Source organism: Rhipicephalus sanguineus, unplaced genomic scaffold (assembly GCF_013339695.2).
Source record: "Rhipicephalus sanguineus isolate Rsan-2018 unplaced genomic scaffold, BIME_Rsan_1.4 Seq329, whole genome shotgun sequence".
Taxonomy (NCBI): Eukaryota; Metazoa; Arthropoda; class Arachnida; order Ixodida; family Ixodidae; genus Rhipicephalus; species Rhipicephalus sanguineus.
The window spans coordinates 380,957-453,045 of record NW_023615027.1 but is presented as its reverse complement, the minus strand read 5'-3'; the positions used below and the strand labels follow the sequence as shown (position 1 = coordinate 453,045).

The following is a 72,089-nucleotide window of genomic DNA, read 5'->3' as shown; positions in this document are numbered from 1 at the left end:
ACGTGATGTCATCACGCCTGACATTCACGCAAGCACTCTCTAACCTGCCTTCATGCATATCAAACGAAACGTCGTTGAGAGGGTAATAACTTGAAGGCCGTCGTAGGCAGCGTCTGCTAGTAAAACTGACTGATCGCGCTGCACAGCCGTTCACCGGCCAAACCCGTATATGTAGGCACCGGATCGCGCGTTTCGAATTCAGTCAAGGGCGTCTTCACATGGCTTTCGCTTGACTTGACGCTTTTCTTGACTCGAGTAGATGTGATGGAAGCAACAGTACCTTCAACCAGTAGTGGGGTACAACCCAACATTAGCGTCCCACCACTCGTTGAAGGCAACGCTTCTTCTTCATTCAATAAATAGGAATAATAAGGCGAAATAACAATTAAGCATTTCCAACCATACTCAATTAGCAACATTCACCGAAACCGTCACCACTATGCGACGCATTTACTCCAGCTCGTCGTGTGGAAGATGTGGGCGGCTTTCTGTTGTCTCGATTTCGCAGTATGCCTTGGAAACGCGGGCAGCCAGGCCGCACTACAGTGAACGAACACGCGTTCACCACCAAACAGGCACGCTTATTCCAAGCACACTAACCTATAAGAAACGGCGTGGCGTAGAAGGTAGAAAGAAAGGCACGAGTCAGGCACAGCGTTCAACGGCGCATCAGCAAATGGTCATCTGCAATTAGCAATAGTATGTATCTCAAGTACGAGGACTGCCCTCTATTACAACGGATTTGTTTCACAGATAACCAGATGAATTATTATTTGAGCCGAAGGAGTGGTTGACAAATCCTTTTGTAGCATGTTTTGAAACAGGCAGACCGTGGCGTCTTAGCTTGATTATGTATATACAGTGTTATGATACCTGGCATGTTATCGCAATGCCGAAGCAAAGATGATGCCCGGTTAAAACACCCACCCGACCTTAAGAAAACAATCGTTGTCTATAACGTCGAGTGGTTAAATCGTTATAATGGGTGATGAAAGAAACCGGGGCAAGTCCGTGGAAAACGAAATTATCATTATACAGGCAAAGCAGTTTCATAAACACGCAGCCGTACTTGTGCTGCTGAGCAGTGTTCTACATATCAAGGCAGTCGAGGGCAGCTTGTACGAAAGTGTAATTGTGCCTATCATAAGCGGCACAGTCCACACGCTGGATGTGCTGCATAGAGCGCCCCGCGGCCTCAACCAGCAGAGCACGGCGATGTTCTTTCTTGGAGATCCCTCCCGGTGTCGTGAGGAGATCATCCCTCCGCTCGCTTAGAAAGCCCTTACACCTGCCTTGAACTTTGAGAAAAGCTCCTCAATCGGATTGAAGAATGGGCTGTATGGCGGTAGCCACTTGACTGTGTGGTCGCTTGCCGCGAGGACAGCCTGTTCGGCGCGGCGGTGCGCTGGTGCGTTGTCAAACAGGAACACTGCCTGTATTCCCGGTTCCTGCTGAGAAACTTTTCTCGACACTTCTGCGAGAAAGTCGTTGAAGACAGCCCAGTGGACCTTGTCCGCAATTGTCCAATGGACAAGGCCGTCGCCGACATGCAGGCTATAACATTTATATTCGCCCCCTTTGCGCTAGTTGACAAACGGCACGCTGGAGCACCTCGTTTCGCCCTTCCGAAACTGCGCGAGCACCATACGTTGAAGTTGGTCTCGTCGATGTAGTATCGTGTTAGTGTAGTTCCCTCGCTCTGAAGCCACTGGGCATATCGGCGCCGCAGCTGCTTCACGTCGGCGCGATTTCGATCTACTGGCCTCTGGGTCAGCAGCTTCACCGAATATCCATGGCCATCGAGAAGCCGATCAATCGTCGACGTGCTCACTTCAATATTAGGCATCTCTTCCTTGAGGGCCCTCTTTATTTGTTCCAGCGTGAAGGATGGATTTTCCTGTACGATTTGTTGCAGGGCGTCCACCACGTCCGGTCCAAACTTCTTCGACGAACCACCACGTGTTTTAGCTGTGTCACGGTCAGTAGCGGCAATAGAACGCACGGTCTTTATATTGATTCCCAGTGTTTCGGAGAGCACTTTCAAATCCCCTCCGCGCCTGTGAACATCTATTATCCGGCAACGATCTACAGGGGAAACGCGAGCGTACTTTTTCTTCTGTTCATCAGGTGCCTTCCGCGGCCGTCCGGGGCGTCGAGTGTCTCGGTCTTCCATAGCACCAGTGGTCGCAGCGCAAACTTTCACTTATTCCAAGGCCTGCAAAAGCGCTCACATAACGATGTCACCAGCAGAAACTTGAACTATGCTGGCTTGTCGCTCGCGTCGCACCACGTCGTCCCGTCGTCTGCGTGAAACAGACTCGGCGAAAACAGCTGCGACACACTGTCGTCTGCTTCAGTTTGATGTAAAACGTATCTTCAATTCAATTTTCGTGTGATTGTCGTCTGCATTGTAGAACGAAAATTGAGAATTGAAAATGCGTTTTAAATACGTTTTACATTCTGCGAGAATACCATAATGCTGGTTATTTATGATTCGAAGCAATTGCTTTAAATCAAACTGAAGCAGACGACAGTGTGTCGCAGCTGTTTTCGCCGCAGCACACTGTCGTCTGCTTCAGTTTGATTTAAAGCAATTGCTTCGAATCATAAATAACCAGCATTATGGTATTCTCGCAGAATGTAAAACGTATTTAAAACGCATTTTCAATTCTCAATTTTCGTTCTACAATGCAGACGACAATCACACGAAATATTGAATTGAAGATACGTTTTACATCAAACTGAAGCAGACGACAGTGTGTCGCAGCTGTTTTCGCCGAGTCTGTTTCACGCAGACGACGGGACGACGTGGTGCGACGCGAGCGACAAGCCAGCATAGTTCCAAGTTTCTGCTGGTGACATCGTTATGTGAGCGCTTTTGCAGGCCTTGGAATAAGTGAAAGTTTGCGCTGCGACCACTGGTGCTATGGAAGACCGAGACACTCGACGCCCCGGAAGGCCGCGGAAGGCACCTGATGAACAGAAGAAAAAGTACGCTCGCGTTTCCCCTGTAGATCGTTGCCGGATAATAGATGTTCACAGGCGCGGAGGGATTTGAAAGTGCTCTCCGAAACACTGGGAATCAATATAAAGACCGTGCGTTCTATTGCCGCTACTGACCGTGACACAGCTAAAACACGTGGTGGTTCGTCGAAGAAGTTTGGACCGGACGTGGTGGACGCCCTGCAACAAATCGTACAGGAAAATCCATCCTTCACGCTGGAACAAATAAAGAGGGCCCTCAAGGAAGAGATGCCTAATATTGAAGTGAGCACGTCGACGATTGATCGGCTTCTCGATGGCCATGGATATTCGGTGAAGCTGCTGACCCAGAGGCCAGTAGATCGAAATCGCGCCGACGTGAAGCAGCTGCGGCGCCGATATGCCCAGTGGCTTCAGAGCGAGGGAACTACACTAACACGATACTACATCGACGAGACCAACTTCAACGTATGGTGCTCGCGCAGTTTCGGAAGGGCGAAACGAGGTGCTCCAGCGTGCCGTTTGTCAACTAGCGCAAAGGGGGCGAATATAAATGTTATAGCCTGCATGTCGGCGAACGGCCTTGTCCATTGGACAATTGCGGACAAGGTCCACTGGGCTGTCTTCAACGACTTTCTCGCAGAAGTGTCGAGAAAAGTTTCTCAGCAGGAACCGGGAATACAGGCAGTGTTCCTGTTTGACAACGCACCAGCGCACCGCCGCGCCGAACAGGCTGTCCTCGCGGCAAGCGACCACACAGTCAAGTGGCTACCGCCATACAGCCCATTCTTCAATCCAATTGAGGAGCTTTTCTCAAAGTTCAAGGCAGGTGTAAGGGCTTTCTAAGCGAGCGGAGGGATGATCTCCTCACGACACCGGGAGGGATCTCCAAGAAAGAACATCGCCGTGCTCTGCTGGTTGAGGCCGCGGGGCGCTCTATGCAGCACATCCAGCGTGTGGACTGTGCCGCTTATGATAGGCACAATTACACTTTCGTACAAGCTGCCCTCGACTGCCTTGATATGTGAAACACTGCTCAGCAGCACAAGTACGGCTGCGTGTTTATGAAAACTGCTTTGCCTGTATAATGATAAATTTCGTTTTCCACGGACTTGCCCCGGTTCTCTTTCATCACCCATTTCATAACCGATTTAACAAGCTCGACGTTATAAGAACAACGATTGTTTCTTAAGGTCGGGTGGGTGTTTTAACCGGGCATCATCTTTGCTTCGGCATTGCGATAACATGCCAGGTAAGTCATAACACTGTATATACATAATCAAGCATAAGACGCACGGTCTGCCTGTTTCAAAACATGCTACAAAAGGATTTGTCAACCACTCCTTCGGCTCAAATAATAATTCATCTGGTTATCCTGTGAAACAAATCCGTTGTAATAGAGGGCAGTCCTCGTACTTGAGATACATACTATTGCTAATTGCAGGTGACCATTTGCTGATGCGCCGTTGAACGCTGTGCCTGACTCGTGCCTTTCTTTCTACCTTCTACGCCACGCCGTTTCTTATAGGTTAGTGTGCTTGGAATAAGCGTGCCTGTTTGGTGGTGAACGCCTGTTCGTTCACTGTAGTGCGGCCTGGCTGCCCGCGTTTCCAAGGCATACTGCGAAATACGAGAAGCAACAAGAAAGCCGCCCACATCTTCCCACACGACGAGCTGGAGTAAATGCGTCGCATAGTGGTGACGGTTTCGGGTGAATGTTGCGTAATTGAGTATGGTTTGGAAATGCTTAATTGTTATTTCGCCTTTATTATTCCTATTTATTGAATGAAGAAGAAGCGTTGCCTTCAACGAGTGGTGGGACGCTAATGTTGGGTTGTACCCCACTACTGGTTGAAGGTACTGTTGCTTCCATCGCATCTACTCGAGTCAAGAAAAGCGTCAAGTCAAGCGAAAGCCATGTGAAGACGCCCTTGACTGAATTCGAAACGCGCGATCCGGTGCCTACATATACGGGTTGGCCGGTGAACGGCTGTGCAGCGCGATCAGTCAGTTTTCTACTAGCAGACGCTGCCTACGACGGCCTTCAAGTTATTACCCTCTAACGACGTTTCGTTTGATATGCATGAAGGCAGGTTAGAGAGTGCTTGCGTGAATGTCAGGCGTGATGACATCACGTGAGTCACTAGTGATCACATCACTAGGCCGAGTGACAGCGTTCAAGTTTTCACCCTCTCAAAGTTTCGTTTGATATGCATGAAGACAGGTTAGGACAGCGCGTGCGTGGGTGTTAGGCGTGATGACGTCACGCGAGTCACTAGTGATCACGTCACTTGGCCGAGTGACGGCGTTCAAGTTATTACCCTCTCAAAGACGTTTCGTTTGATATGTGAAGACAGGTTTGTACTGCGTGTGCGTGGCTCAAATGCGTGATGACGTCACGCGAGTCACTAGTGATCACATCACTAGGCCGAGTGACAGCGTTCAAGTTATTACCCTCTCAAAGACGTTTCGTTTGATATGCATGAAGACAGGTTAGGACAGCGCGTGCGTGGGTGTTAGGCGTGATGACGTCACACGAGTCACTAGTGATCACGTCACTAGGCCAAGTGACGGCGTTCAAGTTATTGCCCTCTCGAAGACGTTTCGTTTGATATGTGTGAAGACAGGTTTGTACTGCGTGTGCGTGGCTCAAATGCGTGATGACGTCACGCGAGTCACTAGTGATCACATCACTAGGCCGAGTGACAGCGTTCAAGTTATTACCCTCTCAAAGACGTTTCGTTTGATATGCATGAAGACAGGTTAGGACAGCGCGTGCGTGGGTGTTAGGCGTGATGACGTCACGCGAGTCACTAGTGATCACGTCACTAGGCCAAGTGACGGCGTTCAAGTTATTGCCCTCTCGAAGACGTTTCGTTTGATATGTGTGAAGACAGGTTTGTACTGCGTGTGCGTGGCTCAAATGCGTGATGACGTCACGCGAGTCACTAGTGATCACATCACTAGGCCGAGTGACAGCGTTCAAGTTATTACCCTCTCAAAGACGTTTCGTTTGATATGCATGAAGACAGGTTAGGACAGCGCGTGCGTGGGTGTTAGGCGTGATGACGTCACGCGAGTCACTAGTGATCACGTCACTAGGCCAGTGACGGCGTTCAAGTTATTACCCTCTCAAGACGTTTCGTTTGATATGTGTGAAGACAGGTTTGTACTGCGTGTGCGTGGCTCAAATGCGTGATGACGTCACGCGAGTCACTAGTGATCACATCACTAGGCCGAGTGACAGCGTTCAAGTTATTACCCTCTCAAAGACGTTTCGTTTGATATGCATGAAGACAGGTTAGGACAGCGCGTGCGTGGGTGTCAGCGTGATGACGTCACGCGAGTCACTAGTGATCACGTCACTAGGCCAAGTGACGGCGTTCAAGTTATTACCCTCTCAAAGACGTTTCGTTTGATATGTATGAAGACAGGTTTTACTGCGTGTGCGTGGCTCAAATGCGTGATGGCGTCACGCGAGTCACTAGTGATCACGTCACTAGGCCGAGTGACGGCGTTCAAGTTATTACCCTCTCAAAGACGTTTCGTTTGATATGCATGAAGGTAGGTTAGGAGTGCTTGCGTGGGTGTTAGGCGTGATGACGTCACGCGAGTCATTAGTGATCACATCACTAGGCCAAGTGACAGGTTTCAAGTCATTACTCTCTCAAAGACGTTTCGTTTGATATGCTTGACGGAAGGTTAAGACAGCGCGTGCGTGGGTGATATGCGTGATGACGTCACCTGAGTCACTAGTGATCAGATCATAGGCCTGGGCAATAGGTATCAAGTTATTACTGTGTGGACGGCCTTTCCTTTGATATACATGTCGAAGGTGTGAATAGTGCGTACGCGGGTGATAGGCGTGATGAAGTCGCGCGAGTCACATTGTGTCACTAGTGACTCATTCATTGTTTATTCTACGCATCTTGATAATATTTCCTCTTAAATTCACTCCGAAGCTATTCACTCCACGCGTTCCCGAAAATTCTGGGTCGCTTTGAAGTCACGATGTCGTCAGGATTAAATTCGCTGGCCTCTGGATTAAATCGGCTGGCGGTTGGATTAATTTCAGTGGCACTTGGATTAAAATGAATGGCACCTGGATTAATTTGAGTGGCGGCTGGATTAAATTGACTGGCGCCTAGATTAATTTGGCTGGCGCTTGGATTAAATTGAGCGGGAAAACCTGTAGTTTGCTACCCAGCAATGGGAAGGGAATTAGGGGCAAGAAAGATGGTCTAGAGAGAGAGGGAGAGGGAAGAAAGATGAGAAAAAACGCACGGAAACACACAAGATAAAAAACAACACACACGGACGGCGTTCTGGTCACAATCGTTCAAAAAGGCCGGTCGATCGCAAGAAGCGCAGTAGCGTTTGCATGGCCTTCTTCTGCGACGTTGCGTCTTTTCGATGGCGTAGAATTCTTTCCTCCGACAAAGATCGGTCACCCAACTTGTTCAGCGCGTTGCAAAGAGATAGTCGCTGTGCGCTGTACAGTGGGCAGTCGCAAAAAACATTTCTAATTGTTTCTGCGTTTCCACAGTGGTCACAGGCTGCGGTTCCGGCCATCCCAATGCGGAAAGCATAGGCGTTGGTAAACGCAACGCCCAACCACAGCCTACACAAAAGGGTCGCGTCTGCTCGGCGAAGCCTTGATGGGACTTGAAGACTTAATTTAGAGTCAAATGAGTGCAGTCGATCAACGTGTGGCTCATTCCATTGTGACGTGGTGTGATGGCGAGCATGCAAACGGAGGTTCCGTGCAGCGTCGGCCCTAGAAAGCGGTAGTAACAGTTCATGGTCTTCTGCGTGGGCTGAGCGGGCAGCTTGATCGGCCCGTTCATTGCCGATGATTCCGCAGTGACTGGGTAACCACTGAAAAGTGGTTTAATGTCCTTTCTCAGTTAGGTGGTAGATAACCTCTGCTATTTCTAGTACCAGCTCTTCGTGTGGCCGGCGGCGTAAAGCTGACAGTAGAGACTGCAGTGCCGCCTTCGAGTCGCAGAAAATAGTCCACTTTTGCATCGGTTGGTCATTGACGAATTGTAACGCTTTATGAAGGGCTGCGAGTTCTGCTGCCGTCGATGTTGTTGCGTGAGATGTCTTGAATTTAATTGTCGTAAGCAACCTTGGTATCACGACTGCTCCGATTGAGCTGTTCGGCAGCAGAGATCCGTCAGTGTAGATGCATATGGAGTCTTGGTACTTTTCCTACAAGAGAAGTAAAGTGAGCTGCTTAATTGCCGGTGACGACAAATCTGTTTTTTTCTGAACGCCAGGTACTGTAATGTTGATATTTGGTTGAGTAAGGCACCATGGAGGGGTCCGAGGAATTGCGGCAGGAGTGAAGGAAGTTGGTATTGATTCACCATGCGCGGTCACTGTTTGGCAGTAAGATGTGCGTGCTCGGTCCGCTGGTATGGAGGCTAGGTAATGGCGTGGAGTGCGAGCAAGATGTATATGTGTCTCAGCACTTCAACCTCAATATGTGTCTTGATGAGGTGGTCCCTTGCGATGGCTATAGTCGCGACTGTTGATACACTCTGGGGCAAGCCTAGACAAAGCCGGAGTGCTTGAGCCTGTACACTTTGTATCATTCGTAGGCTTGTTTTGCTTGTGGGATAATGCAGGCAGGCTGTACCGTAGAAATCCGAGGAAAAGAACCCTGTATAGTCGCAACATAGCGGCTGTGGACATTCCCCATGTCTTGCCAGCGAAGAAATTGAACAAATGACAGATGCCTGTCAACCGTTTTTTCATGTATGACACATGAGGGCTCCATGAGACGTCTCTGTCAATTATAACACCTAGGAACTTGTACGATCGGAGGTAAGGTATTCTTGGGCCGTTTATCATTACACTGTAGCTCTCTATTGGTTTGCGCGTAAACGCCACAAGTGCACACTTCTCAGAGGAAATTTCTAGACCTCTGTTACGGAGGTAAATAGCAGCTTCAGTGGCCGCTCTTTGAATTCGTGCTCGCAGTTGTAAACGTGTCACTGCAGACGTCCAAACGCAGATGTCGTCTGCGTACATTCACAATCTGACAGTGCCTGGCAGGTGCTCGTGGAGAGCTATTAGCGTCAGGTTGAATAGTACAGGGCTAAGTACGCCACCCTGGGGAACACCACGGTGGCTGTAATGTAGCGAAGTGTCACCGTCCGCGGTGCAAACGAAAAAAGAACGCTCAGAGAGATAGCTCCGTAGCCACTGAAACATCCGACCACCCACTCCTACCTCTCCGAGAGCGGCGAGGATAGCTTCATGGGTGACGTTGTCATACGCCCCTTTAATATCAAGGAATAATAAAGCGCAGAGATGCTTACGGCCTTTTCCGTGTTGTACGTAGGTGACCAGGTCGACGATGCTGTCAATCGATGACCGACCACGGCGAAACCCTGTCATAGCATCTGGGTAGATGTTGTGATGCTCCAAGTACCATTCTAGGCGTCCAAGTACCATCCTCTCTATTATTTTGGCCACGCAACTAGCCAGTGCAATCGGGCGGTACGATGTTATCACCAATGGTGACTTGCCAGGCTTCAGTAATGGAACCAGGCGACTGGTCTTCCAGTTTACGGGGAGGGTGCCCTCTCGCCAGGATTCATTGTATATCTCGAGGAGAGCAATTCTCGCATGCTCGCCAAGATGACAGTGCTATGTACCATCAGGTCCGGGTGCTGGTGTCCGTCCACACAAAGCCAGTGCTGCTTTATGCTCGTGGATTGAAAAAGGTAGGTCCATGCGGTGGTCACGCGATATCGGACAGCCACTTGAAGGCGCGAAGTAGTCATTGGTGAGCTGGCTGGATAATTTGGCACAGAACTCTTCTGCCACGTCGACCTCCGATCGCTGTTGAGACAGGGCTAGAGCTTTAAGTGGATACCGCTGGACGGAGGTGTCCGTAGCCCTCTTACTGTCCTCCACAAGTGTGATAAAGGCTTGCGGGGATCTAGCGACTCGCAGAAGGCTGCCCAACGTTGTGACTCTAACTTGTCTATCCGGAGTTGCATCTTCTTCTGGAAGCGTCTAGCGGTCCGTAAATCATTGATTGCTTGCGTATGTCAGTACCTTCGTTCACCGCGTCGCCGCAGTGCCCGAAGTCACTCTAATTTTACATGGAATTCTGTTACTTTCGAAGAGCATGTGATACTGCACATCGTGTATTGCACTGTACACTTTATTGCCTCTTTTAAGTCTAGTGAGATGTTGTTGTCTTGACATTCTTCTTCCATGAGCGATTGAAATTTGGTCTAGTCCACTCTTTGGGTGGTGTCGCGTACCTTGAGAGGCGACAATCCTCTGATCTTCACATATGTGGGGATATGGTCACTTCCATGTGTTTCTATGTCCACGAACCACCCGGTACGTCTGGCGAGGCCTCGTGAGCAAAAGCCAAGTCAAGGCAGCTGCTGTATGCAGACCCACGTAAAAACGTGGGACTTCCGCATTGGGCACGCAAAGCTCATTGTCTGAAGCAAAAGATATCAGACTTCTGCCTTCGCACTGATCTTCGGGCTCCCCCAGAGCGTATGGTGAGCGTTAAAGTCTCCAACGATGACCCATGGGCCAGCATAGATGATAGTATATGTCGTAGTCTTTTTTGATCAAATCTACTTGATGGAGACAGGTAGGCGCCTACGACAGTGACAGTAAGACCCTTTTTCTTAACTGTTAGGCATACATATTGGTTATCGGCGTCAGGTTGTACAGGCTGAAGAACGTACGTCAGGTCGCGGCGAATAAACAACAGAACCTTACTGTTTCCACCCACAGCAGCCGACAAATGCTTCATATCCGGAGAGTCTGATTGCGTTCGATAAGTTTGGCTCACAGATGAGGATGATGGGAAACATATTGGTGAACACCAACCGGCGGAAACCAGCAATGCGTGATCTCAGTCCCCGGGCATTCCACTGGAAAATTGCTGCTTTTCGAACCTCTTTCCTGAAAGACAGTGGCTGGTGAGCCATTATCTACTCAAGGACTGCCAGTACTGGACTCGGAGCGTCCAGTACTTGAAGTGCATTTCTGGCTGACGCCGTGTGAATGCTGTTTAACAACATGCGAATGGCATTAATTAAAGGTCGCAGAAGAGCGAGCACTTGCTGATCCGTATTCCGCAACTGCTCTGCTATCGTAGCTTGCTGTGATCGAGGCGGCTTCTGCTGTGTTTCTAACACAAGCCGCGTGCGCGTAAGTGGTGGCCGTTCCTTGGTAGAGAGATCTGCCCGTGTTCTCTCTTCAACGTCTGCGTTGGCCGTGCTGGAAACTGCTGCTGGCGGTGTTCCCAGATGAGTCGATTTACTTCTTGAAGTTGACTGACCGTCGTGAGGGCCTTCGACGGCGACGTCGTCTTCGCCGGACTTTTAGATGCGAAGTATCTTAAGGCGGAGCTCAATCCGGTGGTGGTGGTGGTGGTGGTGGTGGTGTGCGGCGTGACCACTCTTACTGCGCATGCGCATACCCTCTCCATACTCCTCCCCTCCACTCACCCTCTCCCCTTCCCCTCCCGCCTTCCCTCTCCCCTTCCCCTCTCCACTTTCCCTACCCCCACCCACCCTTCCCCTCCACTTTCCCTCTCCCCTTCCCTCTCCCCTCCCCCTTTCCACTCTTCATCTGAAACGCGGGCTAGACATGCCAAAATTCTCTCCTGCGCAACGCCGCGATGAGCTCGAGCGCATGCGCGTCTTCTCCCCTTCTCTCTCCTTCTACGTTGCCCCCCTCTCGCCTGCCTGTCGACCGCGTTCCCCGCTCGCCCTGTGAGAATTAACGGCCAGGCTAGATGGAAGATACGACGCGCGTAGCGTCCCTCTTCGCGTTCCACGACGCGAGGTCGGTAGCATGCCCAACGAACGCCAACGGAACGCGATCGTGCAAGTGCTCCGGCTTCGCATCGCCTCATGGTCCCCTTTAGCGGGATGGTGTAATTTTTCAGCGGCCTCTTTGCGGGTTGAGCTGTCTCGCACCATTTGCTTAAGAATAGAAATCTCTTTCTTGATGCGCGGACAGCCTCTGGAAGAAGCATTGTGAGCACCTTGGTAGTTAGAACACACTCAATATCGCTGCGTTGCAGTGGTCTTCTGAGTGCAGTTCGGCGCATCGGGGCACACTGCGTAGTTCCTTCAAGCACCCTTCACATGGCCGATCTTCTGGCAGTTGAAACATTGCATAGGTCTTGGGATAAATGGTCGAACCTAGTGATGGAAGTAGCCAACCTTCACGTTTGAGGGGAGACAGTCACCTTTGAACGTCATTCTCACACAACGTATGTTACCAAGGCGGCCGACGTTCACAATGACGCTATCTTCGCTTGCTGGTCTTATGAGCACCGGAAGATCCGCGTTAGGAATCTCAAGGTCAATGTCGTAAATGACCCTGTTGCAGTGGTGCCATCGGCTGGTATGATGGACTTGACTCTGATGCTACCCAGTTGCGTTACTTTCTGTAGTGTGTTGAGCGTTGAGTGTTGAGTGTGTAGTGTGTTGAGGGTTCAGCACATCTATTTCCAAGATGTTTCTCTTGTGTTAGCGGTACATCTTTGATCTTGTTCGGCACAGTGTTCTCAAGATACAGAGAGAAAGCTTGCCTGTTCAGCACACGTAGACTGTCGGTTGCATTCAGCGGCACAACAGGATCGAGTGAGGCCATCGCTGAGAGGCGTTTTCAGGGTGGCCGTACTAGACGCCGAATGCATTGATGATCCGTCATTTAGCCTTGCGGTACAGGACGGGTTGAAAGCCGTCTTCCGAGGACTTGTCGGCTGATGCGGTGTACAACTCAGTGTCCTCACTGTCGCTAGACGTGTTTCCTCGCTTCCTCGAAGCAATGCCCGCGGTCAGATCGGAACCGGACGGCGCCTCGCGAGGTTGTACATCCTCACCGCAATGTACGATAGACCCCACAACTGCAGCGAAAAGTCCATAAAAGCACAGAGACGAGCAAGATGTGTACCGCAAAAAATCACTTGGAAAGTTTAAGAAACTGCAACCAGCTGGTGCAACCTTGTGATTTCAAGACAGAAATCAGAGCATGGAGGCACTGCATTACCATTCAAATTGACTTCCTTAAGACATGGTTTTAAATAAGCCCGATACCAAAAATATCTGCCACTGTGAACTAAAACGTACGTATACAAATTTCATAGTTAAAAGCTAAAGCCTCATTCCAAGCAGTCACAACAGGACTAATATTTGTGTCACAAATTTGGGAACGGTTTGCAGCTACCGAACACAAAACCAAGTGAAACACCATAATAACAATGCACTGGGGAGCTTCAAAGTACTCCGATGTACATGCCACTTCATTGTAAAGCTAATGCATCACACAACTGACCGTTTGATGCAAAACGGAAAGGTGAGCTAGTCGGCGGGTAATAGGCGAGGATCGGGTTTAGGTATATATTTCTGTTGAAGCAATGAAGCGTTCATTTGTGAGTAAGCGCTCGTGATGTGCACTTTCTTGTCCTTGTCTTCTAGCACTGCCATTATACAAGTACTGACCATTTCTTCAGGAACACTATGAATCACTCACAATACAGTCAATATCATGCTAAGGTGTCTATTATCGAGGCACCTACCGCAAATTAGACATAGCGTTAAAGGTGTGATAGAGTGAAGGTGCACATTCTGCATACTCTATCACATGACTGAGATAAGAGCTACCATGATATGGACTCAAAATTGTGGTACTATCCAGGTTTTAATGTATCAGTGACTTGCTTCATTACAGACTTGTATGTATGGCACAATTCAGCAATCCATTCTATTTGATCACACTCTCCTAACGAGATTGCTGCTAAACCCTGGTTCTGTGAAGCATACAGATGAGCTTTACGAGTTCTCAGAAAACTGCTGGCGTGCGCAGCTGCATAGCGTTGCGTGTGTCATCTTGAGCACCATCTGCAAATGAAAAAAATTTTACGCATTTGTGGCAGTGACTCACTATTTCATGCTGCATTGAACAGCTGTAAAGCACATCAGTACCTAATTCAGAAAACTCGCATAAATTCAGTTTCACGTCCATGCATGAAACAATTTTGACTTTAAATTTAAACGGACTCAAACACCAAGACCTTATTCACTACATTATACAAAACTGGCAGTGTAGACAAACCGGTTGTTTTTTCTCCGGGAAAACATATTCCACAGTTGATAGATTTTTTAGGGGCGAAGCTCCTTAGGGTGGGGTCGTTCCCTCCTCTGTAATAGTAGTAGTATAATAGTAGCCACCTCTAGGTTATGAATTGCTCAATAGATGGCGCTGTGAGTATACTAGTTTCAAAGGGGACGTTTAAAGGGGACGCTCATAGCATCCATCCATCCATCCATTTATGAATGTTACAATAGATAGCGCTGTGGGTATACGAGTAAAATTGCATATAACAATAGATGGCGGTATGTTTCTTGTAGTTGATGATGAAAGATGCGAGATGGCGCTGTCAGAAGCGCGTCGTGAGCTGCTCGACGCCGCCGCCAAGATCCTGCCGTACGAGAGTGGGAGGCCGAAGCGGCACGGCAGCGGCGCGAGGGTGCTGCCGTACGAGAGCGGGAGGGCGAGCGGCATGAGAACGGTGGCGAGAGGAATATGTACACGCTTTATGTGCAGTAAACGCCGTGCATTGTTCGCGAATCATGAGCACTTGCACGATCGCGTTCCGTTGGCTTTCGTTGGGCATGCTACCGACCTCGCGTCGTGGAACGCGAAGAGGAACGCTACGCGCGTCGTGTCTTCTCTCTAGCCTTGCCATTAATTCTCACAGGGCGAGCGGGGAACGTGGTCGCTCTTGGCACGCTTTCTCTTTCGCTCGAGAGCGGACACTTTCCCTGCATTTCACCGATCACAAAGCGGTGACAATGAAGCAACCACGTAAGCCAACAATACAATAAAAGTTTGATGTTTAATATATACATGGTGTTTCACACTCCTTATATGATGTACTGGGCGAATTTCACGGAAGAGTTTCACAGTTTACCGATGATTCTCTCCGGAGCTTCGCCCCACTCATCATTATTCACCCGTAGACAAGCTGTGATACTTTTTTCATTGTTGCTCCGTTTGACGTTAGCAATGAAATCGTAGCTGTGCTTCTTACGCAAAGGTAACCTTAGAGGCAGACTTAAGAGGCGTCGTACTCTTCTTTCCTATTTTGTAGCGTTAGCTACACTTGCCTAGCGGGAGCCGATTTCGCGTGGATCGTCATGAGCCGTGCTGCGCATGAGCGAGGATCAGTGATGTCACACAGCTGGCTCACCGGAGCCGGCATCTCACGCGCTCTCCGCCACCGCCGTGCGCGACTCGCCACCGCCGGTCTGCGCTTTCCAGGCGAGTGACGTCGTATCCTTGGCAGACGTAGTGGCGCCAGCGCGCGCGAACTATTCGCTGTCGCTGTGCAGTCACCGTTTGACACTGTGCTAGACCGCTTGATAGCGCCTCTGACTGGCGTTTGCAGGTGGGTAACGCCATGGAGAAGGAGAGCGCAAATGCTGCTGAACGGCGCAGAAGAGCCGAGAAGTTATCTCAGCGGATCCGAAAGTAGTTGCCTGGCAATTAGCGGTTCAGCGTACGAAGAATGAACAGAAGAAAGCTAATAATCCTAGGCAATCTGGAAAGCTAAGAATAATCAGGTGAGCCTTTGCTAACGCTACGTATATCCTGGCATAGCCGAGCTAAGCCACTGCAATTTTTGTTTCTTTTTGTGTACAGTTTCTTTTCTATTACCCTTTATTCCTCATACCCTCTTCCTTTGCACAGCACGGTCAGCCAGTTTATGAACTGGCTAACCTGCCTGTCTTCCCGCATTTCTATCTTTCCTTTCTTCCTTTTAAGAATTGCAGAATTTCCAAATATACCCACCAAGTTCAGTCGTGTAGTGTTGCCAACAGCACAAACATTCATAACTTTCACACTTTAGCCAACCAAAATTACATTATCTGTGTGAGAGCAAAAAAATACTTGCAGTTTTAAGCTCACTCCACACTATATTTGTCAAAACCACAGCGCTTGAGTTTATGATAAATTAAGTTGTTTCCCAGAGATCATGCTAATCAAAGAGCTGAAAACAAAGCATGATACAGCATCGAATGGTGTGCACAACAGCACATCCCTTGAGAATTGTCGATAGAGTCATGCGCTCACCTGCATGCCATGTGCTTTCTGTTGCTGTACTAAACTCAATATTTACATTCAGCAAGAAGCATGAAGATATTAAGCTTACATATGACTTACAGAATAAACCATAAGAAATGACGAAATACGTTCTGTTCTCGCTGGAAATTCGTGCTTTTTTTTTGCTGCGATAATGTTTAATGGCTGCTTATTGTCAGAGCTTCGTAATAGTCTTATGCGAGTCACATTTTTTGTGATTGTCCCTCTGCCATTAGGATTTTACTGAGCTGCCTTGCGCTGATGTGACTGAATTAGTCTGGTACAGGTCACACATCTTCAACTGGCTAAGAATGTTCACATGGAATCCACGAAAGTTCAAGGTGTCACTAATTAAGTGATAATATCGTAAAATGCATGTGCTTCACCATACACGCTGTCACTTAGCAGACGACTGTCACATAATATGGTCATAATCATATTCCTGCAGCATAATTTGTTCGCTCTAGTCAAATAAATTCAACCTAATCACGTGATTACCCATGGGATGCCGTTTCTTTTTTTTGCCTTAGAGACAAACAACGTGCGCACTGCAACATTGTTATCGAAAGTATTCCCACTTACGTATATTCGGGAGTTTTTGAATAGCGTACGCCAGGCCCGTAACGGGGGGGGGGGCGCTAGCCTTCCCCTTCCCCCCAAGATTATCATGGAGGGGGCGTTTTGAAGAAAATGAATGGTGCAAAGAGGTGTTTTTATATAAAAAAGTGAAGGCCTTCAGCATATGACTGACCGTGCGAAGCCTGTGCCCTCACAAAGCTTTTTAAACGCGCATCAGACATCACACATATCTGGGCCTAATGCTTTTCTTTTCTGCTTTCCATTGTACTTTCCACGCAACACACTGTGCAGCGCTACACACGTGAGCGACGATAGGACGCGAAACAGAGAAAACAGAAGCACGACTTACTTGTTCGTATTCCCCACTGTGCCGAAGCAGGTGTTGGCCGAACACGCTGAACAAAGCTGCAAGTTCGCTTCAGTCTCCAGACCATCATGAAAAATACGCTCACAGTACGGAATGTCGCACTGCCGTCGCTAAATGCAGTTCACGTCCTGCGTCGAGATCACAGTCGCGCACACACGGATACGCACTGTAGACACAGCTGAGCAATTCGGAAACTTCGATGAGCGGGCAACGGAACAAAATGGCGACGACAGCGATGGGCGACGGCGAGACTATAGCGAGACTTCAACTTCAGCACGCACACTTCTCCTCTACCGGCATATGTGTGTGTGTGTGTGGGTGTTTTCTCGCTCGCACATGCATCGTAAGGTTGCGTTATCGTGTTTCTCTCTCGGCGGCGCATGTAACACCCTCCCGTTTAGCAGCCGCTTGAAGAAAGTCGCGTCTACATTTTCTTAAACGAGACAGCGAAAAAGAGCTCGTTTCGCAGAAATTTTGGGGTCGGCGGCGTTGACGTCATTGGTGCTGAGCGAAAAAGCAGCGTTGGTTATGACCGAAAATTCGAGGTAGCTGCAAAGATAGACCCAGAGAGCTTTTGTACTTTGGCTTTCCTTGCGGCACTGATAGGTCTCCATCTAGAAGCGATCAGCTAGCGATTCATAAGGCGATAGTGTGTGTGTGTGTGTGTGTGTGTGGGTGTGTGTGTGGTGTGTGTGTGTGTGTGTTGTGTGGTGTGTGTGTGTGTGTGGTGTGTGGTGTGGTGTGTGTGTGGTGGTGGGTGTGTGTGTGTGTGTGTGTGCGTGTGCGTGCGTGCGGCTTGCGCGCAAAAATCGCTGTTGCGTTTTAAAGGCGAAACGTAAGGGTCCCCCCTTTTTTATTTTTTGTCGCGCTTTGTGTTCATAGCATGTTACTGAGTACGCTGCGGTGCGCCGCCTCTCGTCAGTTTTTAACTAGTACCTGACTGAGAGTGTTCGTACGTGTGAACATAATCGCGTGCATTTATGATTGCGGATTGTTTGTCCATGTAGGCGGTTTTCGTCGCGATATGTTCACGTGGAATGTTTCGCCTTCCTTCATCGATTGAGTGACAGCCCGAGATATAAGACTGCATGAACTTTTCTTTACAGCTCCTTATATTTGGAGAGGTACAAGACTAAAACAAGCTCTGAAAGGAGCTCTTATATAGTAAGAGAGTAAAAAAACATTTTACTCTCTCGGGGGATGCAGCAGTGGAACAGGCACTTTACTCTGTTTCGCCAGAAGAACTGAAATGGCCTTTCACTCTTCTGGCAAAAGAGTAAAGCGCTCTATGTGAGGGAGTATCAAAGAGATGTGCGGGAGTAACAAGCTCTTTAACTCTTACTGCAAGAGTTTCAGTTTTTAGAGTGTAGCATTGCAAGACGTGTGGCTGCCACCTGTTTTGCCGATGCAGAGATATTGTCAAGGAATAGCTCTCAGACAACTAGACAGGTGATAGAGGATTCCACAATAACCGATTGGGGTGACGCAAGCGCAACTCACGCATCGTTGTCTCTTACGGAGTTTGCCTATCTGCTGAGCACCTGCGCCGCCAGGGATACGCGATGTTACTTTCGCATTAATTTTAGTACTTCTGCGCAATGCGGATAGGTTTTTCCTTTTTTTTTACCTTCATGTGTTCTTCAAATAATTCTTTTTTTATTTGCGAGACAGCGCTCGTCTGCGTTCCTTCTGTTTCACTCCGTCTTCATCGTTTTTGCGCTGTAAGCCAGCGTGCTAGCTTATCAACGAGCCCAACCTTCAATACTATTGTCAAGGCACCGACACACTTAAATAGAAAGAAAACATCAAGAAAACAAATGGTTCGCTGTTCGTAGACGTTCGCGCGCTAGGTTTTGTCGAGATGGCGCTAGCGCCATCACGTGACTGCTTCAATAATAGGGCCTAATAGCAGACCTACATGCCTATCCTCGCAATTAGGTCTTTAGGTTAACACCCTGGCAAAAGATAAAAGAATGTCACTGTCGTTAGTTTTATTCAGGTGGCTTAGTGGCAGCAGTATCATCTTGACAAGCGGAGTTCAGCCATGTCTGTTATTTCACAGGGTGCTGTTGCTATAGCAGTATCTTGTATCTTGAAGTTACACGATGCATTATTATATGTATTGGAAATACAGATATAGATACTCGTTTTGCGAGACGTATCGCGATACAGATACAAGATACTCAAATAGTATATAGGATAGTATCTAAGATTCATGTATCTCCGACACTGCCCAGCGCTATAGTACATGCATGCATGCATGACAAACAGCGATATTGATGGACCCTGCTTTTCCCAAAGCTAAAGAATGTGGTGTATGCAGTCCCTTGCTGACTGCTTCAAGTTACATCGATTCCCACGGTACGTGGGATGCGCCATATATTTTCCGACTGTTCTAATAAAACTTGCGGGAAGTTTGCACTAACTCTCGCAATGCTTCGCACAGCGAAGCAGGGGCCCCTTGCCGCTCGCTGGGCAACCCATTTCTCTATATTTCCTGTAGAGCTGGGCGGCCTTCTTTGTTTCTCCTTAGTTTTCTAAGGAGAAACAAAGAAACAAACCTCTTTTTCTTTTTTTCTTGTATTCTTTTTATTTATTTATTCCTCTATCTTTCGATTTCTATCTTTGATTCTTTCTCTATTTCTCGCTGGCTTCCTCTTTCGTTTTATCTTGCTTTAAATTGTTTCTGTTTCTTCGTTTCTCATTCTTTATATGCTATGCTTTACTCTCTCTCTACCCCTCTTCCTTTCCCTCTTACTGAAGCTCACATCTCTCATCCGCACCCTTCAGTGCAGTGACAAAGAAGAAAAGATTAATTACGAGAGTTTTGGCAGAATTCCGGGCAATTGCAAGACAATTATCTTTCTGAGTGATAGCAAAGAAAGTTAAGAAAACATTTGAAGTGTTTATTAACCACTCTTTGCTCTATCTCATACAGTCAAACGAAAATAATTCTGCACAATGTTTTATTAGCTTGGTTCATTGCAGTTGTATATAGATGACATGTACAAAGAAAGGGTACTTCTGTGTTCAATCTAGCTACACAGTTGTCACTTCTGTTTCGAGCGCATTTGGCAGGCCTTATGCGATCTATTTAGTGAAGAAGCAACAGCCAACGACAACGTTAGCAACAAATATTTAACACATTCAACTTCCGGTATATTACCTGCATTACACCTCACGAATTAATGTGTTGTTGGTACGTTCGCATTTTATTGCCCGGAAATAACTTTTTGCTGAGATCTTAAAAAGGGTCTACATATTTCAACAAATGTACCTTTCATAAAAATACCTGCTGCCGCAAATACTCGTGTTACAAATAGTGGTCTCGAAGAAATATTTTGCTCAGGTTATAATCATGGCGTTGGCATCGTCGGCTGTCCACGGCCTGGAGAAGGTGGCACATCCCGATCATGAGTATTATGCGGTACCTCAGCTGACTCCTGCAGCTACCCGGTATGCGACAAAGGTAAGAACTGCGGTGTATCATGTTAGCAGAACTTTCATCGTCCTCGACACATGCGTGTACAAGGTGTTGTTAGCTTCATATTATACAGAAATTTAGTAGTACATGGTGCAATAAACAATTATGTAAACTCCTTGTCAAACAAAGATTGGTTACCAACCATGCGGTAAACTTATACGTAGTCTGAAAGCGTATATCCAGCGCTAAATGCAGAATATCAACGTGCACGCACCGCGGACACCAGTAAAAATAGGAAGCAAAAGTTATTAAGGCGAGAGTTTGAGTATCCTAAGACGCTGGCACTGAAAGACGTGGCGTGCGGTACGAGAAGTCACGTGACGTTAGTGAGGTTAATAATATTCAGGGTTCCAGCCGGAATGGAACCTATGTGTTATGCGTGGCGGTCAAGTATTCAACCACAGTATCACGCGTGTGTTGAAAGAGCTCTGGTAAATGTCATTGCTGACGCCTCGCCCGACATTCGTCATATCGGGCAAGGAGTCATGTTAACAGGAGTAATACTGCGTTAAAAAAACGTAGCATCACACCATGCGTCGCATAATGTTAATTACGTAACGAGTGGGTGGGTATTATATTAAATATACATTGAAATGTTGACATCACTCTCACTGACTGTACTTTTTAGCAAAAATTCTGCGAAAGCCTGGATGACGCTCGAGCTTCGCCTTCAAGAGTACAACACGATAGCGTAATCGGACCCTGTTCGCATTGCCTTCCCAATCGCTAGCCTGGCTTCGCTTCTCGATAGACACCTATACCGTGCCGAAAGGAAAGGAACATCTGCGCGCCTGTAAACTGCAATTTCATATTATTTTACAATGCCCACTGCAAGTTGGTGGCTCCTTTCAGTAGGCATTCTAAAATAATATGAAATTCCAGGCTCCCCATATTCGAGTTCCTCAGGACTCCAATAAAGTTCTTGTCATGTCATGCCTACTGCAAGCACAGTTGCGAAGTGCCCACTACCACATAATTATTCCTTTTGCGATCTGGCAAGGTACCCCCTTCGCGTACGTAAGGGAACACGTGCATCTGCGCAGCAGCATACGTTGTTGATGATTATAATTAATTATGCCTGTATGCTTTGCAACTGGTCGGCATTTCAGCCAACCATTTTCGCGCAATTCACGTGTTTTGACGTATGGTGTGCTTCGCTTCTGCCACGCAATATTACTTTTGGGAAGCAGAAGCACTTCACAAAAATGACTTTGGAATGTTTAATCATAGTTTGATCCCTGCTGAATTCAAAAACCAATGTAGTCCACAGAGGTGAACGCAAATAGCATTTCTTGGCAAAAAACTGCGGCTGCAGCCGCAGGGCTTCTTGAGATGCTGAGCGAGCGCGGTGGCGTCATCTTCGGTGTGCCACTTCATCGGCACCATGAGCACTGTTAAAGTGTGGCCTTCGCGATCAGTTCCACCAATGCGCGCAGTCGGAACTAGTCACGGAGGCCACGGATGGAGATACGACAGTGCTGCGCGGCTCCGCCAAAGGTACTGACTATGACGTAGTTCCAGCTAGTTCGTTCCGCGTCCACACTTTCGGCGCGTTCGCCTGGGCGGAGCAAGATGAACTTTTCCTTCGCGCGTTTTAAAGCTCCTGCTGCCACAACAACGAAAAAATTACGCCATCTTAAACAAAACTGTTGGTCTTTGTTAACAACAAAGTTTCACTGAATTCTAAAGCAACTTCAACTTTTTTTAATGACACTCCTGGCACTAGATAACAACCATATAATTTTTTTTTCCGAAGCAATAGTGAGCTTTTTTTATTGATATGATATATAAGGAGATGTTGCGCACAATTATGGCGCCGGCTACTCCTTCGCCCTTGAGTGAAACTTGAACACATATCTTAAAGTAAAACATACAAGGCAGTTCATGTAAAATAGAACGCTCGGGCACACATATGCAAAAACCACTTATAGGCACATATCACAACAAATGATAAAGAAATGTTCCAAAGACAGCGAATGAAGTCTCTGATAATGTCCATCGTTAATATTTGGTCCGACCAGCACAAAATAGCAGAGCACACGTCTGGTCTTGAAGAAGATGTATTCGCTCGTGAGCACATAACAGTCGATACGTTATTCACTTCAGCACACACATATGATGGGTGTCATATGAGACTGCGCATAATAAGTACGACATGTGTTATACAAATGAAAGTTCGGTATTTCTTAGTACTTGTCAGCAATGCCGCTGTCTTGTAAGAAACGTGTTAACGCTTTTAAAGTTTGCGTCTGTAAAACTCTAGTTTGCCACGAGCCCAGAACTTTCCTCAAGCTAAACGGTCTGCGGTATAATGCCAACAGTTCCGATTTAAGACGGCGTCGCGGCGTGTCATGATGTGGACAGTCTATGAGAAGGTGACATACGTCTTCATCTATAAATCCACATTCACATTCGGGAGTTTCAGCTCTACCAATTCTGTGCAAAGAAATGTTTTGTGTATGCGGTGCCTAGCCTCAATCGGTGAATAAGATTTCCATACTTCTATCTAATGCTATCGTAATTTTGAATTCAATGAATGGATCGATGTGATATAAATCACAGCTCTTTGAACTTTGGTCAAACCAAGCAGTTTTGCTTATTCTGAAAGTTGTAGCCTTTATAAGACCACGCAATTCATTTTTCGAAATTGGTAAAGAAATAGTAACATCTTTACGATGTGCTTGTCGTGCCGCTTCATCGGCAGCTGTGTTTCCAGGAATGTTGCAATGGCCAGGTGTCCACTGGAATTTGATTTCATGTTGTGCCTTGCTTGCTTTGGTGAGCTCTTTCAGCGTTTCGTATGTCATGCTATCACTAATTACTGTCGTGTTTGTACTCGAGAGTTATCTTAATGCGGCCTGTGAGTCGCTGAAAAGTACCCATTTTCTCGCGTCTGCTGCCGAGTTTATAAACTTTATAGCATACAGAATAGCGAAAAGCTCTGCTGTAGTAGATGACGTCGTACGACATAATTTAAATGATTCCTGAATATTGAGCTGTGGTATGATAAATGCCGATGTGAAGACGGGATACTTGAGCCATCTGTGTAAACCTGTATGTACCCTGGATACTGCATGTGTATCTGATAAAGCGCTAGTTGTTGAGCAGCTGGATGAACATGTCTCTCTTTCTGATAATGCCATCTACTGAAATTCAATGCTTGGTATTGCAGGTAGCCATGGAGGATAGTCCCACTTCAGAGCTCCAAATTTCATTTCTTGGTAATATATGTACATTACTCTGTATTTCTGCATGAGCATTGCTTTATCCCTTCGTGAAATCTCCAGTGCCAATGCGTGGTCCTTGTGTTGCGTCTATAAGCGAAAAAATGGCGACATGTTTCGATTGTTCTCATGACTGGAAAGGGTGCTTGTCGAGTCTCAGCTATGACAAGGCTGCTGGAAGTCGCTCGCGGAACACCTAGGCAGACGCGCAGTCCCCTAGCTAATAGCCTTTGAAGTCGCTCTGAAGTGTGGGAAAGGCTGTGTAAGACTGCTGCAGAATATGCAACTTTTTGTCGTATCAACGCATTGTGAACAGCGAGCATGGATGATACAAATCCGCCCCATGATGTCCCAGCAATTCTGCGGAGTATATTCACTAGCATATTCACCTCTTTTCGAGTTTCTTTATGTGAGGTGCCCATGATAGCTGCCTATCAAGTATTACTCTGAGAAACCGATGCTGTGTCACAGTCATTAGTGGTTCGCCTTCTAAATTGAGATTGAAGTTTTTTAACTTCTTACAGGTGAAGGGCGATACAGCTGTCTTTGCGTGCGACAGAACCATTCCTCTTTTAAAAAGTTGTTGATAATATTTATGCCGTCTTGCAATGCAATCTGAATTAACCGTACGTCCGTGCCAGATGCCCAAATGCACACATCATCTGCATAAAAGAGTATTTCAACCTTGAAGGCAGTCTTTTAGCTAAATCAGCCATAACACAGTTGAAAAGAAAAGGGCTGAGTACGCTTCCTTGTGGCACTCCCTGTCTGACATCGTGTTCTGTACTCTTTCCTTCGCTCGTCTGAATGAATATTTTGCGACCTGATAAAAATTTAGATATCCACCGCAAGGACCTGCCGGACAGTCCGAGTTCCAACATACCCAGCAGAACATGAGTGTGACTGACTGTGTCAAATGCCCTTTTGATGTCTCAGAACACTGCGACCGTGAAACTACCACAGGCGTGTTCATGCTCCACATACGTCACTATGTCCAGTATTGCATCCATTGTGCATCTCTGTTTCCTAAAACCTGTTAAGTAGTTGGAAAATACACCGGTTCTGTTGCACCACCACTGAAGTCTTGCATCAATCATTTTTCCATTACTTTACATAAACAACTTGTCAGACTAATTGGGCGGAAGGATTCAAGGCTCAAGGGCGTCTTAGCCGGTTTTAGGATCGGAATGATGCGAGCAAACTTCTAAGACTCGGGTACAATTTCTTACATCCATAGATTATTGTAAATATCTAAGAAATTGGTTGTGCCTGTCGGCCCAAAGTTCTTTAGCATATTGTACGTAATGCCGTCCGGTCCAGAGGCCGATTTTTGACATGATGCTATAGCACATTGCAGCTCACTTAACGTAAATACAGGGTCTAGTTGAGGATGCTGGGCCTAATAGCAAGCAATAATTTTCTGGCTGGCTAACGCGACAGAATTATCAAATAAGGCACATTGTGATGCGGCAGGCCTACTGATAAGTTGACAAAATTCATCTGCTACCACAACTTCCCGTTTGTCCAAGGCTACAGCAAGCGCACGAAATGGGAAGCTCTGTGATACAGGGCCTCTAAATGCTCGAATTACCAGCCAAATTCTTGGAACAGGTGTGTGGGGAGAGAGCGTTCCACAAAAATCACGCCAGCGTCGTTTACCTAAATTTTCTAGTCGTCGGCGCATTACACTGTGGATTTTCTGTGCATTTTTGTATGCTTCTAAACTTCCGCTGCGTCGATATGCCCTTTCGGAACGTCGTCTGATGGCTCTTAGTTGTTCATACTCTCCGTCGACTGCAGCATAGTCTTTTGGAATCGGGACTTTTTTGTACATTTATTCGCATTATCTTGCAAAAATTCAGTAAAGCTTTCAACTGTCGTAAGTTCACTATTTTGGTTTGTTAGGCGGTACCGAAAAGCTTTCCAGTTCATCAGTTTGCTGTAGCGCCTGATGTCGTCATTTCGCAAGTAGGGGTGACTTATAAGGATGGGAAAATGGTCACTCCCACGTGTTTCTACATCCGTTGTCCATCCCACACCATTCACTAGATCTTGGGAACACATCGTAACATCTATGCAACTCGAGTAATTATGTCCACGGAGAAAAGTTGGGGAGCCGTCATTTAAAACTGTCAAATTGCATTTGTCTGTGGCACTCTCAACAACGTTCCCACGTGCATCACATCGATCACTACCCCAGATTATGTTGTGTGCAATAAAGTCTCCACATACAAATGTATATGAATTTGAAATATTGAAGATATTTGTTAGCTCTTCCACCGAAACGCGGCTTGAAGGTTGTAGGTAAAAATTAATCACTCTTATGCACTGCTCATCAAAGGATACCTTACAAGCGACAAATTCCGGGAAGTCCGAATCACTTGAGTGAACATGGTGAGAAGGTAGGTCCTTTCTGACGCACAGATGCACTCTGCTAGGACCACTTAGACGAGATGACTTATATATCACGTAGTTAGAGAGGCGGAAATCGTCATTCATTCCTGCGTCTTGGATTCAAAGTATTGGAAAGTTATATTGCAAAAGGAGTTTACGGAAGTCAGCACACTTCCTTCGAAGACTGTTGACATTCCACTGGAGCACGGAGACATTTTTATAGCGCTTATCCATATGTTACTTGTCGCAGGTCTGACCCGGATTGTTGATACAATAGTGCTTCCAGAGGCAGCAGGGCTTTTACTTCTGGCAGGTTGTTTGCTTCCAGTAGAGCAGACAGGATTGCCTTAAGTGCTGCGAATAGCATTGGTAGAATCAATTGCATGACTGATGCAGAGGCATGGTCCCCCTTGAATGGTTCAGTTTCTGAGGCCTGTTGAGAACGACGTGATGTTTCGATGTTGTAGCTTGGGCGAACACTGGCGCTGTCGGTTCTGCTACTTTCCGGCTGAGGTCGCGTGGGCGTTCGCAGCTTTGACGCGTAGGTTTGACGCGTAGTGAGCTTGGGTGTGGTTCTGTGGTAGGACACCTGCTTGACACGCAGAGGTACAGGGTTCGATTCCTATGCAAACCGGCGATTCTTTATTATTTCTTTATTTGCGTCTATCTCGAATTATCGCTCACGAACAACGCTTATTTTCGGCTCACAACCAACGACGCAGATGCCGACACGGGAATTTTCGCGATACGAGCTATTTAACGCTATCGCGTTAAACAGGGAGTTGATGCACCTTTTGCGTATGCAGCACTAATTTGAAGCAGCATTGTTGACTGTTTAAGATAAAGAAATTTGTAAAAGTGGAGGCAGGGGCCTTCTATTCCTTCTGCATAGGATGAGGCATAAGTATTCCGAAATTGAGGTGCCATTCTACTCTGTGAAGGAAGATGACCATGGAAACTGTGCAGCTGACGACATACAGGTGACGCAAAATTTAGGACTTGAACCGATCACACGCCCTGCACCTAAGTCAGAAATATCTGCTCAGAAAGTCCTTCTTGAATTGACGTATGCTCCGCCATTTTTCCGTTTGAGCAGCATACGTTCCGTTGCCGCGACATGCGTCGTCTTTAATGGCTTGTCGGATACGCTTGGCATTTTGTGCACGATCTTAAGGAGCCGTTTGAGCAGCACGCGTCTTTTCGTCGCATTCACAGTTCCGCGACATCTGTCGCATTGTCTGGCATGCGCTTGGCGTTTGCTGCACGATCTTCATTGGTGTTTGCCGCCCGTGTGTTCCCTTTTTCATTTTCTGTGGACCAGTGGTGAGTAGTGGGAACTGCCCAAATTCGGCGGTACATAGCTGTGCTAGGAGCTTTCTTGTTGTTTTGCGCGTATTCGTGAGTATACGTACAACCACTTGAGTTGGAGATCGTCAGAACCTCCAGAGCAACATAACATCTTCAGAACTGCAACACATAAAATAACTCATCCTCGGGGGATTAGCGCGCCCGTAAGATCACGACGTTATATCGCTGCACCTGTTCCTGAGGTTTATATGCCAGCACAGCATAGGCGTACGAGACGCACCATGGTGAGGAATACACGTTTCATATTCCAGCGTAAACTGTTATGAGGTCACAATAATGAGGTGACTGACACCGCCGCCGTTCTTCGTCAGAGCTATGACGTATATTGAGAAAAAAAATACAGGCGCGCTGAGGCGCACCTTGCAGGACCCAAATAAAGCTTTTCAACCAACCAACCAACCAACCAACCAACCAACCAACCAACCAGGGTTTGAGGCGTATTCGAACGCGGGCTTTCTGCGTGGCAAGCAGGCAAGCACGTGCAAGACGGCTCCAGCGCTGGGCCAGCCGTTCGGACTGCCGGGCGTCGCAGCCCGGCATGCAAAACAGCACCGTGGGCCGCCTCGTTGCCCTCGAGAAGGACGTCCCTGTGGGTTAGGGTACCTACAATGAAACTCGTTTTCGAGGCAAATGATTACCTTTGTGAATTCACAGAATGTGGTCCGCTTCCCCGCAGATGCGGCCGGTGGCGTAGTTGAGTATCGCTGCCTTTGAGTAAGCTATTATCAGCTCGGCATCCGTGGAGGCCATCGGAAGGGCTATGGCCGTTTCTTTGGCCGCCTTCGTGTCCTCCATGCGTATTGTCACGCTCGCGACGTATCAAAAATAAGTAATGGCGTTTAATCTGCATGAGTCACGTTGTTATAACGAAGCTAAACTTAGTTTATGAATGCGTAATAGTTTGAATCAATGGCCCTCCGACATGTACCCTCTTCTCGCTACATGGGTGCTTTTGCATTTCATCCCGGTCGAAAGCTCGCCGCTAGGCCCACGAATGCAAACCATGTCCTCACGCTTAGCAGTATAAGATTGTAGCCACAAAGCCACCATGGCAGATCCAAATATATAGTGCGCGATGACAAAATTTTCAGCATAGCTGTTCGTATCTTTTTTTTTTTCAAGCGAACTCTATTAAGCGACCTGTGTAGCTTCATGGGCGGTGGTGTTCCGAAAAACCCACTGCGCGGAAAAAACACGTTACCCTTCACAGAAAAACAATGCTCATCCACGGCTATTGCGCACCAAAGATATAATAAATAAAACGAAATAAATTTTCATTTCTGGACTCGGTCCCCGCGAAACCATGGGCCCAGCATGTGAGCCAGGTCACCCCGGTACTTTCTTTCTGGTTTTGGTTTTGGTTTGGCTTATTCAAAGCAAAATTGTTACAAAATTGCCTCGGGGGGCTCGACTAAAGGCTGAGTAATTGCCTGAGTATCCGCGTCCAGCCCTCCTAGGCAGCAGGCACATAATGGGCGTTAGTGAAAACGTTTCCGAATAATACGATCACACAATGAATAGGCACCTACCAGCGTGCTTGCACATATACACGACAGTTCCTTCCGGATAACTACCTGACATGTTTTCTTGTACGTATGCCTACATGGCCTACATGGCCTGGTGATAAGGTGTTTTTGAGCAAAGCTTGTATTGGCTGATCTGTAAAGATGATGGTGGCGTTCCAAAAAGTCCTCCCCACCAACATAAAAACCCCTTACCGAAAGCTGGCGCGAACCAAATAAATAACTAAATAAATCGCCGTTCCGGCGCTGGGTTTCAATACATTTCCCCTGGCCCGAAAAGAAGTGTCTTTCCCATTAGGCCACACGCGCATGTTTGCCCAGTGTGAACTGCACTGAAGCATACGAGTACGTTATACAGATGATGCAAAAAACAATTGGAATGCTGTACACTTGCTATGGGCGCTTCATAGGAGCAGTTCGCGTTGGTGGTCAAAGCGACCTGCTGGACGACGCGTAAGGTCGGTATACCGAATTGCGCATTTTACGAAAGTTCCAGCTTCAAAAAAATTGAATTTCTAACCAGCATTCCCATGATCGCGTGATGGTTCGTTCTTTGGACCGTTCTAGAGCCGGATGAACGCTGGGAAGAACTGACAGACACCACACCGATTCAGCCCGAAAACAACGTTCCGGGAACGTTCACTAGCTATAACAAAACTGAACGCCTACGATACCAGGGAGAATTGCGCGATGCGAGAGAAAGAAAGAAAGAAGGAAAGAAAGAAATAAAAGAAAGAAAGAAAAGAAAGAAAGAAAGAAAGAAAGAAAGAAAGAAAGAAGAAAGAAAGAAAGAAGAAGAGAAAGAAAGAAAAAAAAGAAAGAAAGAAAGCAGGTATGCCCACGCGTCAGTCACGCCCGCGCCAAGCTTTGCTTGCCCCCCTTTCGCCGTTAGGACAAGGGCTCCCGAATGTTTTGGTGTGGAACCTGTACTACGTTCCATAGGCTGTCTGTTACATTGTCTTTGTTCCAGAAGTATCTGGAACGAAAAAAACGGTTGGAAATGAATTTCTTTTCGTAAAGAAACTACGCATTGCAAACAATGTTTTCGATGCGAAGCATGTTATAGCGGAGTTCAAACCGGTGGTGGTGGTGTAGGTGGGTGGAGTGACCACCCTTACTGCGCATGCGTATACCCTCTCCACACACCTCCACTCCTCCTCTTCACATCCCTCGCCCATTTCCTTCTCCACTCACTCTATCACGCCCCTTACCACTTTCCCTTTCCACTTTCTTCTCCACTTCCACTCTCCGTTTCCCGCCCTCTCTAATCTTCCTCTGAAACGCAGGCTAGAATGATGAAATTCTCGCCTGCGCAACGCCGCGATGAGCCACCAGCGCATCCACGTCCCCTCCCCCTCTCTCTCCTTTCCTACGCTGTCGCCTTCTCGCGCGCTATCGACCGCGTTCCCCGCTTGCCCTGTGAGAATTAACGGCCAGGCTAGATGGAAGATACGACGCGCATAGCGTCCCTCTTCGCGTTCCACGACGCCAGGTCGGTAGCATGCCCAACGAACGCCAACGGAACGCGATCGTGCAAGTGCTCCGGATTCGCATCGCCTCATGGTCCCTTTAGCGGGAAATGGTGTAATCTTTCATTTATGGTGACGTAGCGGGTGCACCATTCCTCTCAGAGTGGCGCTGATTCATAAGACCAGTGCTAGACAGACAATCACAAAGCCGAGAGATGCAGGGCCTGTGTTCTGCTTTGTGAGAGCCTTGGCGTTGAGAGTGTGCGCTTTCTCAATGGAACGAGTACCAGTGTCAGTGTTGCTCTTCCGGACCACCCTGTCAAGCGGCAGTGCCAGTTGACCGAAAATATTGGTAAAATGAGAAAATTGGAGCCCTTCCCCAAAGGGAACATCGAGGCGAGCGAAGTTTCGATGTGCGTGCCTGGGAAATTACTTTGATTTCTTGATTTATATCGCATTGCGCCATGCTACGTCCTAGCTTTACCTCCTCCGTCCTCGCTGGGAATTGGGATGCACGTGCTTAGGAGCAAAACGCTTCTGTTGTTACGGGCAACGACTCCGGTCATGCGTGAAACAATGAAATGCAACAATGAAATGGGACAACATGAAATAAAAAATGATCGATAAATGATCAGATTGTCATGCCAACAACGGCTGATCGCTGAACAACCCACGACAACAGAGCATCGATATTGTAAAAACGGCGCATGCAAATGTGCTGTGACGGCGCACATTCCAGGGCCGCATTTCTGGACACTCACCGGCGCGGGCTCGCTTTCGATGCCGTCGCCACCGAAATCTGAACTCATAAAAGGTGTGGTAAAAACGATTGGATGGGTTAAGGTAACGGTTGTTTATGAAGTAGTGGACGTTAAGTAGTCATAATTAAAATTCGAGCAATATAATTTCTAGAAACTGCTATAAAATGAGTTGGTATAAATGCCTCCGCAAATAGGTACAAAATTCGTGGCTGTGGTTCGAGTGAAGGGTTATATTGTAAAGCAAAAGCCTTAAAGGCCTCATCAAACAAGAAAAGTGACCGGCGCCGTCAACTCAAATGGTGCTAAAAGTCACGTGAGCAGATATTACGATTTGATGACCTAGTTAGCACAAAAGCGATATAAAGCTGCTGCTGTGCGGATTGACCAGGACGAAAAGAAGGTTTTCTAGAAGTTTTTTTAAATACGTTAATCCAACTGCATCAGTCGTATATCTCTGCTAATGTCCGGCCGGTATGCCACTTTTAAAAGTTCTACAATCCTGCTTAAAGAACATTCCAGAAATCTGCTCTTCTAAGGGGATATTGAACGAACACCGCAAGCCTTGAAAGTAGGGTTAGAATCCTTCTACAATCCGGATCGTAACATTCATTTTCTTTTTTTATGCCCCCTCTCCATTACTCACCTTGTCGCCCTTTCCTATGCTCCTAGTTTTTTCGTCGCCCTTCCCAGAATATTCACTATCTTTCTGGTACATATTCGGGGGAGGGGAACGAGCGGCTGCTAGCAGGTTATTCGTAATTAAATGATGTGGGAGCGCATGTACAGTGGTCGTATTTTTTATTATATCACAAGTCAAATTACAAGCCCGGCCATGCAAAACCCGCAAGTATTTTGGGACCGCTGTTCACAGCAGGAAAATGATGTTTGAAAACAGAGCTGCCTGCACTTACATATGGCAATAAGCTTGTGTGCAGACCAGTGTGTCGGAACGGATCTAAACAGAAAACAAAAACGATAAAAACGATATTTTTGACCGGAACGAAAACGTAACCGAAGCTTTATCTGTTATTTCGTTCCGTAGTGAAACCAAAATTTTTTTCAATCGTTTTTCGGTTCACGAGAAAACTTCGCAATCCGAACAACTGAGGTCATGCAATGTGAGCATGTCTCAGGGTGTACTTCAGGCACGAATTTCAAAGCAGAGATATGCTGAAATTGTGCGAGAAACGAAAACAGTGGCAACCAGAGATGTTTATATTAACGCAAGTGGACTTTTGCGCGCCTGTCCCGCAGGCCAAAGTGGAGAGGGCATTGTCAGCGCTGAAGGCTGTTACAGCGAAAGCTATTATGAGATCACAACAGCTGATTTTGGCGTCATAGTTGTCCGCCGCCGCCGGTGTCCGTGATCGCTATCGCGTGAAATAAAAAAATTAAATCAGAAACAAATTTGTAGGGTCGGATGGGATGTTAACCCGCGTCCTCTGCATGGCCTTCGGGTCTTCCATTACAGTGCCACTCTGGTGCTTGTAACTCCTTCGCAAAAATACTACATACAGGCGTCCTGTCGGGCAAGGAATCGTGTTAACATATGTAATATTCGCGAATAATTTGCGCCATTACGCCACCTTGCGGAGAGAGCGCGAAACAGGCTATTGAGGTTCATTTAGCGCTCGGCATTCACTTTTGTACGTGCGGTAGAAGTTCTGGCGGATGGATTCGTCGTCATGAAAGAAACAAAAATACGTTGCGAAGTTTTTCTGCGTTTCGATAGGCACATCAGTGTGACGGACGGCGGAAAGGCGGGATATTATCTTTTCACGAGTTTCCGTTCTTTGAGTGAAGCATGAAGAACGGCGTAAATAACCAACCTCCACATCAGCAAAGTTACTCCGACGATGGTTGTTCTCGGCACTTCAGCAACAAGCGTTACGCCGCTGTGCTAAAATTTGCTGCACTTTTCGAACCGCATCAACGAATCCCAAGGATAACACGGCTGGAATGAATCGGAATCGATTCGTGGGAACGTCACGAAGCGATACAAACTGCGAGAGACGCCGTAGTGGGGGGCTCCGGATAATCTCGACTAGCTGGGAATCTGAAAGTTCACAGTACGCATGCATGTAGCATTTCACCCCCATCAAAATGCGACCGCCGCAACTGGGATCGACACAGCCTCTCTAGTGTCAGCATCCAATCACCGTACTGTGCTACAGCGGCGGGAAAAATTGAGATCTTCGTCGTGCTGATGTCAGCGTGCTTACTGCGTGCCGTCAAGCAAGCCTGAGATGCTTGCTATATTAAGCCTTGCTCTTTAGATGTTGCGGGCTCGATTTACTTGACTTCTGGGCACGCGTAAGTGGTATAGCCCAACCTAACTTACTAACGTTGGTATATCCTGCCTGATGTCTCATCGTAGGATTCAGGGAGCTAGGAAAGTGGAAATTTACACCTACCTATAACGATACACTGCTGTATCAGCAGGTAGGTAGAATTTGCGGGCACCACAATTCCGCTCACGTATGCTCATCAGCTGACACATAGACGCACAGACAAATCAATAAGGCTCTGCGCACTGAAAAAAATATGGTGAATAAGTTTCCTGCTATCCTTTCGTCAGCTGTTAGTAGTCATTGTTTCTCCCCACCTCTTCTTGTATGTACATGCAATGTTATTGCGCTCGGTCTACCATCACCGCTTCATTCTTTGGATTTGATCACATTTATTCAAGGACGCGACAAAGTAACCGGCTGACAAAGTCGCTGCAAAATGCTGACGTGTCGCCGTGAAGCTCTAGGCAATCAGCATTTTATAAACGATACCCACCGGCAACTACAGAATGCGTTAGCCACCTACCTTCAAAACACTACCGAACAGTTTTTTCCGCCTTGCCGATTGACACGGGTCGTGACAGCGCAGCAGCACTTACCAAGCAGTAGATGAGAGCGGTTGATAGGCGTTTGCACTTCGCGAAAAAGCCAGCAGTGCAGGAAGACTGGCCATCGGGGATCACAGGCTAAACGAAAACACTTCGCAGCCTCACTGGGATTTCTTGTGCGTTCGATTCACGTCAGACGTTTACACGAACAGTGCAACAACATTTATTTTATCGTCGATGTTGCCCTGCGCGACAACCAAAATGAGGTACTCGGCACCAAGTACACTCTCACCTTCGACAAAACGCCACGTTTTCACATTGCAATCTAGGAAACACGCTATTTCCAGCAGCAACAATCCGCAATGGACCTCCTTGCTGCCGCCATCCTTGCCAGTGTAGATAGATAGATAGATAGATAGATAGATAGATAGATAGATAGATAGATAGATAGATAGATAGATAGATAGATAGATAGATAGATAGATAGATAGATAGATAGATAGATAGATAGATAGATAGATAGATAGATAGATAGATGATAGATATATAGATAGATAGATTGTGGCCAAGTACCCTTTGCAACGGGTGGACTCAATGAAGTGTCCCGGCGATATTGAAAAAAAACACGAAGAAAAAGAAACATGAGTTAAAAACACACACACATCAGAATGCACAAGTCACACTTCTAACGCCATGAGTGTCCGCCGTGAGTGTCCGCCTTGTGTCCCTCCACCACACTTCGTGGCGAGCTTTCGTGGTTCGCACACTTTTGCCACAGCGGTGTCTGACTTTGCAGTGCCCCCTGGATTTCGTTTTAGGTGCGAATAGCGCGGCATAAGAGTAAAATAACAACCGGTCACTTCTCACCAGTGTTGCTTCTAACCAGTGTTGCGGAGTTGCCACTCCAGAAATGGAATGACTCCAGAATGATTCTACATTTTCGCGACCCTGGAATGGAATCGGAATGGAATTAAGCGCCTTTTGCACGGAATGGAATGGAAATCAAATTCAGCGCCTTTTGCACCAAATGCAATGGGAATGGGATTACGTCTTTGTCCGAAAATGGAGCACGCTTTCGCCTACGTGCTGTTTTTCGAACTTCAAACATTCGGAAGTCAGAGCCTCGAATTTAACAATAAAGCAGTTATTTTAGAATGGCTCGACTGATTGCAAGCACGGCACATTTATAAACAACGCACCTACTACAAACCGAGGCATAAGTTAGTATACAAACCAATGCATTATCCCACCAGGTACTGAAGGGAGAAACAAATGATCCCTGCGCGTCGGTTGCCATTGATACCCCCACACGAATGTGACGAATACTCTATGCACAGCTTGATCTTTATGTCATGAGCAGTCTAGTACCTGACACACGTAAATAACATTTGCGACAAGGCATTCATTGCATACCTGCGCACAGGCGAACACAGATAATTCTCCTCGCCCCATCCATGCTTGCGATGCGCGCGTGACAAGCGTGAGTGCTGACGAGAAGTGCGGCCCAGTGTTCCGTATTCGATGCAAAGGCACAAGGTGCCCGAGCGGTGCACTCTTCCAACTAATACCGGCAGATCTAGACAGTTTTGTTCCCCATTACCCAAATCTTAGTTTTCTCCATATTCACGACCGCTCCAGACGCGTGGCAAAACTGCTTAGTCTTCTGGAATACTACTTTTGTCAGTATAAAAATACGCTATGTCCTCATTTTAGCATTAACACATTTAAGCTTAAAAAAAATTAAACGTCCCCATTCATTCAAACATGCTGACATTGCAAATACTGTAGGTAGCGGGAGAACTGCCCATATGGGAATTAGTAGATTGGTTGTACTGCGCGAGATATGTCACCAAGCTACTATCCCTCGTCTGGAAATAAAAGCAGAGAGCAAGAAAACGAGAACACGTGACGGGTGCTCACTACCAACTGATTTTATTACGAAAGAATTGGGGAACATATACAAAGCGCACGTCACAAGCGCGCCTGCGCACACCAATGTTTTTTATGATTACCTTAAAGGGACTGGTATTCCAGAATGAATAAGCAACTCGCCCAACAGTCTATCCTTTTGACTTAAAGGGGCACCAGAGAGCAAAACGATTTCTCTCATATTAGTAAAGTACTCGTTCACGATACCAAAAACGCCACGCTTGCTGCGAGAAGACGCTTAGTAAGCGAGAAAACGCGCAAAAACAAAATGTGGGTGGCGACGCCACCTTGAAGTTTCCGCGCCAATCGCCGTAACGTCACATGTTTTGACGGCGCCTACTAGGGACTATAGTTCTTAATCGGTAAAAATGAGGTACATTGTCCTCTGAGGGGGCCGTAGACTTAACATGCCAAGTTTAGAGTAATTTTGTGGAGCCAATGGCGCCGAAATACGATAAATACTCTTTGAAATCCGTGATGTCACGCGGGGAGTATTCGACGCGAAATTTAAAAATGAAACTTCGTACTTGATTTTCTCCTCTATTAATAAACATATTGGCGAAATTAACGACATTAAAGTAGGGGTGTGCGAATATTCGAGTTTCGAATCGATTAATATTTCATCGAATATTTCGATTCGAATTTTGAATAGCTAGTATTTGAAGGTTCCAATAATTCGACAGGACGAATATCTAAAACGCTACAAAGACCAAATGTGAAACTTGGTTCGGTTTGCGTAGCTAGAACTAACTCTAACGTCGATACAGTGGGCCATTTGTTAAAACTTTCACCGATATTCTAGATCAGAGGCGAGCCCAAGTTTATTTTATAGGATATTGTCATTTCCGCGCGTCAAAAACACGAGAGAACCGTCAAGCCTTTTACAATTTCGCTCCCAAAACGAACACGGACTTCTTGCATAGTTCGGTCGCTTATGCCGCAAGCGCCGTAAAACTTCCCGACATTGGCCCGCGAAACCCTCGGTGGTTGGCTACACATGTGAAAAATTGTTCACGCTTAAAAAATACTTCGATGAGCCCATGTCCACCAGAAAGCATGATCTTTTGAAATACTGGAAAGAGGACTGAGCTGCACTTCATTAAGTTATCGCCAAAATTGCTTTGCGATACCTTCCCATCCCTGCTACTCAGGTGCCCAGTGAGCGCACGTTTTCAACTGCAGGAAACACTTAACATCATGGCGAGAGAGCCTGAAGCCAGGTCATGTGCACTGCTTGTGTTTCTGCATGACAGTTTGTAGTCTATTGGTAGCAGACACTCACCGTGTTATCTGCTCGAGGATATGAGCCGATTTTTTTCTTTGTTTTTCTTTCTATTTTCAATAAAAGTGTGTATTCGATATTCGATTCGATATTCGATATTTTGGCCGCTATTCGGCACTATTCGATTCGAATTTGATTCGAGATGAAATTTCACTTTTCGCACACCCCTACATTAGAGGTCTCAGAGCACAATTTATTGATTTAAACAGATTGATTTTTGTCTTTAGTGCCCCTTAAACTTCGAATTTTCGCATACAAATTAAACCGTTGCGATCCGTTACGGAACATTTTTTTTCGTTCCAGAACAGAAACGAAACGGAACTTTTTGCGGTGGAACGAAACTAAAACCGAAACGAAAAACATTTCGTTCCGACACCCTGGTGCTCACTATAGTATAAAAGTGACACGACTCAAGTGATAAGAGAGCAAGAACTTATATTTATTAATAACAACATCTGGGGTTTGCCGTCCCAAAACCACGATACGATATAGAGACGCCGTAGTGGAGGGCTGCGGAAATTTCGACCACCTGGTGTTCTTTAACGTGCACCTAAATCTAAGTACACGGGCCTCAGACATTTTCGCCTCCATCGAAAATGCAGCCGCCGTGGCCGGGATTCAATGCCGCGACCCTCGAGTCAGCAGTCGAGCGCCATAACCACTATATGTATAGACCACCGTGGCGGGGCAAGAACTCATATTTAAGCTCACTGGCTACAAACTTTTTCTCAAATATTCGTGCACAGCTATGTGTTTACACACGCTAAATGCGCAAACTTTACAATCAGCAAGAAATCAGTTGCGCGAACGGTGCTCCCATAATATATTCCAATTAGATAGAACAGTATCATAGAACTGAGTAATGAAGCAACATACAGAGAAAAGGCCGCAATTGTGATGCAGACATCAGTTCTCTAAGAACAAACTTATAAATAGTGGCAGTGGAAACCTATGTTCGAAGATTGCACAAAAGAACAATGGCAAAAGAATAAAATGAGGTGCTTATTTAAGTAATAAATGCCTAAATATAGGCCCGAGCTACACAAATAATGGCTGTAAAGCGCATGTTCACACCTTTAACAGAAGAAATACTGCGCAGCTTAAAATCAGGTACATAGTTAAGCGAGCACAGATATGGCGACCATTACACTAGCGCCCCTTGCTAATGACGTCACGTGGATACCTCCTAATGAATGACACGTACAAATTACAAGGCGTGACGATGATGGCCGAAACGGCTCACCAGGGCGCTCCGGTGATGTTTGTTGACGATGCCAACAAACACACATTCTCAGAAGTTCACAACTGCTTCAATAAGTTTTGTCCTTTTGTTTTTTTTTAAATTCCGCAAGGAAAACAGAAAACCTAAAATATTGACATCTATCTTTATTCATAGGAAAAACAACAATTATCCCCATTAATGGAGAAGTCATACTTTAATTGGTGCACAGCTTGATTCTAAACATCTAGGGTAAGTACCACCTAAAATAATTCGAAAAAAATGAATTTTGGTATATACATTACTTCCTATAGGGTACGGCGTAAAAAGGTCAACCTCTCCTGTCTTCATTTCGTCCTTTATATTCGTCCTAGCGCTGCCCCCTTGTCCTTTCATTATGAATCCAAACCAACTAGCTCGCCTATCTGTGATTCTCGATAACACGGTACGGCGACTGAGAGCGAGCATATTATATTAACTAAGCACAAGCGATGTGCTAGAGAACTTCCTGATTGTTCTAACAGGTATCGGGCTTACAGAGGAAGGAGGAGGTTAACAGTGAAGAGAAAACATAAGCCACCAGTTCGAGCGCGTGAGTCGAGACAGTCGAGGCGAAGTCTCATCCCAGCACTGCGAAAAATGCCGATCTCCTCTTCTCAAAAGGCGCCTTTGGCTATCATGCCCTCAGAAATTCGAATCTAATAGAAAAGCACGCCCAGGCTCTCGTTACATGCGTACCGTTCTGTGCAAAAAGGACGAACTATTAAATTGTCGCTATGAAGATACTCTTACCCACAAGTTTGTTGCAGTGACACGACGAAGCACTTAACACATGCGTAAATTCCCTTTCTTACGTGGCACACGCAGCTTAAGCTAATTTTTACCTTGAATTCCATCAAGCGAGTAATAAAAGAGGACCGCTTAATCATGTATGGTGCATAAATTGCGCAGGCACGTACTGCTGAAACATGTCGCACGTGCAACCCGTAGTCCAACGCCAAACATTTTCTTCGGTTCATTTTTTTATGGTTCTCAAATACAGAGTGCAATGCCCCCACGAAAATTAACATACATTCAAAAAATGAACAAAGTGTGTGGTTTATACAGAATCCGTAAATCCAAAGAAAAGTAATCGCACATCAAGGTGGCCGCGTCCATCTTTCCAGTACAGAAGAAAGGATTTTGCAAGAGCACTCCACACGCAAGACGAGGCGCGCATTTCTCCGCAGGGAATGTTCAGGGACTAGGCCTAACCGTCAGTCAGCATAACAAACGCTCAACAGAAACATACTTGCATTTGGGCCCGCAAGTTGTACACGCAGTGAAGTATAGGCCCTTCACAGCCGCGTTCATAGTCTATGGGAATCACGACACGAGCACGCAGACGAATTGATGCCTGGGCAAGTTGGAATTGGTGATGCATGTTCGAAACGAGTGGCGCAAAAACAAGGGACAAAGGAAAGACTACACACAATAGAGCGCCTTATCACAACTAACTTTATTAGAAAGAACATACACTATTTAAACCTTCCCCAAGTACCACGTGCTCTTACATCATTGATAGCTGACAGGATACATAGACATGTGTTGCTGTAAAGATTAGAAACGGTTACGAAACGATGATCACATGTACACTTTATTTTTTTTCCTTATGTGATGAAACGATTGAGGAAACAAATTTCATCGTCATGCAGGGCGATTGATGGCATGCTTACACATAGATTGCCTTTTTTTGTTAATGCGATCAGCCTTAACAATTTCTCTAGTGGCTTGATTGTTATGCCTGAAAATACATATGGTGTCATGAAAGTTGGGGGTGCATCCGTGTTGTGCACAGTGTCGAGCAACGTGCGTACGCAGTGCCGTCCAATGAACGCCTGTGTTGGCACAGCCTTACATTGAGGCAACGGCCAGCTTGCCCAATGTAAAAATGACCGCAGGAAAAAGGAAGCTGGTATACAACTCCCGTTGTGCAAGGCACAAACGGTGGCGTGTGCCTTACAGTGCAGCGTTACAGTGCAACACAGATAAATGTTGTTTTTTTCCGCCACCAAAAAAACATGGGTGATCCCTCCGTCATACGAATCGGTATAACACGAAAGTGAAACGTGTCTTCACAGAAGTAGTGCTTATTATGTAGTGATATATGACAGCTTGTACAATGTCTATTCGTGTTTGGCAACTATAGCGCCGTTTGACGTGGATGCACACATGTTGAGAGCATGTCTCTGTGTGAAATAGTGAAGAAGACGAGGACAGCAGCGAGGAATGCGACACGTTGCGGACAAAATGGAGCGCGTGTGGTGGCGGCGAAGAAAAAAAAAGGAAGAAGAAGCAAGGAGCTCGCGGTAGTGGCCACGGAGGCACAGCGTTCGAGAGGCCACGTTCGCGAGGGCTACCCGGGACAACCGCTGGGCAGCCTCCTGACGGGTCGCGCTCCTGCGGGCGCTGGTGACCAAGGTGTCCGTGTCCTGCCCGGTACCTGGCCGTTCCTGCCTGCTTCTTTCCTGCGCTTGCTGGTTCCGGTCTGCCTGCCTGAACGCGTGGTCCACCACCACTCACCCTGCTGCTCACCTAGCCGCGCCGCTACGTCTCGTCTATCTGCTGAGACGGTCGACGGTCAGCCTGCTGTGCTGCAGACGTTTACCCGGGACGTGAGCAGGATGTCAACGAATGTGAGCGCATCACTCTAGGACATTCCACGCGTATTGACATTTTCGTTTGAAGTGTATTTGGGGATATCTATTATGCGTGTATTGTCTTCAAAAGTTGCTTCTGCTTGATATAATGTTGCTTGTATACCAGCCTTATCGTGCACGGCTCCTTCCTTCACCGCACCGCACATGAATCAAAGTGACGGTCCGCACCTTACTCTTTACATCTCTATAGCGACGACTAACGCCCATGATCATGATTAAACCGTTGTGGTAGCTGACGGTGTGAACCTATATTTAGACACAGCGAATCGTGAATCCCGCGTAAGGATGATATCAACGAGCTCAATCAACACTGGTGCCCGGTATGCACTTCTTCAAAGCGTCGTCAATTAAGGAGAGAAACGGCAGGGTGCGCTTTCTAGTAATGGGTAGCCGACGCCTGTGCTCATGCATACATAACACACACTGCGCTTCAGCAACACGAGAGGTAGAGGTTCGTAGCCTGAGCCGCAAACGCGTGCGTCCCGCTGGCCTCTGTCTCGCAGGCGCTGCTCTTGCTCCACCAAGGCATGACATTCGCCCGTCGATATCGCGTCCTTTCTGCAACGCGTATTGCAGCAGTTCTGTTAGTCGGTGCTTCGCAATTGAAGCAGTCGGCGGCGGAGAAATCCCGTTGGTGCACGTGGAAGCTGAGCTGCACTAGAGTGACCTAAATAGGGGGAGTGTCCAAAGCGCCGCGCGAATACATGGGAGGAGCGAGGGCCTTTTGCGGTGACTTCCGCGCCGCGGCGCTGCCGTGCCGGACCCGTGGGCTTTCTCCGCGGCGGAAGCCGCGTCAAAGCGGCGAGCGTCTGCTACGCGCGTGATATTTTGACCGCTATTAGCTGAAGTTGCAGAAATTCGGGCATATTTAATACTGCGTCACTGCAACATAATACAGCAGCGACTCATCACACAGAAAACGCGTTTGTTAGTTTGTGTGTGTGAAACGGGGATTTTGTATATATTTCAGCTGGTTTGTCACCGCGTTGCTCCACACTTCCGCGGCTGTTTGAGGAACGCATCCTGCGCGCACTTCAGATTGAGAAAAGGCGCTTAATTACTTTCGTCTGGAATGACGAACGAAAACTTGCTGCAGGAAAGAATAAACTGGAGATAACCAGGAGAACGGGTAGCACATAATGCACGTATAGTAACTAGCTCATGCATGAAACGTTTGCACCCTCATGTACTTTTTATTTCGCGCATTCCATTTGTTTTACAAGGCTGACTCCGGCGCTCTGCTGTTCAAGCCATTTCATGCGAAGCCGAATGTGTCAGTCGGCGTGGCCGCGGTACCAAAAGTAAAAATTTATCGCGTCTCGTTCACGTGGGTATACACGAAAATAGCATGGAGGGGCAGAATGTACGTGTGCCCAACACGACCGATAGGTCATGGCATCATTAACTTGACATGCTTGCCATTTGCGTAACGACTAACAATAATGATATGGTGTGTGGCGCGCAAACCCGCTTTCTGTAACCAGAAATAATTATGACGATGTGTGGTCTGACGATTTGTTTCCGTCAGGTTATAAAAAAAACGTGGTGGTCACCTGTATCGATGTAAACATGTTAAACTTACCCATACATTTTGAAGAACTGACCGCATAGGTAAAATGTATGCGAAAAATTTACATGAAGAAAAAAACATTATGCATTCGCCTGAGATGACTCGAAAACGAAAGCCATCTTTTTCGTCAGTCGATGCATTGATCCTCCCTCGCCCCTCTCCGAAAGTTTCCTTCTGTACATAACGTGCTTTCGGATTGCCGACAGGATCCAATGCATTGCAAGCTTTCTGCACCTCACCTGCTTTTACATTATCCTCTGTGTACATTGCCGGCCCCCGATCACGGAGGCAATGCAAAGCGACCGTGTAATGTGATAGCGTCATATGATGTCACGTTGAATGACGTCATAGTAACGTCACAAGTTCTGTCGACGTCATCGCGTGATGATATTGTGCATTACTCGTGTTGGCTACGCGGAACGCCGACGGTCAATTTTCGTGTTTGATGAGGCATTTAAGGCTCTACCTTAAAAAAAAACAAGACAAATAAAAGTAAATGAAACGATAACAGTGCATCATCGTGTATGCCTCACTTCACGTTACAAGCGATCGCCCGAAAACAAACGTGATTCTCAGTTCAGAGCAGCTGATTGCACGCGTCTGCGGGACAAAAGAGGCTTGCTTTACCTGTCTGGTCATCTCTTAATATTTATTCAAGAGGTGACCAGACTCGCTATTTAAGTACTCCGGAGCTTCAGCACGAAATTGTGGTGGACGCTATATTGAGGTCATCAGGAAAAAGCGGGAAATTGCGGTCGGGTGCCCTGTTGGCGCGCACTCAACTGCCGCGGAAACAATTGTATTTTATTAACTACTCGTCCACATCTTTTTGTAAAGTCTCTGAACCGGGCGAACGCTAACCTCCGAGAACCGTGAAAACATCTGACGTTGAGAATAAGTTGTTTGAAATTGTTTTCATTTCGTATGGTGAAGGCTTGAAGCAATGCACGCATCTCGCGCCAACGTTTCATACTGGCGTCAGCGATCCAATGCAACGGGCGATATATATATATATATATATATTATATATATATATAACCGCCTGTTGCATTTTTGCAGGCTAGGTACATAAGGGATCTCTGCATTTCAACAATTTTCTGAAGTGATTGAGATATTACAATTTTATTTGTCAATTCCTTACCGTATTTTCGTTCAGGCAGCTTGTACAGCAAGAATGCGGGCATTTGTAGCTTTGTTGCACGATATCTGGATATTTGTAAAGCATTTTCTATATTACGCCTTTTATGCAAAATCTTGTGGAATAAAGTTAGTTTACCTGGCATTGCTTCTCTTTCAAACGCTTGCGCACGGTGAGCCTTGTTGCACGCTAGCTCAGAAGCAAAAATAAGCCAACAGCATTGCGGTCGTATATGGCCGTCTCTACTCTTTTTTTTTTTACTTTTTTTGTTTCCCTTGCGTCTTCCCGTGTGCTCCGTCCATAATAAAGAGCTAGTGGAGGATAATGAATTGTCGAATAAAGCGGTGTGCATATGGCTAGCAAACCAGTGGCGACCATGAGTAAAACGTTCGTAGTGTGAAGCGGTCACTGCGCGCAAGTATTTCAGCCGACTGCTCGTGCAATTTACTTTTTTTTGTTACTCTTAATTCGTGCATGCGTGATGCTATTGCCCGATTACTCGTGCGAATAATGTTTTTTTTTTTCGTTTCTTGCTTGTGCGTGTCCGTTTTGCGCGTTTTTACACACGCACTAACGTTCTCGATCTCTGTGACCGGAACTAGGCCACGCTGATGCCGCTTGACACAGGATTTTTTGCATCCTGTTGTTGCCCCAGCGCTAACACAACGCTTAAAGATGGATAAGCTCCATTCCGCACCGCATTATAAAGGTTAAGTAGACTTCAAGTGCCCTGTGTGGAAACGCGGCGCAAAAACTACAGCGCGTAGCAGACGCCCCTCGCTTTCCGCGCGCTTCCCGAGCGCGGAAAGCCCACGGGTCCGGCGCAGCAGCGGCGCGGCGCGGGAGTTCACGGCAAAAGGCCCACGCGGGAGCCGGCGCTTTGGACACTCCCCCTATTCTAGGTCACTCTATTCTAGGTCACTCTAGTTACATACACACCCTTTACCGTTTGCGATCCTCCGAGACGGAGGCGCGTATAGGCGTTTCTTCATTACCAGCGAGATGGCGCTAGGAGCGCGCGGGCGCACTTAAAGGCGTCGGCCAGCTCTCTCGCTTCTTATATTTGCGCAGCGAGAACCTTGCCCTTCCGCTGTCTGCTCGCGCGGGCGCTCGAACAAACTACCGCAGTGTTCATGATTCTCAGCAGATCGAGCTACGTGGTAGCTCTCACCGCGCGTCGCGTGCGTGTAGCTAAAAGCGTTTCAGATGTCGTGCACGTAACGTACGTGTACTTTTCACGTTTGCGTATGAGAAGTCCCTACGTACGTGAAATTAAAACTGTCTAGTAGCTGCCGGGTAGTGATGGACGCACGGTAGTCGCAGCGCGTCCATCACGGGCCGCTTTTCTTGCTATCGCATTCATTGCTTCGCCCTTGCGGCGAAACTGTGACTTTTTTTCTTTCTCACCTGTTGGCCTCCATTTTATCAACGTCATATCCGTGACGGACGTACTTGGTGGACCCCGGCATAAACACTTTCGTGTTAAAATGATTAGAATCCGTGGTATAGTTGAAAGGAAACTGGCAGAAAAAAGTTCAGGTGTGACAAAAAAAAAAAACGCTGACACAGGCGGGCCCCTTCCCTCTAATGTTAAACACTTCTAATAGTTCCCTCGCTGTTTGATCCATGCTCTTGCCAATAATGTTAGCTTACGCGAAACGTGGCACACATGAGCGTGATTTAGGATGCGCCGGAAGATGCGCATAATCACTTTTTCCGATGCTCTTGGCATGCTCCCTCAGGCGGTCGTTAATACACCATCCCGTTTGTCCTATGTAGGACTTGCCACAGCTCAGGAAAATCTCGTAGACGACACCTTCGGCACAACGCGCAAAAGGTTTCACGTGCTTCTTTTTGTGGTTTAGCACGAGAGATTCGTTGGCACAGCTGCGTCAGTTTATTTGGAGCGGGTAAAACAACAGGAAATCCTTACCTACTGACCACCTTCTTCAGGCTTTGGCTCACCTTGTGCACGTAAGGCATCACCTGTGTTCTTGCACGCTCCCGTTCTCTTAAATGCTCTTCCTAAGTGCTGATTTTCATATTGGTATAGCGCAGCTCAGTTTGAGCATAAAGAAAAGAGGCTACAGCGAAGAAGGAAGCACAAGCAACAGGATGAGCACAGGGTTAGCGCTCATCCTGTTGCCTGTGTTTCCTTCTCCGCTGTAGCCTCTTTTCTTTATGCTCAAACTGAGCTTCGCTATACCAATACGATATCACAATGCACCAACTTTCCCATACTGTAGTACTTGCTGATTTTCAGTTTTCGTAGCAAAGATAGTCCGAGGGAAGCCGGTCCGAGGGAAGCCAGTTTTCGTTCAAGACAGTCCGAGGGAAGCCGGTCTTTTCGAGTCTGTCAATCTGAGTGCAAAAGCTAACCTGTATCATTAGCGAATACTACCTGCGTAGCGCAGATTAAAGGCTATGCAGAGCGATGCCACGCTTAACAGTCTTAGAATGCGCGCAATCGTAAAGTAATAGCGCTTTTTCACTGCCAGGCAAGTAAGCACAACAAACATTATCATGTTTTCACAGCCAGGTGAATATCTAAAAACTGCAAATAATTGTTGGTGGGACTGGGAAGTACATCAGTGAAATTTAGTCCTTTCCCATTTGTCCTAAAGGCATCTAAAACAAAGTCTACCATTTTATTGTAAGGCACGGGGCATATCTTGATCATGTTTGTTGTGCTTACTTGCCGCAAATGATGCAGGTTAGCCTTTGCACTCAGATTGGCAGACTCGAAAGGCCGGCTTCCCTTGGACTCTCTTCAATTCTGTGGCCTAATCATCGCTAAGAAAACTGAATATCAGTAGGAAGAGCACTTGAGAGAACGGGAGCGTGCAAGACCTCAGGTGGTGCCTTACGTGCACAAGGTGAGGCATAACCTGAAGAAGGTAGCCACTAGGTATGAAATTCCTGTTGTGTTTTTTGCTCCGAATAACTGGCGCAGCTGTGCCAGCGAATATCTCGTGCTAAACCACAGGGGTGCCAAAAAGGCGCGTGAAACCTTTCAGGCGTTGCGCCGATGGTGTCGTCTAGGAGATTCCCCTGAGCTGTGGCAAGTCCTGCATAGGACAAACGGGACGGTGTATTAACGACCGCCGGAGGGAGCATGTCAATAACATTGGAAAAATGATTATGCGTATCTTCCGGTGCATGTTAAATCATGCGCATGTGTGACAAGTTTCACGCAAGCTAACATTATTGTCAAGAGCAGGGATAAAATGGCGAGGGAACTATTAGACGCGTTAAATATTAGTGGAAAGGGGTCCACCTGTGTCAGTCACGCATAAATTGTGCTATATGGATCTGAGCCATCCTTTTAGATGCGAAGTATCTTAAGGCGGAGCTCAATCCGGTGGTGGTGGTGGTGTGCGGCGTGACCACCCTTACTGCGCATGCGCATACCCTCCCACACACCTCCTCTCCCCTCCCCCTCACCATTCCCCCTGTCCTCCACCCTTCTCCCTTTCCTCTCTCCACTCACCCTCTCCCCTTTCCATCTGCCCTTTCCCCTCACCCATACCCCTCTCCACTTCCTCTCTCCCCTTTCCACACTTCCACTGAAACGCGGGCTAGACATGCCGAAATTCTCTCCTGCGCAACGCCACGATGAGCTCGAGCGCATGCGCGTCCCCTCCCCTTCTCTCTCCTCTCCTACGCTGCCCCCCTCTCGCCCGCCTGTCGACCGCGTTCTCCGCTCGCCCTGTGAGAACTAACGGCCAGGCTAGATGGAAGATACGACGCGCGTAGCGTCCTTCTTCGCGTTCCACGACGCGAGGTCGTAACACGCCCAAGGAACGCCAACGGAACACGATCGTGCAAGTGCTCCGGCTTCGCATCGGCTCATGGTCCCCTTTAGTGGGAGATGGTGTAATTTTTTTTAATAGACAGCTTTCGTGATGACATTTCTGACGTAACTATTTCACGCATCTGCACATGCTCGGAAGTTTTCTCGGTTTGCGGCCTTTGCTGTCAATAAACAGTTGATAGATTGGCGCTCATCTGTCTATTTATCTGTGCTATCTTCATGTTTCAAGCATTGCGCCCGAAATAACATGTTTAGCATCCTTGCTGTTGACTTTTTCAATCCGTATTGCTGACGGCTGAAGAAATATATTCGTGAACAACACAAATAGCCGCTTTCCTGTCTCCTTCACCGTTTCCTGTGTTCGTCTGTTTTCGGCTGGTTTAATTCCTTGATACAAATTATAAAGAAGAAGACGCTTGTAAATGTTTATTATAGTCCGCCTTATAGCAGGATTTTCTGTCTTGTTCATGTTGACTTCTTTGATCTGGCTTGCTGACGGTTTGGACGTTATATCACTGAATAAGACGGATTATGTGTCGTTTGTGCTAGTGGGGGATGATGATGTCACAACATCGTGACGAAGCAGATTGCCAGAATTTCTGACGTCACTGTGACGTCACATGACATGACGTGGTGTGTTGACGTTTTTACACGAAGTCATTGCATGACGGAAGGTGCGACGATCCCGGAGACAGCGCAATACCAGTTAAATGCGGCAAGCTTTGCAATGCTTCCGATGCTGAAGCAGTGCAAGAAGGCGTAGAGGCATAAAGCTTTCGGAAGGTCGATGGCAATATATACCAAGATATCTAGAGACGAGGAAAAAAAAGGTGACACACAATTAATCACAAGTTTACCAACAAAATCAGTGTGCGTGCCACTCTCAAATCCCTACGTCTTTCATGAGAGTCGCCTGATTTTACAGGGTAGCCAGCCGGTCTGACATCTGGCTAACCTCCCTGTCCTTCCGTTGGATACAGGTAGACGTGGCAGCTAATGGTGACGGAAAAAATTTAATTGTTTGATTTACGGGTGGCATAAAGAAACCAAATTGACAAAAGGTTGCGAGGGTCCTATCCTTATTTTGATGTTGGCATCTTTTGACTGCACGCGCTCAAGACCTTAAAAGAGTCATTTACTATTTACACTTTTGATAAGCGTTCATGCCATGACTAACATTTCGAAAGTTTGGTAAGGAACACAATTTGTCACCTAACTTGAGATAAACTTTTCGGCCAGGCACAGGAGTTAAAATTGCGACATTAATACGCTTTTTTTGTTCTTGTAATGAATTTTTGTGCCTCTCGTGCTTCGCTAAATCTTAATACGACGCTCTGCTTGCGTATCAATGGAGTACCCCATCCCTAAGAAGAGTGGCATATGAAGAGTGGCCTAAGAAGAGTGGCATCCCTAAGAAGAGTGGCATTGATCCTGTTACTTTAATAGTGGTTTTCGGAATGTTTCAAGTAAATTTTTCAGCAGCTTTGCGAATTAACCGACAGGTATTCAGCGCCGCATATTTTTCTTTATTCGGGGTTCGCAATCACAAATATTTTTGCTGGCAATTACATAATGCCGCTGTTTGCCCGCCTCTAGTCATAACACCAGCATTATGATCGCCTGTTATTTATTGCTATGAATACCTAAAAAAACTTTTTTCGGCGCTTGCAGTTCATGCTTTATTGGGTTGACTTTGACTGTGCGTCTTCCATTTGGTAATTCTTTGCAGACTGGGAGGCCGTATAAGTTTGACTACAACATCGCCGACCACGAGGGCAACCAGCAGTATCGAATTGAGAGGGCGGACGCACAGAACACGAACACAGGCGCATACGGATACAGAGATGTCAACGGCGTCTTCCGTCACGTGAACTACATTGCAGACCAGTACGGCTTCCGCGCTGTTGTGAACACGAACGAGCCTGGCACAGCCCCTATGGACTCTGCCGACGTCGTCTTCAATGCAGCTCCCATCAAAGTTGTTCCTGTTAAGGCGCCGCAGAATACAGTAGCTGCCCAAAACATTTGGTATGCAGGCGTCGCAAAAGAGTATGGTGGACGCTACGGCCTCCGGAACGGCGTCACTACCGCCCCTAATTATCCCGAGCAGAGACGACCTCAAATTGATATTGACCACATCGGTTATGAGGATGCACCATTGAACTCCGATTATTACTACGAGTAGCCATTGAGCGAACCCTTGTAGAAATGCACTACAGAAAATCATGTGAGGAAATCCTAAAGAGGGATCATTTACAAAGCAACGGGATAAATATCAGGCAGTGGAACAGAATGAAGCTCTCAGTGCAGCTATGCATATCTAGTCTATCGGTACACCAGAAATATATGCCACATATACAATCCATGCACATGGTGACATACTGCCTGCGTTGTTTGTCGCCGCCACCTAATAGTTAATTTTCCTTTGGCGAAATAAAATTTCCGTGCGCTTACGATAAACGGGAATAATATGCTAATGCCGTTGTACACGTGTGAGTATATTAAAATTAAATATGTGAGTGATCTGCACAGAAGCACCTCCCTGGACGTGGAGTTTTTATATAAGTAGACTGCTTTAGCTGCAATACGAGTAAAGAAGATTACTAGCAGTTCGAAAGAAAGAAAGTAGGAAAAGCGAACAATTTTGAAAAGTATGGCTATTACATAAGCAGCTACACTCGACTGGTATGCATGATTCAATGGTTGAAGCTTTTCATGTAAAATTAGTTGCCTTTAAATACGTCTTTTTTCCTAGTCACGATAAGAGCTGCAATTGTCTGCAAACCTTTTATTTCTACCCTGCATCCTTGCAGCGCTCATATACATTTGTTTGTGTCTTATGTTATCCCAATGCTGGAGCACGTCGTGGACTCGGACTTACTGCTATTTCGGGCGGCAGTGTACACTGCAAGATTATATATGTCTCTTGTTTCATGAATGTTTAAAGCTGGTTGCCATGAAAATACTCCAGGAACTCGCGCATGTGATGCCAAAGAAACTGTGCTCAGTCTAATTCCTCACATTTCTCATTACTTCAACTGACGATGCATTGACCATCTGAACATCATAAATATTTTGTCGTGTTCCTTCTGGCTAGCCACTTTTCTCACGCGGTACTAACACTCGTTTGCGAAAACTTTCACGCAGGAAGTTGTTGAGCCCATGCGAACCATCTCCAATATTATGTAAAGTCATGGCCTAATACATATGACACGGAATTCACTATATATATATATATATATAATATATATATATATATATATATATATATATATATTGTCAAGACGTTTATTAACGGGCACTCAGCGACGGCGCATGGTAGCGACAGTCAAAGCGGGGCGACTCTCTGTCACGAGGGGCGTGCTCTCATGAGAAGAGAACGACCCCCACTGGAAGGCGCTCGAGAGGACGACCCGTTATGGAGTAGGGAACGCGTCACTACAATACCCCGGCTACGAAAAGGGAGCCGCCTGGCGACCTTTAGCAACTTGTCAGCTATGGAGCGGGTCATGGAGGGCTTCAGGCCCGCCACGTTGACAATGTCGCGCCCCTCGACGGCGGCATGTCCGAAGATGGGTCGATGGGTTCGATCAGGTAGTTCACCGGGGATGTGCGTTCGACGACACGGTAGGGGCCTTCGTATTTGGGCCGTAGTTTGGAAGATGAGGCCAGGTGCAAGTGGTAGGGACCGAGAGCCATACGAGCGCTCCAGGAGGAACGTGGGCACAGAAATGGTGGTGTTCACCGCGAATACTTGTCTGCTGCTTGATGGCTCTGCGTGGTAAAGGTCTTGGAGAGCTCGCGACACTCCTCAGCATGTCTGGCTGTGCAGAAATAGGCGCACATTCAGATCGATCCGGCTTGTAGGGAAGGATTGTGTCGATGGTGTGCGACGGGTGCCTGCCATACAATAAGCCAAATAGTGAAAAACAGTCGTGCTCTGAGGAGCGGTATTGTAGGCGTACGTGACGAAGGGCAGAATGACATCCAATTCGTGTGGTCGGCGGCGACGTACATCGAGAGCATGTCGCTAGCGTGCGGGTTGAAGCGTTCGGTTGAGTCCATTCGTCTGCGGGTGGTAAGCAGTAGTTTTGCGGTGAACAAACGTTGCACTCTTTGAGAATGGCTTCGACGGACTTCCGACAAGAAGACACGGCCTCGATCACTGAGCAGCTCTTGGGGTGGACCGTGACGCAGCATGAATCGGTGGAGCAGGGAAGGAGGCCACATCGCTCGCTGTAGCCGCAGGGATGGCTAGCAGTTTCAGCGTATCGCGTGAGGTGGTCTACAGCGACGATGGCCTGCGGTTACCAGCGGACGTCAGGGGAAGTGGCCCATATAAATCGATGCCAACGCGCCAAACGGTCGGTCAGGGCAAGGTAGAGGTTGCAGACCTGCTGGCGACAGGTGCGTTGAAGTTTTGCGGCGCTGACAATCGATGCAGGAGCGAACGAACTTCTCCACGTAGCGGTACATCCCTCGCCAAAAGTAGCGTTGGCGAATGCGGTGGTAGGTTTTCGATACCCCAGGGTGTGCACACTGCAGATCAGAGTGGAACGACTCGCATATGTCATAACGCAGACTGCGAGGTATTACTAGTAGCCACTGGCGGCCGTCGCCGTTGTAATTGCGTCGGTGGAGCAGGTCGTCGCGAACGGCGAAATGGTGGGCTTGGCGATGCAACAAGCGAGTGGATGGTGTGGCCGATGGATCAGTCAGCAAGTCTATCAGTGAGGCAATCCATTGATCCTTGCGCTGCTCGGTAGCGATCGTGTGACTATCGATGGAAGAAACGACAAAGTGAGACGCTGAGTTGCGGGCATTGTCGTCAGGCAAGGGAGAGCGCGACAGGGCGTCGGCGTCAGCATGCTGACGTCCGTTGCGGTACAGCACGTGGATGTCGTAGTCTTGCAGGCGAAGTGCCCAACGGGCAAGACGGCCTGAGGGATCCTTCAATGACGACAACCAGCACAGTGCATGATGGTCGGTGACCACATCAAATGGGCGACCATACAAATAAGGTCGGAACTTTGTAAGGGCCCAAATGATTGCCAGGCATTCTTTCTCCGTGACGGTGTAGTTGGTCTCGGCTTTAGTAAGCGTACGACTTGCATATGCGACGACATATTCCGGGAACCCAGGTTTGCGCTGCGCAAGGACAGCACCGAGGCCAACACCGCTGGCGTCCGTGTGTACCTCTGTAGGGGCCGTAGGGTCGTAGTGGCGTAGAATGGGAGGAGACGTCAACAAACGACGGAGCTTTCCGAGAGCGTCGTCGCACTCTGACGACCACGAATTGAGGGACCCGTTACTTCCAAGGAGCTTCGTCAGCGGTGATATGATAGTCGCGAAGTTTCGGATGAAGCGCCGAAAGTAGGAGCATAGTCCTACAAAACTGCGCAGTTCTTTGACGGACGTAGGTTTGGGGAACTCTGTCACGGCCCGAAGCTTGGCTGGATCTGGGAGGATGCCGTCCTTGGACACCACGTATCCTAGTATCGTCAGCTGCCGTGCTGCAAATCGGCACTTCTTGAGATTCAGTTGTAGCCCGGCGTCGCTCAAGCGCGTCAAAACCTGCCGCAGGCGTTGAAGGTGTGTGAGAAGTCCGGGGCAAAAACGACGACGTCGTCGAGCTAGCATAGACACGTGTGCCATTTCAAGTTGCGCAGAACGGTATCCATCATGCGCTCAAAGGTCGCGGGCGCATTGCACAGCCCAAACGGCATGACGTTGAATTCGTACAAGCCGTCGGGTGTGACAAACGCTGTCTTCGGTCGAGCGTCATCCGCCATGGGGACTTGCCAGTACCCGAGCGCAAATCGAGCGATGAAAAGAACTCTGCTCCTTGCAGGCTGTCAGTGGCATCGTCTGTTCGAGGTAGGGGATAAACGTCCTTACGGGTGATCTTATTGAGTCGTCGGTAGTCCACACAGAACCGCACAGAGCCGTCCTTCTTCGCAACGAGAACGACAGGAGACGCCCACGGGCTGTTTGAGGGTCGAATAACATCGCGGCGAAGCATGTTTTCGACTTGCTCGGTAATTACACGATGCTCTGTTGGCGACACGCGATATGGACGTTGCCGCAGTGGTGGCTGGCGCCAGTGTCGATGCGATGCGGGACAGCAGACGTGCGGCCGAGAGAAGTTTGCGCTACATCGAACGAAGAACGAAATTCTTCCAACAGGCATAGAAGCTGTTAACGCTCGACCGACGTAAGGTGTTCAGCAATCGAGGAACCAAATAAATCAGCGGGTGACGAATCAGATGTGGAAACAGCACTGAGCGAATGGGAGCTGGCGCAGTGCGTGTCACTCGGTGCGTCCATAACTTGTGCGTCTTCGAGGGCTTCAGCTCTGCCGAGACATTCTCCTCGCACCAACCTAACAATGTACGGGGATGGGTTCGTAACAAAAATATCGGTGTCGCCCTGAATGACTTGCACGGTCGCAAATGGCACCAATAAGCCTTTTCTAGTGAATACGCGGTCAGATGGAGAGAGGAGTGCAACGGCGTCGGCGAGACCGGTGCAGCAGACTGACACAGCCGTTGACGAGTTTGCAGGAAGTGTGGTGTCGTCTTTGACGAGTACCTTGGTCGCAGCCGGTGGACTGTCCGCCGGCGTCAAATCTGAGAACGGTGAGAGCTCTATTTCGGCTGGTGCGCAACGAATTACGGCGGCGTGACGGGCGAGAAAATCCCATCCCAGGATGACGTCGTGAGAGCATGAGGAAATTATGATGAATTCGACGGCGTACAGAGCGTCCTGAATCATGACACGGGCTGTGCACACCGCTGTCGGGTGAATACTGTGAGCGCTGGCTGTACGGAGGGAAAGCCCGGAAAGTGGCGTCGTCACTTTTCGTAGTAGTCGGCTAAATTTAGCGTCCATAACGGAAACGGCAGCTCCAGTGTCTACAAGGGCCGATGTGCGCACACCATCTACAAACACGTCTACTACGCTTGATGGGCTTTGCTGAGGGCTTTGGCTGTTCGATAGCGTACGCAGCCTTGCCTCTTGGACTGCGACGACTAGTTTTCCTGGTCTCGTGCGACCGGACGGGCCGCATCGGTGACAGTGAGCGCCGTCGTGGGAAGGTGAACGACGGGTAGATGGACCTGGGCCGTGACGTCGGTGACATAGGTGGCAGTGGGTCATAATACGGGCGGCTGGACTGGTTGGTGGCGGCTGATCCGACTCGAGGCGGCTGCACGCGGTTGCAATAGCGGGCGACGTGACCGGCGCAACCGCACGCAAAGCAGATCGGGCGGTTGTCGGCAGTGCGCCATCGGTTTGCCGGGCTAGGTCCCATCCAGGTGGCAGGACGCGAGGGACGGGGCGGCTGCTGATATGACGACTGCATGGTGGGCGTGCAGTCGGGGCGTATGGATGATGTCGGCGTACGCAGCCGGCACACTCGCTTCGAAGGCCTGAGGCCTGGCAACGGCTCCAGCGTATGTCAGCGGGGGGCACCACAGGGAGCGCTGGGGGCGGCCTGGCTGCAACTTGTGCGTAACTGAGCGGCGCAGACGCAGGAGGGGGCTGGTGGTATTCTGGCATAACCTCCGCGATTTCTGCTCAATAGCCCGGCGTAGGGGAGGCAGCAGTGTGTCGACGACTGTACAACATCCTGCGGGTGAGAGAAGGCCAGTAAGGAGAACTGGCGGGCAATTTCCTCCCGCACGAATGATTTGATTTCGGCGAGTAAGCCGGAGTGGTCCGACACGGCCGACAAGCCAGCGAGATCGGTGTCGCGTGATGGACGTCGACGCGTCATAAGCCGCTGCCGGCGTAGCTCCTCGTAGCTTTGGCACAGCGTGATGATCTCTGCCACAGTGCGTGGGTTTTTGGCGAGTAGCATGGTGAAGGCACCGTCGTCGATGCCTTTCATGACGTTGCGGATCTTGTCGGCTTCAGCATGGTTGCGTTGGCTTTCTTGCACAAGTCGAGCACGTCTTCAATGTAGCTCGTGAAAGGCTCGCCGGACTGCGGGCTCGTTCACGTAACCGCTGTTCGGCTTGCAGCTTGCGACACGGCAGGGTGGCCAAACACGTCGATGATGGCGGTCCTTGAAAGCGGAACACGTAGCGAAATCGGATGCGTGGTGTTGTACCATAGATTGCCACACCCGCGAGGTAGGAAAACGAGGTTGCTCAGTTTGCGGCCTAGTCCCCATTCTTGGGACGCTCACAACGCTCGTAGATTGCGAGCCAGTCCTCGCGTCGGTGCCATCCGCGCCGGTGAAGATAGGAGGGTCGCGGAGCGGGGGACACCCGGACATGGGTCGGTGCAAGAGGAGGCGTTTGCTGGGCGGCGTCTTTGAGTCATGGTAGCAGGCACGGTACGGGATCGTAGCTCCAAGGGCATCGAATGCGGACCGTAGTTGTGTTAAAGGCACAGCACTCTCCACCAAATTGTCAAGACGTTTATTAACGGGCACTCAGCGACGGCGCACGGCAGCGACAGTCAAAGCGGGGTGACTCTCTGCACGAGGGGCATGCTCTCAGAGAAGAGAACGACCCATCACTGAGTCGGAACGCGTCGCACAATATATACATATATATATATATATATATATATATATAGTGAATTCCATGTCACAGTATTAGGTAATTTTGCAGTATTTCAATTGGCTTCAATACGCATTTAGATTATTCGAAATGAACGAATACATTTCACCGCACATAACCCCCAGTAGAGGTTGTGTCGCTGCAGCGTTTGCTGGCTGTGCCGTGAAACAACCCAATCAGGGGGAATCTGCACTGTCACGAAGCCACACTGAAGGTTAAATGTACATATATTTTTTTAAATGCCAAGCATTTCTTAGCGAACCTTTGGCACTTTGCGCGTTTCTATCTACGCATCTATCTATCTATGTATCTAGCCGCCTACATCTGGGTGCTCTCATGATCGCCTCCTTAACTGGGTAGACCAAAATTGGCATGGGGGGTAAGAAGATTTGACGAATATGACTGTCGGGTCATCTGACATTGAATAACGCGATAATTCCATCGCTTACTTCGTCAAACCATTCCTCTAGACACGTGTGGCAGATACCCGTTCACCACGGGCCGCTGTTACGGGTATGCACCACACGTGATTGACAGTTTATATCTACCCAGGAACGGCGGGAACAGACATTAGTAACTTGAATGGGGAGCGTTAAGAAAGACCGACATCGGCAGCGTTGACCCGACGAATGGAAAGAATGAAAATTTGGAACCCAGCAGGAATCGAACCCAAGCATTCTGCGTGGCAATCAGGTATTCTACCACAGCAGCCACGCCAGGTATATAAACTGGTTTGGATAAAAACGCCTATGCAGGCGTAATGTAGGTGCCCAATGTCAATTGTGTTGTGTTGTGGCTATCTAATTTGCAAGGAAAGCAATAAACATCTACATGATTACTCCTATGATGTGTACTCTACGATACAAGCCTCATATCAGATTTACGTATGTGGTTCCAGTGTCGACTCCGCTTTTATAGCAGTCTAATAAACATTAAATTTGTATTCCTATGATTCAGCAAGCTATACTGAAGCACTGCTCGACCCGGAGGAATACATTAACGAACGTTACGTATGCTATACACATCATCACACGCAAAGTGCACCTTAGGCCGCCAGAACGGCGCAGTGTCCTCTTTATTTCTTAAGAGGCTGGGCGATGGCCTCATGCTGACCGAGTATGATGCCAGATTGACTGACCAGCCGCTTTGTAGACTAGGCTACGTAGGCCACCACACGCCAAGGTAGTCTACGAATACGACAAGCGCCATCCACTGATGTTGGTTGTACGTAGCACTATCCAGGCCTACAGCCTCGACGGCCTATACCTCACAACGGGAAGGGTGACTTCCGGTTCCGACATGTCGCCGGCTCCATCGACAGACAATTTGTCGACAAAATGACCGAGGCATCCTCGATTTCCAACAGCATGCACTATGCCTCATTCTTCACTACACATGAACCCATCGTCACCGCGATCACGACCTGATCCAATAACAAGTCCTGACCAGCTGCTGGTGTTCACTGACTGCGGTGATGATGACCTTGTTGAAGAACTATTAGAAACCCCTTCCACACATGCTCACGGGTTCGTGAAACGTGCGTACATTCTCCATCGTAAAGACAAGCACTACATATCAGTTTACTGCTTCTGGTGTTGGTATACCCACATGGCCGTTGGCAGCGTTACCCAATAATTGCAAACAACTGGTTATACAACACATATGCTGGCTCATCAACGTATATGTGTGCGTATAAAATTTATACAAATCTTTAGCGTCACTTTGTAACGTTTCGCTCAGTAAAAAAATACGCCACAGTCACCTTCCCGCCGCGTGCTTCGCATAACATCGACTGTCACGGTACGTGGGATCTGCCGAACTTTTTAAGTTTAAAAGCGTGTTATATGGGCTTATATGGGCTAAGTAGAGTAAATTTTTTAAATTGTAACGTATTGCACCACTTACAACATGCACCCTACTGCTATTCAAATCTTGATACCATTCAAGGCTGCTTCACTTCATGTTCAAACCAAAAAAGTTGGCATTCACTCATGCCAATAGTTCCAATCCTTAAAATATTGTGCAAGGGTTATGACCAAAAATGCTCATTTTTCTGAATAATATGTGGCGAGATTATTAGAACTATTCGACACGAAATTATTCTACCAAATCACTATTCGCCCATTCCTTATATATATATATATATATATATATATATATATATATATATATATATATATATATATATATATATATATATATAATATATATATATATATTGTCAGGGAAGAGAACAGAGACATAGACACAACGCCTGTTCATTTAGGCTGGCTGTCTATTCTGCTCCTCATTCTTCTCTTCCTGTGCTGGTGAAGCACTAGATCCGAGCTATCGCCTACCGCTCATCGTCATGACACTCTGCCATGACTGCGAAAGAGCGAAGCCACCGACAATGTATCTGGGGCCGATGCTGGCTGTGTCGCTGTGGTCGTTCGCTACAGTACTGGGCTTGGTTGGAGCTTTGCCGATGACGCTTCCGTGGGCGGCCTTGACTGCACTCTCGGGGTCTGTCCCGGCACGCTGCGATTTCGTTCGGGGATCTGCCAAGAAGTGTATCTGGAGGGCGAGGACTGGCTACATCATTGTGGTCGGTCTCTGGCCACGCCGGGACGTTTTTTTGGACAGCTGCCGTAGAAACATTTTGCGGCGGGCTTCGGCCATGTCGTGGATGAAGCGGGAGACGTGGCACGGCCAAAGAAGCTTGCCGGACGAGCATCCGAGAAGAGACTCACCAGGTGCCTTGGCTGGGGCTTCTACAGCAGGCTTCTTCGGGAAACAAGATAGTATTTCAATGGCCTCCGAGATAATTGACCGGGCAACATTCTTGCGCTTGTCCAGAGAACCTTGTCACACAACATGAGGTGCGGGTGCGCATTCGGTCAAAGAATGCTCTCGAAGCAGCAGAAGTTGCTCCGGTGGGTCTCGAGCACAGTGTTTTTCACTGGTGTGTGTCATCGGCTCTTATGTACCTTCGCGAAAGGCGGGCTAGACACGAGAGGTGCTGGCACCTGCGCGAACGTGGCCGTGGTCTCCTGGCAACATCGCGGAATTCGAGATACTCGGCGGAAACTCTGCTCGCGGCCGGTGTCGAGTGTTCTGCCCCGCGGCCTTCTGCATGCACTCGCTGGAGGGGATCCTGCGAGTGTCTTCAGCGCCAAGGTTGTGTCCTCATGAAATAGTCGTCTAGCACAGTGATGAATACCTTGGCCTCTTCCGGCGCCTGCACTGTAGGCGTGTCAAGCACGACAGGAGCTGGTGTCTGTATTGTGCCGCAGCGAAGGCGAATCTGGGGCCGCCTCCTCAACTGTGCTGGACGAGGAGTGATCTCGGCCTCTCAGTTGATGCTAAGATGCCGCGTACCGGCGCAAGAGGCGGAGACCAGCAGCGGAATGCAGGACCGGCGTCCGACGTCAGTTTCAGGGCAGCCCAAGAGGATTTCTGTCTTGGGGCTCAAGGGCTCCGATGAACCATCGAGCTGGTGCTCCACGTGAGCTCGTCCGAAAGAGGGCACGTTGTTAAAGGGCACATCTGTACCGCACCCTTCACGAACTCGTTCACCGAGAGAGGGCAGTGTTGTGGAGGGCCGAGGTGCCACATCGAGGTGGTGTGCCTCGAAATTCCCGTGTGTTGTAGAGACTGGTCGGCAGGTAGGGGGTCGCACGCATGAAAAAGCGGGCGGCGAAAGAGGCTCGTCAACCTCGCAGCACCATTCGAAACTCTGGTACTCAACCAGATAGCCGACGATGATTGAAGTCGGGCAGGTGAGACACCGGAGCTCAACGACGTGATGCGGTTGAGCTGACGTGATAATTCCGTCAGGGACATGCAAGAGCTCCGGGCCGTTGTCGGGGGGAGCGCCAGACGAGTGAGGAATCGCGGCTGCGGAGTATGCAGCGGTCCAGGTGCTCATGGTGGTAGGATCGATGGCCTAGGACGCGTGGACGGCGTCCCTTGTCGTGAACTGGTGTCACGGCGTCGGTGAATTGGTGTGGAGCCGCCGAGGAGGGCCTAGACGCCGTCCCCGAACGGTGGCTGCAGAGGCGGCACGTGCCGAGGAGGCCTGGACGCCGTCCTCAAGTCGCGCTTTCTGCTGCTGCACGCTGGCGGGCGTCATGAACGAAGTTCGCGCTTACGGTTCGATGGTCGTAGACTGCGCCATTGTCAGGGAAGAGAACAGAGACATAGACACAACGCCTGTTACTAGGCCTGCTGTTCTATTCTGCTCCTCGCTCTTCTCTTGGTTGGTTGGTTGGTTCCTTAGGGGAATAGCGCAACCCACTACGGGGGATCGGCCACGAAGCGTGCGGCAGTAGAATTTGTGAAAAAATAAGTTAAAATGAATATGCGAAAAAGATAATTTATAGTAAAGAAAAAAAAATGTTTGGGCAATTTTGGTGCTTTTTTTTTCTTTAATGAAATGTTAATTTCCTCGTGCTGGTGAAGCACGAGAGCCGAAGCTATAGCCTGCCGCTCATCGTCATGACAATACATTATATATACACGGTGTTTCAAGAAATGTGTCCAACCTTCTCAAAAAATCGGGAAATACTATTTGCTCGGGGCTTTCAGACTTGCTTTTTCTGTAGCGGGAGGAATCATAAGGTAGTTAAGGACATCATTTAGGAAAGTAATTAGGAAAGTTCCATTAATTACCTCTTTATTTAGTGGAGGTAGGTGATTGTGTCAATGGGAGAATTGAAGTTCTTCATGCGAGGAACCCATCCGAGCTTGAGATTCGAAAAAGCGTCCTCTAGTGATTGTTGTAGCGTATAAAATTCAGTGAAATGCAACGGCTTTAAGCAGCGAAAGCCTTCGAATTCGGTTGAATTTCATTACTTCTTAATTATTACTAGAGGCCGCTTTTTCGAATCTCAATGTTTGCATGGAATTCTAGGACGAAGAACTTAAATTCCCCAATGTGACACAGTCACCTAACTACACTAATGAAAAAGGTCTTTTTAATTTAACTTTCTTAATTACTGTCTCAAGTCATGTTTCTAACCATCTTAAGAAGCCTAGCACCACAGAAAAGGTCATTCACTCATTTTGGACGTCTCAGAAGAATATGGCAGTTGCGTTCTTCCATGTTTCTGTTTTGGTTTCGCCATTGAATTTGGTTGAATTTCATTACTTCGTAATTATTACTAGATGCCACTTTTTGGAAATCTCAAAGTTGGGTTGGGGTTTCTGGCATGAAGAACTTCAATTCTCCCATTTGACACAACCACCTAACTCCACTAAATAAAAGTTGTTTAATTTAACCTTTTTATTACAATCCCAAATAATTTCTTTAACCTTCTTGAAATCCCTGCCAGTACAGAAAAAACCAATTCTGAAGGCAGCAATTAAATACCACATTTTTCAGATTTTTTGAGGAGGTTGGACAGGTTTCTTGAAATATATATATATATATATATATATATATATATATATATATATATATATATAGATATATATATATATATATATATATATATATATATATATATATATATATATATATATATATATATATTCAAACGAGGGTGTGTTGAAGGCAGAAGTCGCGACAACTGGACACCGGTTGTACTACGCCAAGGGCTAACTAGCAGCGCGTGTAGCAATCACTTGTCATTGTCTTTATCTACTCTCTTGGTCAAGCCGCATGTCCACTACCTTCATTACAATATATATATATATATATATATATATATATATATATATATATATATATATATATATATATATATATAGAGAGAGAGAGAGAGAGAGACAGAGAGAGAAGAGAGAAAGACAGAGAAAACATGATTCTAGGTCCTTGTAAATATACGCAGCGAAACAGACACGCGTACGAGGCGATTTATTTTGATGTTTCGGTCGCGGGTCCGGCCTTCATCCGCTGATGAAGGCCGGACCCGCGGCCGAAACGTCAACATAAATCGCTTCATACGCGTGTCGCTTTCACTGCGTATATATATATATATAGTAAGGAAGAGCACAGAGACAACGCCCGCGCGCTGGGCCGGCTGTTCTTGCTCTGACCCGTCTTTTACCTCCTCGCGCTGGCCGAGCGCGCGCTGATGCTCTAGTCGGCGCAGCGCTCCGTCATTATACTAGGCCATGACTGCGAGCTAGCGGGGCTGCCAACAGTGTCTCTGGTGGCCGATGCTAGATGTGTGGACGTAGTCGGTCGCATACGACGCTAGGGCTTGGCTTGACGTGCTGCTGTGATGTCTCTGGAGGCCGGCATTGACTGCTGCGTGTCGGTCGGTCTCGGCCACGCAGCGACTTGGTTTTATGACGTGACAAACATGCCTCTGGCGGCCGGCAGTGACTGTGGCGCTGTGGTCGGTGTTGCATACGCCGGAACTTGTCTTGGCGAGCTGCCAAACATTCGGGTGGGTGACATTGGGTGTGTAGGAATGGCCGTTGAAGACCTTGGTCACGCTGTGACCTAACGCGGTGAGGGACAGATGATGACGCTAGCTGGTGGCCCTTGCTGCGCGACATCTGGCCAAGGTTGAAAGCTACCAAGCCACCAATGGCCACTCCTTCAGCGCCACACACGTTTGACAAATGCGTCTGACACAAAACCTCATGCTCTTTGGTAGTCAGGGAGCAACACTTAGATCGCCGAGGTATGTCTTCAATGTCTGCAGCCGTGTTGGTCTCCCCAGCCTTCATCAGCGCGACATCGTTCAACGGGATGGGAACGTCTCTGCAAACGCGTTCTGGTGTCAGTCTGTGAGGTGCTGAACCGTCGAATATGGAGTCATGAATGTGGAGATTCTCGCTGCGACAAACGAGCCTTTTAGGGGCGAAGCTTCTTACGCGGTGAGGGACAGATGATGACGCTAGCTGGTGGCCCTTGCTGCGCGACATCTGGCCAAGGTTGAAAGCTACCAAGCCACCAATGGCCACTCCTTCAGCGCCACACACGTTTGACAAATGCCGTCTGACACAAAACCTCATGCTCTTTGGTAGTCAGGGAGCAACACTTAGATCGCAGAGGTATGTCTTCAATGTCTGCAGCCGTGTTGGTCTCCCCAGCCTTCATCAGCGCGACATCGTTCAACGGATGGGAACGTCTCTGCAAACGCGTTCTGGTGTCAGTCTGTGAGGTGCTGAACCGTCGAATATGGAGTCATGAATGTGGAGATTCTCGCTGCGACAAACGAGCCTTTTAGGGGCGAAGCTTCTTAAGGCGGCACCCGTTCGTCCCTCGTAGTTGTCATAGTCGTAGTGCGTAACCAGTCGTAACGCTAGTACGAGATCTTGACCTCCAAGTGGTGCCGGTGGGAGATTTTTCCTGTGCGTTGTTGAACAATAAAAATTCGCAGCGTGCGCGTTGACTAAAAGCCGAATTCTTCTGTCTCTCATTCCCCATTAGCAGCCATTGGCATGTTCCAGTAGGAAACGTTAGTAGAAATAGAAGTGTAAGTGTTAGCTAAAAGCCGACTTCTTCTGTCTCTCATTCCCATAGCAGCCATTGTTTACCTGCAAGGTAGTGCCTGGTGAGATTTCTCCTGTGCGTGAGTAAACAATAAAGATTTGTTCAAAACGCCGTTGATTGATGAAATAAACCAACGAAAGGCGCCAGATGTTTTCTAAAAGCAAAACGAAAGAACGCCAGATGTTTCTAAAGCAAAACGAAAACATGCCAGCTGCTTAACGAAAGACGCCAGATGTTTTCTAAAGCAGTGGTTTTCTAAACAATGAAAATTCACAGCGTACATGTAAAATTAAAGTGAGCTGCAAGTCGTCATAACTCATCGAACCTTTAGTATAAACGCGCCCGATCTCACGTCGGTGACGATTGTACTGGGCAGAATTCACGGAACATTCACGGTTACCGATGAACCTCCGCAGCTTCGCCCACTCATCATCATTCACTCCGTGGATATGCTGTGATTTTTTTGTGTCGCACATTCCTCTCACAGGGGAATGTGCGACACAAACGGCGGGGTGGCGGGGTGGTGTCAGGATAGCTAGGTGTGTTATTGGTATCGCATTATGATTTAATGCGATACCCGTCTTCTTGTCTCTGTGTCCCGTCTTTATCTGCGCCTCTGCTTTTATTTTCAGACAATGCACTAACTCGCCCAGCAACGCATTCTATTAAGTAATGATGAAAAACTTTGTGCCTTATAGCGCAAATAAACTTCTTTGTCTTGCGTCGTTTATTTACGCTCAAAGTTTTATACCAAAGTTAGTGTGCCTTGATGTGCACGCCAAAACCCGTATCAAGGCACCCTAATCAAAATGGAGTCGTGTCGCCGTGTGGGAGCGGTAACCTGAAGTAATGCACCGTGACCGTGGCCTCCGCGATTAGCTCCTGCAACGCGGCGTTGCTACGCCCTCCGTCCCATTCGGCGCGGTTCCAATAGGAGAAGTGCCCTTTTTTCTAATGCCTAGCACCCCCGCGATGTAGCGACCTTAGCACAAGCCTCGACGTCACGCATGTCATCCATCTACGTAAAAAATAGCCCTGTGACGCACGCTGCCTCGCCTGGCATGGCATTGCGTCCGGTCTGATACTTCGACCGGAACTACCCGTGGAAAGGAAGTTCCGAAATTTGAACCGAGGTGCGCCGAGGCCGTACCTTTCGTGAAAAGCGCAAATCAACTGAATTCTGAATTGTGCAAGCGCATCGCCTTTCTTTTCATTTGTAGTGTTTGGCGCTATCTGTTTCTTTCGAGCTGTGCATAAAAAGCAAAATATCAACATTTTCTTTGTCTGGAAAGCATAAAACTCAGTGACAGCCTCTGCGGCGCTTCGTCTTGCAGAGAGCCAAATAGTTTTTCACGCCTCCTTATAGTTTAAGAAACAGGTAAGCACCACACACCGCTCGCAAACGATACGCTGTCTATTTGTGTATTTCAGAATGCTAGCCCATTCTTTGGCGAGATTCTGCTAAGGCGCCTCTTGATTCAAATTTCGTCAATTCTCTTGATGGGTAGTTTCGGTCTGATGTACCACGTCAGTCGCGCTTAATGTGCGCCGGGCACGATCAGTTTCGATTTCGCCCTTGAATTTCGATGACAAATATCTCTAAATACGTGGAACTCTGTGATTTCTAAAAACTGGGTATGCCATAAAGTAACAAGCACTACAACTTTGTAATATAAACAACTGCAAACAAATCAATAATGACAACGGTAAGTAACATTTTTTTGGTTTATTATTCGCGTTGATTATCATGTAGCCGCAGAAAGCATTGCCTCCTCGACACGAGCTCATGTGCGAAAACGACAAGAGCCTCAATGTGATGTAATTTTCATAAAGAATAGGCATGATCTTAATAAGACCACACACACACACACACACACATACACAACACACACACACACACACATATATATATATATTATATATATATATATATATATATATAATATATATATATATATATATATATATATATATATATACCCTCTTTCGGGGTACAACAATGTTTCCTCACAATATTGAAATTGGTCATCATGCTCCGCTGCGCCAACGTCTCTAGCGATTATCACGGGCTGAACGCTAGGTATTTACTCCACACGTCACGCATATGCTGCAACGCGACATAATTCACAACTCACACAGTCATTGGGCTTCTCCATTCTTGCTGCTGCGGAAATAGGACGGCTCAATAAGATTTCGCAGGGATTACTAGTGACTAAACAAGATCACCCGCAACGCTGTCAACCCATGCCACACATAGAGGATGCCCTGGATTTCCTTCGAGGTGCGGAATTTTTCTCTTCGCTAGCTGTGCGCTCTGGATATTGGGAAATGCGGATGGCGAAACTAGACCGTACAAAAACGGCGTTTTACAGCGAAAGCTGTTATGAGATCACAAGATCAGCCAATTTCGCGCCGTTGTTGTCTGCCGCCACAGCCGCCGCCGGTGTATGTAGCCGCTATTACGAGAAATACGAAAAATTCAAAGGAGAAAAATCACAGCATATCCACGGGTGAATGATGAAGAGCTGGGCGAAGCTTCAGTGGTTTCGCCCAGCAGTAATAAAAGCGACAGCCTAGTACATCATCAAAGACGTGACAAACACTGTATATATTTATACAAGAAATTTTATTAATCGTAAGTGGTAGCTAGACGTGGCTTCCGTTCCCCTTCATTATAACGGCTTTATGGTCGGTGAAGTGATGGATCGGTGATGGGTCGTAGCGGGATGTTTGCAAAGACGAAGTAGTGGGCAGTTTGCAAAAGTGGCTTCCGTTCCCCCTTCATTATAATGGCTTTATGGTCGGTGAAGTAATGGATCGGTGATGGATCGTAGTGGGATGCTTGCAAAGACGAAGTAGTGGGCAGTTTGCAAAGGATCGGTGATGGGTCGTAGTGGGATTTTGCAAAGACGAAGTAGTGGGCAGTTTGCAAAGGTGGTTACGCCAGACAACGGAGACGTGACAAGGTTAGACTAAGGAGCTTCGCCCCTAAAAAATTTCCTACCATCGGTTGGGATTTCAACCCGGGCCCTCCGCGTAGTAGTCGAGTATTCTACCACAGAGCCACACTGGTGCTTGACAGTTTGCAAAAACACCCTATTCAGGCGTCATGTCGGGCAAAGGAGGAAGGAAAGAGAAAAGGAGAAGGGAGGGAGGTTAACTAGAAGCACTTTTGGTTGGCTACCCTACACTGGGGGGCAAAGAATCGTGTAAATATCAAATTCCTAATAAATACCTAAGAGAATACGTAAATTCGCCACCATTATCACCCTCTTGAGTCAGTTTCCTGCCGTGCAGAGCTGACCTCTCGGCTTGGAATTCCGAGTGGGACAACTCATTTACGACGCTGCGCCGGCTCCTCACATCACGTCCAGTATGCCGCCACTTCCCAATGCGCCTGCTGAAATTTACACAGATGCTAGTGTTATCGGTCTTGGTTACATTCTCGCTCAAAGCAAGGACGGCTACGACGAATGCGTTGTCGCATAGGCCAGCCGCACCCTGATGAAGGCAGAGTCAAACAATTCTGTGAAGGAAAATGAATATTTGGCCATTATTTGGGCAATGAGAAACTTTTTCTGACAATGTGGAACGTCGCAACAGAAGCTCCGCTGGTTGTCAAGAGCAACGTTACGCTCCAGTAAGCGCTCCTCTTCCCCCTTCTTATTGCAGACTTCACCATGGAAGCGTGCTCACGCAGACTTCAGATAATGGACCTGAATTTGTTTCGCAGGAGTTCAAGCGCTTCCTGCAGACAGTGGATGCGCGACACGTTCTCATGGCCTCCTACCACCCAAGCGCTTCATTCAGTGACGTTCGCGACATCAAAGTCGTTGATGTCGCGAACGTCACTTCTTTGTAGGTGGCAGCGTGATAGCATGTCATTATTCTGGACAACCGAAGTGGGATGCCACTGTGATTGTTCCTCAAACCAGACCTGCCTGTTTTCAAGTCTGTGCAACCACCCCAGGGGCACCTTCACCTATCGTCGCCACCAGGATCAGCTGCTACAGAGGCCTGCAGATATGTCCCCTAAAGATGGAACAGCTGAACGTGTTCCTGTATCTAAGCGCATTCATGTTCTTGCTGTTCCCTCCCGTCGAAATGCGACTGCCGTGACCAGAATCGAACCCATGCTCCAGGCTGGCAGCGCGACTCACAACAAACCGGTGCGCGGACACCGTTGGCAATTGTACAGAAAAAATGTACAGTTGTCTTCTTCTTTTACAAACAGCAATATCGATGCTGTTCTCGTTATCCATCTGAACCTTTAAACAAGAAAAAAACCGAACGAAAACAGCGGAACAGCGTACGAAGCGAGCGAAAGTTATGCGCGCTAATGCGGGCGTTGAAGAATCCGTGGCGTGACGTAATCCAGGCCTCCCGCCAGGTGGCACCACCCCAACTTTCCGGGGCTTATTGGCCGCGAGACGGAGCGGAGGCGCCGCCTGGCGGCTACAGGCTAAAGCTCACATAGCGTGGATTGTTCCCTGCGCCGTCTGCTATAGCAACGTCGTGTTTGCATATGGGCGTACCTCATGGACGTCCCCAAGAAGCGTTTTTTGTTATGTTAGCGCAAGTTTAACTGCTTGTACGTATGCCTGACGCGATGTACAGAAGCATTTCGCCTTGCTCCGCTGCATGCATTGTAATAAGTTCCGTGAGTGCAACTTTCAAGAGCGCTGTGTACTGTCGTCGTTCCCTCCGTTCGCCAGAATCATTTCAGTGTGGGTGCTGTTTTCTGGTTCAAGCGCATCGTAAAGGCCGTTCGGCATCGTCCGACACATGAGGAATAATAAATAGTGCGTGAATGATGTGGTTTAGAGACTCCATGGTAAAGAAGAACGAAGCTCTATAGGCCATACACTTTCGGGTTGCAGTTTGGTGTATAACTGCGTCACTATAGGTTATCGGTTATGCGATGAGCTTTAGTTGTGCTTAAAGGGGTCATGAAGCACCCCTTGGGCTTGTTGAAAAAACACATCCAAATATTACAGTCGTGCGCGCCGCGTACAGGCCACAAGCGGAGCGCGAAGTTGCTGTTTCCCCAGGCACCCTCTTTTCAAACAGAGGCCGATTCTCACTCTCGTCGGTGGGCGGGGCGTCTGCACGTTGACGTCGCGGATCTGCCAGTTTACGTCGCAAGAGACATAGCGTGCTTATTAGCCAATAGCCGACATAAATCAAGAGCGGTGCTCCGATCAGATGCGCTTGTTCCCGTTGACATTTTGTATAATAGTTGTGGTTAATAAACAGCCTGAAATATGGGAAAACTTCGTTGTGAGTTTTCGAAAAGATAACTCACTTCCGGTAGAAGCCAGCAGTCGCCTGCTGAACTCGGTGCGCCCGCGCACGTTCGAGCGTAACTTAAATTTGGCCGCACGACCTTTTCGGTATCGCAGTTTCTTGTGCCTCGCTTGTTTCGATTGGTCTTGTACGTTATAACTGGCCTCAAACCTTACAAAACTTGTGTGTGGCGTTGAGTTCTAACGACATGGATCTCTTGCTAACTTAATCAGTGCGTGCACAGACCGAGTTGCAAGCAGGTTCTTAATTAACAGACCGGAGAGCGGCCCCTCGTGACCCATGAGGGTTGGATTATAGCTCAGGGTTTTAACACTATTATTTTGTTGACAGAGAATGCGCACGATTCTTTGACCTTTAGATAATACACTTCACGTCGAAGATATCTCGAAGATGGATTCAGCGGTAAGGTACGAAATAATACCACCTGAATTCCACTGTCAACTCACTGAGAGTACTTTTGCTTCCAGTCGTCTTCAAAGAACAACCATCGGCCTGTCTTTAAGCTACAAAATTTGTGGGACGTCATGCAGGCAGAAGTGAACACCTTCGGCTCCGAATTATTCGGTTCGTTGTGTCGTGCCGGTAAAAAATTATAAACGTGGGCCCTCTTGAGTGCTTCTCCATATATCGACAATGCTTCGCTCGCCCGAAATTCGTGGATACCAGCGTGCAAAGGTATCTTCAGTTGGTCGAACGTATCTGCATTTCATGGGCGTATGCTGTGGGGCAATTCTAGTACTGTCTGCCAAGATCTGCACGCGTCGAGTGGCAGCAGCGTGTTCTGAGCTGTTCTAAGACCGCCTGTGTTTGCATTGTAGGGGTCTGGGCCAGCCGCCGCGCAGAACCCCTCAAAGACGAGGACGAGACGCTGCGCACGGCCGCTCGATCTCCCCGTGCACTGAGAAACACGTCTTTATCATTACAAGACTCGGCCGCGACTCACTATCAACGACCACTGAGCGCGAGCCGCGACAGTGTCCATCGTTCTCTTCTACCGTCGGCGCGCTGGCGGCTGCCGCTCCCATAGCATATAAAAGTTACACACGCCGACGCCACAGTTATAAGGATATTGCAACGCGCCTACATTAGGTGCATTTAAAGCGCGCCTACTGTCGCGAGCTGCACGCAGGGGCAACAGCGCCTTCTGAGCAGCTCAACGATAATCTATTTCCGCAATGAGCACATATTTGCAATTCGCGCTTTAGCGTGGCATACAGTGGTTTATATAACTGATATTTTGTATTTAGTTGCTATCAGTAGTAGAATACTACTATCTTACTAATTAACCGTTATTGTTAAGCACACACCACCGCTTAAAGTGAATGCCAAAAACGTGTCCCGATGTCAAGCTAATCTAGTAGCGTTGGTCAAGCACAACATGCACAAATTTACCAGAGACATGTCTCCCGCAAAAAAAAAAGTTAATGCACTTGCACTTCACCCTTGTGAACGTCCATGCGTACTTGGCATTCCCCGTGCAAAGATGACGCAGAAGGAATTTAAAAAAATATGTATTACAGTCCTCCTCAATGAAACAGCTGTTCTCCGGAAAATATTGGTTCGCTTGAATTGCTAGTATATTCTATTCACAGCAGTAGACAGGTTGGCTTGTTCACAATTCAGAATGTTACATAACACAGAAACACGAGGACTATAGCAAATAGGTACCAAACTAGAAAAACTTGGTCATATGTGCACTCCCGTTCACCTGCACATTATGTTGAAGTTCACTTATACAACAGGCACCTTCAATTATGCTACGATTAATGAAATGTCACCGAACCTACGTTAGAACACAGTGATGACTTCTTGCCTAACTGTCTGTCACCTATTTCTCTTCCACAATGTGTTCTAATGTGTAAATCATCTGTTCTAATTGTTTGGTGATGAAACACAGGCCGTTACATGAGCGAGCAGTGTTTCACCATATTGTATTGCATGCAGTAGTTCATTTCTTCCATTTGCATGCACGACAAATAGTCATACCTCAACTGATACAAGAAACAGTGTTTGCACTATTTATTGGAATCAGAAGAGAAGCAGTCCTCATGTCAATGTAAGCATATGTATATTTCCATTTTTGTGCTCAGAATCTGCACCCAATACTGAACACATGGAACAACAAATGCAGTACAGCCCAAGCACTATGTATAATTCACAGCAGTAAAACAACATGAAAGTAGTGTGTAAAATTTCCTCATAATGCATATTGATATGTGCACTTCTGCCAGTATCTAAACACAATTCAAAGAAATGGGATGCACAAGGAACTTGGTGTCAGCCTACACGTGAAGGCAACTAAATTAGTACAATTAGCTTACTTTTGAGAAATATGCAACCATGCAGACAGGCATGTTCTAGTATTTTTACTGCATTAGTTTGCACTATGGCATCAAAACATGTCGCGCATCATACAACTGAGTTTCCTGCAGAAAAGTCTAAAATTGATTGTAGATCCACTTACCACAATTTATAAAAGCATTCAGCAATTCCCACAAAATGACAACGCGGCCTTGATATATTGATGCACATATTTGCTCACAGATATATGAAAACTAACGTAAATTTCTGGAATTAGGCTTGGGAACTTTTCGGCGTGATCACATGACTACAATGTACCAATACTTCTATTATGCATAATTAGTACATCTATGTTTACAATATATCCATGCCAGCTAATGCCATCTGCAACTTAAAGTTCTTCATATTAAATTCCTCACTTCATGGCTTATGCATAATTACCACATTGAAAATTAAGCCCAGCACTATGGCTTCAAGATTTATTTATTTATTTATTTACAAGTACCTTACAGGCTTCGCCGAGGCAATGTTTAAGGGGGGGGGCGGTACAAAGTAAGAACAATTGGGTTATTATCAAGCCAGTAAGGCCAATGCAGAACAACATCAACAACAGCAAAAAATGTCCAAGTACAAAAACTAGTCATATGTATGTCACATGAGTAGGAAAGTTTGAAACACATACAAGAACCCAA

General features: G+C 47.5%; 1 protein-coding gene across 1 annotated transcript; it reads left to right on the top strand.

Annotated features, from left to right (window-relative positions):
• Positions 1–20,435: 20,435 nt before the first annotated feature.
• On the top strand, positions 20,436–49,972 carry LOC125756625 (uncharacterized). Its single transcript, XM_049411525.1, has 2 exons — positions 20,436–20,546; positions 49,517–49,972. Exons 1-2 carry the CDS (start codon positions 20,436–20,438, stop codon positions 49,970–49,972), a joined length of 567 nt encoding a protein of 188 aa, XP_049267482.1.
• The last annotated feature ends 22,117 nt before the right edge of the window (positions 49,973–72,089 follow it).

What these genes read in the sequence shown, in the direction of transcription:
- LOC125756625 (XM_049411525.1), top strand. Translation starts at nt 20,436, where the DNA reads ATGGCGTTGGCATCGTCGGCTGTCCACGGCCTGGAGAAGGTGGCACAT. An exon ending in CTACCCGGTATGCGACAAAG is followed by an intron (nt 20,547 to 49,516) that starts GTAAGAACTGCG and finishes AATTCTTTGCAG; the next exon opens with ACTGGGAGGCCGTATAAGTT.